General features: G+C 36.8%; 3 protein-coding genes across 3 annotated transcripts in view; 2 read left to right on the forward strand and 1 right to left on the reverse strand.

Annotated features, from left to right (window-relative positions):
* Window positions 1-7,680: 7,680 nt before the first annotated feature.
* On the forward strand, window positions 7,681-25,244 carry LOC137389650 (PC-esterase domain-containing protein 1A-like). Its single transcript, XM_068075712.1, has 11 exons — window positions 7,681-7,761; window positions 7,998-8,129; window positions 9,455-9,534; window positions 9,740-9,803; window positions 13,837-14,005; window positions 14,085-14,159; window positions 18,595-18,801; window positions 19,447-19,626; window positions 20,352-20,500; window positions 24,177-24,247; window positions 25,035-25,244. Exons 2-11 carry the CDS (start codon window positions 8,021-8,023, stop codon window positions 25,224-25,226), a joined length of 1,296 nt encoding a protein of 431 aa, XP_067931813.1. The 5' UTR covers window positions 7,681-7,761; window positions 7,998-8,020; the 3' UTR covers window positions 25,227-25,244.
* A 147-nt stretch (window positions 25,245-25,391) lies between these two features.
* LOC137389649 (dynactin subunit 1-like) lies at window positions 25,392-42,981 on the reverse strand. Its single transcript, XM_068075711.1, has 25 exons — window positions 42,816-42,981; window positions 41,127-41,242; window positions 40,692-40,856; window positions 39,403-39,583; window positions 38,579-38,691; window positions 38,319-38,468; window positions 37,625-37,804; window positions 37,215-37,396; window positions 36,546-36,705; window positions 33,437-33,643; window positions 32,805-33,011; window positions 32,336-32,521; window positions 31,225-31,386; window positions 30,975-31,109; window positions 30,754-30,885; window positions 30,520-30,597; window positions 29,989-30,148; window positions 29,469-29,659; window positions 29,219-29,347; window positions 28,839-28,981; window positions 28,551-28,702; window positions 27,428-27,549; window positions 26,216-26,347; window positions 25,777-25,995; window positions 25,392-25,603 (listed from the first exon to the last, which is right to left on the reverse strand). Exons 1-25 carry the CDS (start codon window positions 42,922-42,924, stop codon window positions 25,490-25,492), a joined length of 3,825 nt encoding a protein of 1,274 aa, XP_067931812.1. The 5' UTR covers window positions 42,925-42,981; the 3' UTR covers window positions 25,392-25,489.
* A 3,660-nt stretch (window positions 42,982-46,641) lies between these two features.
* The window catches only part of LOC137389881 (clathrin heavy chain 1-like), a 25,671-nt gene continuing 223 nt past the window's right edge, over window positions 46,642-72,089 (forward strand). The window contains exons 1-31 of the mRNA XM_068076035.1: window positions 46,642-46,779; window positions 47,341-47,548; window positions 47,644-47,793; window positions 47,944-48,062; window positions 48,191-48,352; window positions 49,552-49,839; window positions 49,951-50,148; window positions 59,204-59,404; window positions 60,236-60,328; window positions 60,441-60,623; window positions 60,730-60,960; window positions 61,069-61,321; window positions 62,512-62,620; window positions 62,730-62,910; window positions 63,148-63,241; window positions 63,346-63,508; window positions 63,600-63,720; window positions 63,840-63,962; window positions 64,056-64,201; window positions 64,301-64,484; window positions 64,597-64,789; window positions 64,894-65,051; window positions 65,165-65,329; window positions 66,407-66,563; window positions 66,688-66,806; window positions 67,241-67,390; window positions 68,384-68,575; window positions 68,679-68,900; window positions 69,930-70,151; window positions 70,270-70,351; window positions 71,671-72,089. The exon at window positions 71,671-72,089 is cut by the window's right edge and continues 223 nt beyond it. Of these exons, the coding sequence (XP_067932136.1) occupies window positions 46,738-46,779; window positions 47,341-47,548; window positions 47,644-47,793; window positions 47,944-48,062; window positions 48,191-48,352; window positions 49,552-49,839; window positions 49,951-50,148; window positions 59,204-59,404; window positions 60,236-60,328; window positions 60,441-60,623; window positions 60,730-60,960; window positions 61,069-61,321; window positions 62,512-62,620; window positions 62,730-62,910; window positions 63,148-63,241; window positions 63,346-63,508; window positions 63,600-63,720; window positions 63,840-63,962; window positions 64,056-64,201; window positions 64,301-64,484; window positions 64,597-64,789; window positions 64,894-65,051; window positions 65,165-65,329; window positions 66,407-66,563; window positions 66,688-66,806; window positions 67,241-67,390; window positions 68,384-68,575; window positions 68,679-68,900; window positions 69,930-70,151; window positions 70,270-70,351; window positions 71,671-71,825 (5,064 nt within the window). The 5' untranslated portion in view covers window positions 46,642-46,737 and the 3' untranslated portion in view covers window positions 71,826-72,089. The remainder of the gene's footprint in view (window positions 46,780-47,340; window positions 47,549-47,643; window positions 47,794-47,943; window positions 48,063-48,190; window positions 48,353-49,551; window positions 49,840-49,950; window positions 50,149-59,203; window positions 59,405-60,235; window positions 60,329-60,440; window positions 60,624-60,729; window positions 60,961-61,068; window positions 61,322-62,511; window positions 62,621-62,729; window positions 62,911-63,147; window positions 63,242-63,345; window positions 63,509-63,599; window positions 63,721-63,839; window positions 63,963-64,055; window positions 64,202-64,300; window positions 64,485-64,596; window positions 64,790-64,893; window positions 65,052-65,164; window positions 65,330-66,406; window positions 66,564-66,687; window positions 66,807-67,240; window positions 67,391-68,383; window positions 68,576-68,678; window positions 68,901-69,929; window positions 70,152-70,269; window positions 70,352-71,670) is intronic.

Below are 72,089 nucleotides of genomic sequence, written 5' to 3' on the forward strand. Positions count from 1 at the left end.
GTAAGTTGAAGTATGACTGTAATGACTTTGGATGAGAAAATAAAGAATCTTACACACGTGGTAATGAATAATACCAATGATTTAGAAGCTTCTATATTATTGATAATACAAAGAGTGACCAAATAGAAATTAAACTAATAACAAACTAATGAATCAAATGAGGTTTAGAAGCAGTTACGCTGGACCACTGTATTAAACACCCATTAGACATGACTGAAAATAACTAGACGAGATAGTTTTTGTCTAAGGTTGGTTGAACTAGATTCCTGCTTTGAAGCGGCATAGTGTTTTCTGATTTTAGTATAGCGATTTACTATAGTTTTGAGTAGGCTGTTGGCATGCACTGTACATGTAAAACCTTGATGGAGGTTATGTAATAAGACATATATGTTACTGTCTGTGATGTTACTTGTTTAAAAGCTCTCTGTGTGATACCACAGCTCTCCATGTGTGAACGTAGGCACTTTTCTGCAGCAATTCATATTCGGCCTATCAATCTGGTCACCAATCCTCCTCTGTTTTTAACTGAGATTAGGGTTATGTCATCACTATTTCTACTTCCCACTACTTCGACATCAGTCAAGAACTTGATACGCTCATCACATTTGAGTTAGAAAAAAATCCTCATCACCGCCAGAGAATGTAGCAGGAGTTGGCCAGTTTTTTCAGCCCTGCTCACATCCAGATCAATACAGTTAACATTGGGACATGGTGTGATATCTGCTTTTATGAACAGTGCTCGAAGTGCAGATCTAAAGCACTGCACATCCGGATTATTGTTATAGCCACCCTTAGATCGTATTGTGGAAAACAGAATCTCAATGTGATCCTGGTTGATCTTAAAGGTTAGGAAGTAGTTGATGTAAGGGTAGTTGCTGAAAAGATATTGAGCAATGTCATGTACAGATTTGCCTGCTGACTCAAAACCAATGACGAAATGATGATGATTTTCCTATTATTTTCCACTAGCAGCTTTCAGCTTGGTGTCTTTAATCGGCATAGATAGCTTATGATATTGCTGAGAACTTCTTGTTTTGAGTTGAAGTTCTGTTTTGTTATGGGCAATTCAGGATATACCTGGGGTGTTGTGGTCTCTTCTGATGACATTTCACTAAGAATTTGGTCTTATTGTTATGTTTATGACTTAAAAACTAGCATGCCAAGCGTGCTTCCGCTACTAAACTTATTGCTCAATTGAAGGCTTTGATGCTGTGATGCACATCACTACGACGTAACGTCGTGAAAACAACAGCCAATTATAGGCCTTACTTTTGCTCCATTGTATTGATAGCTATTCGCCAATCTAGGGTTTACTATATCTATGGGTAATGCCATAGTTGGCTCGTAACTCAAGCTATGTTGACCTCAACTAACCCCAAGGGTAAACTGTTGCACATGCTCCCGCTTTTAAGTTGAAGGTGAGAGCATGTGCGTTTGAACGCGTTTCGTAATTTCTATTCACCAGATGTTAAAGTGGCGTCTTTAGTTGGTTGTAAACGTATCTACAACCACGGTGTAGCATATAAATGGTTGACATATTGCACAAATTCCCTAAGCTCATAGCGTTTTCGAAAACAATAATAATTTTATCATCGCCTTTAATTAGATTGCGTTAATGTGCAATGTTAGCTTCTGAAAATTTAACGTGAGGAGTCAGTAAATCTACTTGCTTTAATTTTTACTAGCTGTATAAACATATTTATTAGTGCAACCATCAAATCGTTCATTTATTAGATGTACCTTACAAACTATTAATAGTTGATATCATCCTGTATAGAAAGTACATTATAATGTAGACATTTAGATATCGTTTAAATATGCATAAACATTAATTAGCTATTTCACCTGCACACCTGGTACAATTTACCATATTTTCAAGCGTTATTAAGCTAGGTATGAACACTGTAGCACCATGCTCCACCTCTCTCTCTCTCTCATCAAATACATACAGACCTGCCAACCCTAGAGTGGGGAAAGGAGTGAGAGTCTATTTTGGGGGCAATGAAAACGCGAGGATTTGATAAATGGGGTAAATTTTCCTAGCGTATATAACACCACAGCGAAAGATAATACCTATAATTCCATATGGAAACCACATGCCGTGGAGGTTATTGATAGATGAGAATGCCACAATTAGGTTTATACATAGTTGTTTATTATTAGTAAGTATATGATTATTACTTGAAGATTGGGGCAAAAAACAAGTTTGCTTGGGTAAAAGGGGCGATTGCGTGACATGGGCGTGAGATGCGTGAGGCATGGGGCAATTGCGTGAGTCTCATGCCCAATGCGTGAGAGTTGGCAGGTATGAATACATATATATTAATCTTCGCATTCATCTTGGATTATTTTCTTTATATGGACTTATGTATACAGCAGCTGCTTGGGAACTGGTTCTTCTTCATTCTTGACACTTTTTTTAATCATCTCATGGTTTTCTCTATTATGGTATCATCTGATATAGAAATGCATATATGTTATAAACTTATTAAATAACCCCGACTTCACTACATTTTGGTCTGTCCAGCTTTTGCTGTTGGCAACCTGGGCTAGCTAAGCATGGCAATTTATTGCAAGCCTGGCAGTTGGTTCTGTACATCTATTCATGTACAGCTGTATGCCTACATATTTTTACTTGAGAATTGTTACTACTCTATAATGATATTTTAGGTACACTTTAAAATGCATGACCTTATCAACATTTATCCATTTATTGTATCAAGTATAACCAAATATTACTCAATTATGGAGCGTGACATTTACTGCTATACACTTTATGTTTCATTGAGGGTGGTCATGAAAAGTAATAGTAATATCTAGAACTTATCTTTGTCTATCTCTCGTATGCTGAGTTGGCCATGCTACCGACCAACAGGGTATGCATTACCATGCTCATTTTTTGAACAAATCTGCAGAGAGTAACTATTTCTGTAGCTGCATCTACTGCGATAGGTAGGCCCATACAGTATCTGTATCATTAGTATTTGGTTTCACATCCTTTTTACAGGTGCCATCCTTTCCATTCAATTCCAATATATTTTGATTGTTGCAACAGCTAAGTTGACATCAGACTGTACCAGCTTGATAACTTTATACAGACCTCATGTATATGTGAACCAGTATTTCTATATACATGTATTTATATATAAACTTTGCTTTCTTGAAACATGGAAACATAATATTGATTGCATATAGCATTGATATTAGTCAAACCATGTCAAAACACATCAGGTGTTTCAAACAACTTGTATATTTGTGCAATATCCTGAAGATCCCAACATGTTGCCTTAGAATAGCAGTACCACCAATAATCATTTATGTGTGGAGGGGCAACCAAATACTAAGTTTGTCTCATGTGGTTTCAAAAAGGTTGACTCATAAAATATCTTCTTGGCCATGCATCAGGGTTGGAAAAAACCACGGTTTTTATGAAAAAACCGGTTTTTATGGTTTAAACCGGTTTTTATGGTTTTTATAATTTTACCAAGGTTTTTGCAATTTTAAGTCTAATTAACATCACTTACTATAGCTGCATGATTGAGTATTGAACATACATATGTGGAATCATCTGTTAAAAATGGTACTGTGGGAGTTGTTATGGGAAAAAAGAGAAAACATGGAAATTTCAGAATGAGTATAAATCAAACGTGATCGATGTAATACAGAGCAGAAATCTTATCACATAAAGTGAATATTTTACATACAGCTCTATGTATAAGTAGGAACTTTAATCCCAGTGATTAGTCGTGTGGTAGTGTAGAGCAGAGCATAATGCAGATGCATTGTGAGTATTTGGAGCAGTGGCAGATGACTCAACTTCTATCACCTGAATATTAGCATCACTGTCTAAATTTGTGTTGTCAGCTTGACATTTTGCTACATGAGCTTTAACCCTATCTGCGTGACCTCGTGTTACGACAGCACACCTATTACATTTTGCCTTAAAACCTTTGCCTTTCAAAACACAACAAACTTGATAAACTGAATTCTAACAATCCAACTACTTTGGCTTGTGCCCAATAAATGAAATGTTAGTTTGCAAACTTGAAGCTTTTGCCCAAAAGGATTTTATTGTTTTAATTTCTAATTATAAGTAATCCTTTCTCACTGGCCAGACTTGAGAAAGTATTCATTCATTATTAGAGACGATGATTGGATTAGTATATTTCACATGGTTTTTATATTTCATCAGTAAAGAGATCATCATATCACTTGATAAAACTAATTGAAAATTACATTCACTAATTCATTGTTGTGCTAGGATTTCATGTAGGTTCAACTTGAGCTCTGCCATCAATTTACTACTGTCTCCTAAATAAACTTCCACAGCTGATAATTACATATAATTGCATTTCTACCGCACATGAACCACTAGGAGCTTAAAATATTATGTTTTTCACAAAAGAATAATGAAAAAACCATAAAAACCGTTTTTTTTTGGGCTGGTTTAAACCACTCGGTTTAAACCGTTGGTTTAAACCGAGCCAACCCTGCTATGCATAATAATTTTATTTATCACTGATTGGCACTGAAAATCCAATGATTTAAATTGTTGATTTAATTTTTTTTCAAAAAAGAAATTGATAATCAATAAGCAAACAATCTTGTTTAGGTGTGTGGATTACAAATCAATAAACACCTCTGTCATAAATTAGCATGAATTAGCAAATCTGATGGAGATAATTGACTTTATGTAGTAGAACGCTATGGAAGGACCTTTGAAGTTAGGACCTTTGAGTATATTTAGTTTACCTCAAAGCAGGATTTATTGTGAGGTAGCAACTGTAACTGGTACAGTTTTGTCTCACTACTCTGTTTAATATATTAAATTACCACATCGAACTCTTAACTGCAATCAGTTCGAGGGCAAGAATTACAGAGCATTCTCCACCTTTAGTTTTGTTCCTTCAAAAATAAGAATGTAGCTAGATACTAAAAACTGACAAACTGGTATTTATATTTTGCATGGTCAGCAGCATTGATCACACCAAGGACAAATGTGCTCAAACTGCTAGTAGCTCTACTCCACTAACTTACAGGTAGTTTGTAAGTTATGTTTATATGGCTATTGTATGCAAGAATTCTAAGAATTTGTCAAACTGAAGCCTGTAAGTCACGAATACTGAAAAGTATCATTTTCAAGATGGTGGATCATTTTACCTTTTTTCTGTTTTTCTATGGAACTAAGACTAATAGGCTTAAAATAATTCCTTTACTTAAAGTTATCATAATAATCATAATAATACGTTGTAGGCTCACTAACACTCTTAACTTTTATGCACTAAGTTGAGCTTTGATAAATTGTTACAAATTTAAGGTAAAAGGCTGAATACAACATCAAATCAACGAGCAGATTTAGGGTTTCCTAGATGTGTTAGTTACATAAAGTGACTACTGATGAAATATTGTTTTATTCGGATTTGTCTTGCTGATGGCAAGATGACTCCACAACAAGGCTAATATGCAGTACCCATTGCAACAATAACCAAAGTAAGTAAAGCAATGATTATTTTGCAAAGTAGTCAATCATACAATGAGCGATTGAGACAGAACATAAAATATTTTTAGCCATGTTTTGATGCTGTGATCTCACCAGAGTTTGTAATGTAATAAAAATACCAAGAGACTAAACAGAACGTGTTATCTCCCATCATCACGAAATTTACATATACAGTGAAACATGGATAACTCCAGCTTCACGGGACCGAGCGAAAGTGTTTGAGTTATTAGAGCGTTCAAGTTATCAGAGCACAGTCACAAGTAAATGTATTTATCAGTAGATACATATACAAACTACATGTATATATAAAACTAAAGTGTAGGTTGTTTGTTGTAAGTTAAAGGGCATCTGATGTAGATTTTTAAAGTATTTATCAGAAAGTATAGATATTTTTATACACTTGAGATTTGTGTGTTGTTTTAGGTGATGTGACTGCCAGAACTTTTTCAGATTAAAATTGGCAAAACCTAATCGCGGTTAAAACGCTCAAAAGACATTTTTTCTTCTGAGTGTTTTACTCGAGATCAATTTTGCCAATTTTAATCTTAAAACGTCTTGTCAGTCACATCACCTAAAACTGCAAACAAATCTCAGCCCAATAGAAAAATATTTATTCTTTCTGATAATTTTTAAAACTGGACATAAGTAAACATTTATGACCAATGCAAAAAAGCATGCTTTACATCTGATCAGTCGTTTCATTTAAAAAACTTATCGAGTGTAGTCTGTGACAAGGTATTTTTTTGACAAAGATCAACAGTGTGACTTATTGTAGAAATAGATTTTAAACAGTTATTATAGTCCTTAAAAACTTGTTAGCCTTTTCTAACAAAATTGGCCCATCGATAGGTACGCCTTCACTACGCACTTGTCTAAACCAAGTCAATAATACACCATCCAAATCATCGTGCGACGTGTAACGATCTCTTAGCCTTGATGAATTTTGGTCACATAATGATCTTATTCTTTCTTTTTGTTTAATCCATGTTGACACTGTACTTTTTGGAAGATTTTCTCTTTTTGATAATGCTGATAGCTTTTGTCCTGCTTCGATTTCTTCGAGTACTTTAAGTTTTTCAGAAGGTTTCCATGCTTTTCTTTGCTTGCGTGATGCCATCGTAAAGCGGATGTCTGTTGTAGCGGACGCCAAGCCACGAGCCTATTTGTGACATTTTATCTTTATGTAACCGCATATAATCACTGTTACAATATGTATTTTGCATGCTGTGTCTATCTTTATTAAATTTTTATCGCTAATACCTTCTAAAGTTTATAGCTTGGCCGTAACTAAGTGAACGTCTTAGCGACCCTATTAATCATTTTTATATGATTTCTTTTTCGGTTCCATTACATGGTACGGGGGAAATTATATGTACACTATACCCGTATAAAAAGCGCTTTCATTAAGAAAGCAGAGTGGTCTCAGCTCCGCGACTAGTGGAAACTCTTTCGAAATAAATTGAACGGAAACCATGTTTGTGAATTAGGCAAAAAACTGTTCGAGTTAACGGTGCCGAGGTCGAGTTATATAAAGCCATTTATCATTGCGTGGGAATGGACCAAGCAAATCCATTCGAGTTAACCATGTGTTCGATATATCCGAGGGCGAGTTATCCATATTTCACTGTATATCATATGCTGTATCAATTTGGAGCTAGCAGCTTTGACAAATTGATGATAAGATTTATCATTAAGCTAACAAAGGCAGTTACCGCAATGAAAGCTGCCTTGACAATGAATTTTGACACAGCTCTTGTTATCCTCCTCACTATAGCTAAGTTCTTTATTTATAAATGTAGGGCCTTGCTATTTGACTTGGTTGAATTCTTTATTTTAGTTCTGTGTAAACCATCTAGAATTGCTGGTAAAAAGCTCCTATTAAAATTATTTTCAAATATAAAGTTCTATTAAGTGTTATACTGGTTTAATACTGGTTTTTTCAGTATCAAAAAATAGAAATCATGCCTGTCACCTAATGCAGATGATTGGGTAAAATAATCATAAAATATCTACGAGACCATTATCGTCATCAGACTTTGTAAACCTTAGCTAATAGGTAGTTGGTTGCACACTAGTAATTGACAAGATGTTCCTTTTGCAGAAGTACACCGAATTACCACATTAATTTTGTACCTGCTAGTACCCTCAGCCAATATTGTTTTTAGTGTTTTCAGCCAAGTGTTGAAAGAGCTCTCATATAGATCTCTGCTCAGCAAACCCTACATTATATAAACCAATGTCCAGTGAATCACACTAGTTCAGTAAGTATGACATGTTGGAGATTTTGAAAGGTCGCCTTGAATAGCTACATCTGTGCTAGCTAAGGAACTCTGAGATAGTTAGTCAGACTCCTCACACATGTTTATGTACGTATTTTTTGGTTAGTGCATTTTGGTGATTGAAATTTAACGTGTCGATCATATGTATTATCGCATTGTTGGAAGTAAAATCTGGCGTTCCTCAGCTGTCACCGAGTGTTCATTATTTTTGTCACCAGCGTCTCACTTCTCAGCTCCAAGCATGAGTCTCATCAGCAATGGCACCTGGAAGCTACAGACTGCAGGTTACAGCAAAGAAGATGCTCGCACAGTCTGTAGAAACAAACTGATAGTGTTCATAGGTGACAGTGGTGAGTCAGTATTCAGACATTTTTAAACATTTTTTGCATGACCTTGGACATGCCTCTCTTTTTTGGTACGACACGATAGTACGCATGGATAAGTTTTTGTTAGAAGTAATAAAGACAAGCAGACTAAGAGAAGGACAATCGTATGCTCATTTGGACATTCATCCAAAGACCCGGGTCAGTCAACAGTTTTTATTGGAAACATGGTAATGTACACGTATGATAATTTGTCACACAAAGCAGGTGCTTTTAAAAATTACAAGATCTCTTTACCCTCGAGCGGTTGATAAGTAAAAAGTAACCCAGAAGGTAGCGAGGTTTGAATAACACAGTTAGACCTGATTGCGAACAGTTATAGAAGGAACACTTGTAATTTATGAGCAAGTGGCAGGTTTCAGGTTGCGCAGTATAACAGACAGTCTGCTAGATCCTTTAGAAAACTGGTATTAGCCTTCAATATATATCAGCATGGCTTATATATGGTGTCTATATAACTTTTATATGGTGCCTATATAACTTATATATGGTGCCTATATAACTTATATATGGTGCCTGTATAACTTATATATGGTGCCTATACAACTTATATATGGTGCCTATACTTACTATATAACACCACGGACTAATGAAATATATATTTTTAAGATATCCTGATTCTACATAGAATCTGGTAGTATAAATTTAACTCTTGTTTGTAACAGTCAGATGAGTAGGCTGTTGATAAGATAATGTAAGCAGTCATTTTAATATACCGGTAAGTATATTGTACAGACTAGCATTTATTGGTTGTATTAAAAGCTGACATGATACTCTCTGTAGTGTCGCTAGTTGAAAGAAGTCTGTCTATGGAAGTCTGTCTAGTAACTCTAATTTATGGAATACACTCAGAGGTAATTCGCTTAGATTACATGATTCTTTTTTAGTTCAGTTCCTGCATTTTCATTGTTTCAAAAAAAAAATCTGCACCATAGCTTTAAGGACTAAAAAGGTTTAATCAAACCATTGCGTAGTAAATTCACAATTCATCTCAATATCCTTCCTTCTTCACTACTTTAACTCTATAGCAGATAGCAGCCGAATAATAGTACTCTTTGCTCTTTAGGACATATTAGCTCAATGCCCGGTGTAGCCCGGGTGTTATAAATCAACTGTAAAGGGTGTTATAAAACAACTGTGAAGGGTGTTATAAAACAACTGTAAAGGTTTTCAAACTTCTTTATGACATATTAGCCCTGCCAGAAAGTTGTAACTTAAATTGTACATAATGAGATGGCTTGTAGGATAGATCGTACAAGATTTTATGCATGTTTTCCTGTCTGGTTTTGTAGTGACACGCGGCATGTACAAAGATTTGGTAAAAATGCTTCGTACTGGAGATACTCTCGAGGAATGGCAGTTAAAAAAGAAGGTAATACCTACACTCTTTCTTACACCTTTCGTACTCCTCATCTAGTGTGATCTGGTGTAGATATTAGCACCTATGTCCTGTGCTTATTATGATTTGTCTTGGGTTATGCTGCGCGACAGATAACTGTCTTTTGTTTATCACTTGTCTTATGATATGCTGATAACAGTGTATGTTCTTTGCTTGTCACTTGTCCTATATGGTGTAGGGAGAGAAGTGCTTTGAAGAGGACACACTAATAGAAGGCGGTGTTCTTGCGGGACTTTTTAATGGTGAGCCTATTATACTACTGCAATCATACGGGTAAGATGTTATATTATGAGAATCGCCAGATTTTGGAAACTCCTATTAAAATTTGACTGAAAATATACTTTAACATGTAATTTTATAAAAAAAGCTCTTCATTTCCATAATCTTTACATTTTATTCTATCCTAAGTTGGGCAATATATTATCTGTGCATTAAACTATGCATTTATCTAAATAATACTTATTTAATTGTTTATAAACATGATATAATAATATTAGTAATAGTTATATTATTATTAATTAATTTCAACAGCACAAGACTACATTAAAATATCATCTTTTAGACTCAGATTACTACATCTGCTTTTAGTAGATATTTATCATTTATATTCTATAACATATTTATTATTAGTGTTTCAAATGATCTCAACAATTTTACAAGTCACAAGAAGAGTTACTAATTTTTAGTTAGTGGAGTTGGTAAGAAAGTAAATATTAAATATCATCCAATAAATATAGATAAGTTTATTGCCTGCACCATCTGTTTTTTATCCAATTTTGAATTAAATCTCATTTAACTTTATTAGAGACATGTTGTTAATTTATATACATCAACAAAACAATAATTTTTTTCACCTAGATGTGGGCAAAGTTTTTCTCAAAGAGCCAAATTTCAAAGTTGCAAGATTTTTGGTAGCCGAATAACATGGGTATTACAGTATAACATTTCATACTGATAATACAAGCTTGGTAGTTGTATTGTAATTAAATTTATTTATTAGAATACTTTTACAATAGCATTGAATAATGTTGAAGTGAGCCTAAAGAGCTTTGTATAACTTAAAGTTTAGTGAGATTTATAGAATTGTTTATGGCTGCTCATTATCTCTTGGTAATCTGGCTCTCTACTGCAGCATGCTATTCTTAGGATGCTATTCATGTAGGAAAATGCTGATTCACATATATATGTAGCAGCAAACGCGGTGTACCACTATCTTTCTAGTTGAGCAAGCTGTGGATATTCAGCCTTTGTTGAAGCTTTCAAGTAGAAGCACTCCTCAATTTCATTTATATCTGTACCTTTGAGGTTACACAACTCCAGTTGCAGAGATGAGGCATTAACACTCTTCAATGGCAACTGAGTAACCCACTCTTCATTAGGCTTTGCCTTCTGAGGTGCTTATGAGTTGTATGATGTTTCAAAGATTGAAACTGACTAAATCGATTGTTAAACTTTTGTTGAAGCTTTTCTATAAAGTGAGTGTAATCAGCTGTACAAGAGGCCATTTGTTCATCCTCATCTAAAAATGGTTTTGGAGTAGGAAAGTGAAGCATATCACCTTACACATCCACTAGAAACAATTCCAACTTATGGGAGAAGGCTTAAACAGCTGGTAGTGTATCAATGATAGTCTTGTTCTTCCCTTGAAGCTTGAGGCTCAGATCATTCAAATGGCCACAGATGTCAACAAGGAAGGCAAGGTCACTCATATCTTTAGAAGAGCTCATCATCTCTTGAAACTCTTGCAATCAGGCTTGTGCATGTATCTAAAAATAAGGTTAGCTCCTGACGAATACTCCACAACCTTGACAGAACATTTCCCTTACTTAGCCATCTAATGTTAATTTATGTTAGCAAATCTTCACTCGTGGCATCGCTTTTTTTGAGAAACTTTCTTAAGTTTCTCAAAGATCTAATTTGCAAACAACAGTCAGTGGTGAAACTGACTTGAGAAACTTTCTTAAGTTTCTGTGTCTGAGAGCGGATTGACTTCTGAGGAAATTGATAATCTTCATAGCCTTACACATTAATTGTTGAAAGTGATCATTTAGTTTTCCGCATAAAACAGTTTGGTGGATGATGCATTGGAATGCTAGCATTGATGGCATATCCTTCTTCAATATAGCTATGACACCTTGCTCTCTTCCAACCATGGTTGGAGCGCCATCTGTTGTTACAGATATGGATTTGTGGAAAGTTATCTTCATATTATCAAGTCCTTTAACGAGGGCATCATAGATAGCCTGGCCATTGGTTTCTCCTTCTAATTCAACCAAATTAAGAAGCCCCTCCTTCCTTTCTTTACCATCAAAGAATATGTAACACAGGGTATAGGACTAAAGAATTATACTATGCTTTATCAAGAAACATGCTGAGGCTTTATAAAGAAGCATGTAGTATAAATGTGTGGGTTAGTATTTTGGAAACAAATATCACAAAATAGGTGCATCTTTTTCTACATTGAAGTTATGTTCTCTCTTTACTGTTTTTTAAAATGCACTTGTATGATTTCAGCTTGCAACTGCATGGTAAAATGACATTACCAGTTGTTAGTGTACACAGTAACCTACATACCTTACAGAAACTGCTAATTGAACTAAACCCATTATATCAGTATATTCATCAATAGCGATTGGAAAGTAATCTGCCTGGTCTATATGGTTTAGCAAAGTCATACTGAGATAATCATAAATGCTTTTAATTCTACCAGTAGCAGTTTTCTTAGAAAGTGGTATTGCCTTGACTTTACCAATCACATCATGTTTATCTGGAAAAAGTAGTTCCATGGCCTCTACCATGCATTATTTACAATCTCAGCATGAGAATAGGGAAGCATTGCTTTTGCTGGAATCTTTGACACTCGTAGAGGAGCTTCTGTAGCGCGTTTATCAGCAGCTATGAAAGAAGCTAGCATATTTTCTAAAAAATTTAGTGATTTCTGAAGTTTATCTAACTTTTGATGTCTAGCTACAGATCCCAGTAGAAATGTAGTAGTAAACTCTCTGTGTTTCGTCTCATGATGTCATTTGATGTTTGTCTTCTTGTTAGCGGAGACCATTTCCTGGCACAATAGACATTGCGGTTTGCTATGCCTAAAGATGAACGCATATTCCAGGGTCCACTCATCGTGGAATTATCTTGTAGATTCGTTTCTATTTCGTTTACTTTGTGAAGCTCCCATTGTAACTCTGAAAATGGTTCGTTTTGTTAAAGATGTCATCGCTACTCTTACTGCACTAATTGGCTTAATTGCGGATGACACGTTCAACTAAGAGACAACATCTTATATAAGCCAGCATTATGAAATCATGATGAAATGACTTCCTGATGAACATTTCTAGAGCATTCTAATTTTGTCCTCATTAGGTCAGCAACAGACGCTATTACATCGGAAAAGCTACACGTGCATGATGCCATGAGCTATGACTCATGATGCATGTGTAGGCTATATATAATGCAGTAATAGTGCACATTTAAACAAGCCTAATATGTCACAATGCATGTAGCTTTGTACAATGTATTATAAGGATATTTTTATATACGTCAAAAAAATTTGAATTTTCACAGAGTTGAAAGAGCTGCAACAAAATTTGCAAAAAGCCGCATGCGGCTCTAGAGCCGCACTTTGCCCAGCCCTGACCTAGATTGATTTAGGAATAAAGTACTATAATAGCTGCGTTAACTACATGGGATAATAGACTACTGGTGCTTCTAACATGTCATTTCTAATAGGCCTTCAAGAAAAATGCCACCTAAATTGAAAGAAGGTAAAAGTTACCAAAAGCTACACAAAGAACAGGAGGAATAATTTGAAAACAACAGTCAGTGGTGTCGTAATTATTACGGTATTACAATATGACTGAGGAGAAGAGACAAGCTATAAGAGATGAAGTATACAAAACACCAAAACAGTGTACTATATTCCTTCAAGTCAGTAAATGTAGGGTATCACATGCTGTGCTACCGAGTTTATTAGTGCCTTATGACTATCATGTCTTTTTTTCATAAGCATTTGGCATCTTCACATGACGTCACAAATCGTTATATCTTGGACCAATAGGCCAATTTGAGAAATTTTTAAAGTTTTGGATAGATAAGATGTTATATTATGACATACTAAAGTTTGAGATAGTTTTCAAAACTTTGAAGAATTCACTAAATTTTACGTAAGATTTTCATAATAAAAAATCTTAGCCATATGTTGGCTGTGTAAGCTTGGAAAAATGCATTGCTGTAGGTGGGATTCAAATGTTTTACTAAGGTAATTGTCTGTAGGTAAAAGTTACATTGAAGTCAGAGAGTATCGCACTTCCTTCTTCTGCATTCGATTCTACTTTGTAACAAGATGTTACTATGACTACACGGAGAGCATTTTGGAGGATTTGATGAATGAGCCTTTGCCTGATGTCGTATTTGTCTCCTCTTGCTTGTGGGATGTAACGAGGTAAGACTGTAGGTGTGGGTTAATCGATGAGCCCTTCAGTTTCGCTTTCTGATTTATAAGTTGGCCTTGAACTATGCAGGTGGAAAGACGAAACCAAGTCCGGCGAGAATGCTTTTTGCAAATACAAGGCTAACCTGGAGACACTTTTCAGCAGGTATTCCTAGCAGTCTGTTCTCTGTATGTCAAAATAATGCGTTTGCATTCCGCAATATTGATAACCGTTAACTATTTAGAAAGTCTAAGTGGAGAGATGCGAGCAGTTTCAACTAGCATTTTACATTTGAAATTCATAATAGACTCATATTAGACAGCGTGATATTTCATGCCAAGTTCTAAAGCTTCATTACAAAAGAATATTAAACAAACAAGCTTAATAAACTTCACATTTTAAAACCCTTCGTTATTACTTACACTGTCAGTACTTTTTACCTTATTCTCATGCACAGACTAATGAATGCTAAGTAGTACACAACACTTGTACTAGTAGTTTAGTAAACAACACTTGTACTAGTAGTTTAGTACACAACACTTGTACTAGTAGTTTAGTACACAACACTTGTACTAGTAGTTTAGTAAACAACACTTGTACTAGTAGTTTAGTAAACAACACTTGTACTAGTAGTTTAGTACACAACACTTGTACTAGTAGTTTAGTACACAACACTTGTACTAGTAGTTTAGTACACAACACTTGTACTAGTAGTTTAGTAAACAACAGTTGTACTAGTAGTTTAGTAAACAACACTTGTACTAGTAGTTTAGTACACAACACTTGTACTAGTAGTTTAGTAAACAACACTTGTACTAGTAGTTTAGTAAACAACACTTGTACTAGTAGTTTAGTACACAACACTTGTACTAGTAGTTTAGTACACAACACTTGTACTAGTAGTTTAGTACACAACACTTGTACTAGTAGTTTAGTAAACAACAGTTGTACTAGTAGTTTAGTAAACAACAGTTGTACTAGTAGTTTAGTAAACAACACTTGTACTAGTAGTTTAGTACACAACACTTGTACTAGTAGTTTAGTAAACAACACTTGTACTAGTAGTTTAGTACACAACACTTGTACTAGTAGTTTAGTAAACAACACTTGTACTAGTAGTTTAGTACACAACACTTGTACTAGTAGTTTAGTAAACAACACTTGTACTAGTAGTTTAGTAAACAACACTTGTACTAGTAGTTTAGTACACAACACTTGTACTAGTAGTTTAGTAAACAACACTTGTACTAGTAGTTTAGTACACAACACTTGTACTAGTAGTTTAGTAAACAACACTTGTACTAGTAGTTTAGTACACAACACTTGTACTAGTAGTTTAGTAAACAACACTTGTACTAGTAGTTTAGTACACAACACTTGTACTAGTAGTTTAGTAAACAACACTTGTACTAGTAGTTTAGTACACAACACTTGTACTAGTAGTTTAGTACACAACACTTGTACTAGTAGTTTAGTAAACAACACTTGTACTAGTAGTTTAGTACACAACACTTGTACTAGTAGTTTAGTACACAACACTTGTACTAGTAGTTTAGTAAACAACACTTGTACTAGTAGTTTAGTACACAACACTTGTACTAGTAGTTTAGTACACAACACTTGTACTAGTAGTTTAGTACACAACACTTGTACTAGTAGTTTAGTACACAACACTTGTACTAGTAGTTTAGTAAACAACACTTGTACTAGTAGTTTAGTACACAACACTTGTACTAGTAGTTTAGTACACAACACTTGTACTAGTAGTTTAGTAAACAACACTTGTACTAGTAGTTTAGTAAACAACACTTGTACTAGTAGTTTAGTACACAACACTTGTACTAGTAGTTTAGTAAACAACACTTGTACTAGTAGTTTAGTAAACAACACTTGTACTAGTAGTTTAGTACACAACACTTGTACTAGTAGTTTAGTAAACAACACTTGTACTAGTAGTTTAGTACACAACACTTGTACTAGTAGTTTAGTACACAACACTTGTACTAGTAGTTTAGTACACAACACTTGTACTAGTAGTTTAGTAAACAACACTTGTACTAGTAGTTTAGTACACAACACTTGTACTAGTAGTTTAGTACACAACACTTGTACTAGTAGTTTAGTAAACAACACTTGTACTAGTAGTTTAGTACACAACACTTGTACTAGTAGTTTAGTACACAACACTTGTACTAGTAGTTTAGTAAACAACACTTGTACTAGTAGTTTAGTACACAACACTTGTACTAGTAGTTTAGTACACAACACTTGTACTAGTAGTTTAGTACACAACACTTGTACTAGTAGTTTAGTACACAACACTTGTACTAGTAGTTTAGTAAACAACACTTGTACTAGTAGTTTAGTAAACAACACTTGTACTAGTAGTTTAGTAAACAACACTTGTACTAGTAGTTTAGTAAACAACACTTGTACTAGTAGTTTAGTAAACAACACTTGTACTAGTAGTTTAGTAAATCAACACTTGTACTAGTAGTTTAGTACACAACACTTGTACTAGTAGTTTAGTAAACAACACTTGTACTAGTAGTTTAGTACACAACACTTGTACTAGTAGTTTAGTACACAACACTTGTACTAGTAGTTTAGTAAACAACACTTGTACTAGTAGTTTAGTACACAACACTTGTACTAGTAGTTTAGTACACAACACTTGTACTAGTAGTTTAGTACACAACACTTGTACTAGTAGTTTAGTACACAACACTTGTACTAGTAGTTTAGTAAACAACACTTGTACTAGTAGTTTAGTACACAACACTTGTACTAGTAGTTTAGTAAACAACACTTGTACTAGTAGTTTAGTAAACAACACTTGTACTAGTAGTTTAGTAAACAACACTTGTACTAGTAGTTTAGTAAACAACACTTGTACTAGTAGTTTAGTAAACAACACTTGTACTAGTAGTTTAGTAAACAACACTTGTACTAGTAGTTTAGTACACAACACTTGTACTAGTAGTTTAGTAAACAACACTTGTACTAGTAGTTTAGTAAACAACACTTGTACTAGTAGTTTAGTACACAACACTTGTACTAGTAGTTTAGTACACAACACTTGTACTAGTAGTTTAGTACACAACACTTGTACTAGTAGTTTAGTACACAACACTTGTACTAGTAGTTTAGTAAACAACACTTGTACTAGTAGTTTAGTACACAACACTTGTACTAGTAGTTTAGTACACAACACTTGTACTAGTAGTTTAGTACACAACACTTGTACTAGTAGTTTAGTACACAACACTTGTACTAGTAGTTTAGTAAACAACACTTGTACTAGTAGTTTAGTACACAACACTTGTACTAGTAGTTTAGTAAACAACACTTGTACTAGTAGTTTAGTAAACAACACTTGTACTAGTAGTTTAGTAAACAACACTTGTACTAGTAGTTTAGTAAACAACACTTGTACTAGTAGTTTAGTAAACAACACTTGTACTAGTAGTTTAGTAAACAACACTTGTACTAGTAGTTTAGTACACAACACTTGTACTAGTAGTTTAGTAAACAACACTTGTACTAGTAGTTTAGTACACAACACTTGTACTAGTAGTTTAGTAAACAACACTTGTACTAGTAGTTTAGTAAACAACACTTGTACTAGTAGTTTAGTACACAACACTTGTACTAGTAGTTTAGTACACAACACTTGTACTAGTAGTTTAGTACACAACACTTGTACTAGTAGTTTAGTACACAACACTTGTACTAGTAGTTTAGTAAACAACACTTGTACTAGTAGTTTAGTACACAACACTTGTACTAGTAGTTTAGTACACAACACTTGTACTAGTAGTTTAGTACACAACACTTGTACTAGTAGTTTAGTACACAACACTTGTACTAGTAGTTTAGTACACAACACTTGTACTAGTAGTTTAGTAAACAACACTTGTACTAGTAGTTTAGTAAACAACACTTGTACTAGTAGTTTAGTAAATCAACACTTGTACTAGTAGTTTAGTAAACAACACTTGTACTAGTAGTTTAGTAAACAACACTTGTACTAGTAGTTTAGTACACAACACTTGTACTAGTAGTTTAGTACACAACACTTGTACTAGTAGTTTAGTAAACAACACTTGTACTAGTAGTTTAGTAAACAACACTTGTACTAGTAGTTTAGTAAACAACACTTGTACTAGTAGTTTAGTACACAACACTTGTACTAGTAGTTTAGTAAACAACACTTGTACTAGTAGTTTAGTAAACAACACTTGTACTAGTAGTTTAGTAAACAACACTTGTACTAGTAGTTTAGTAAACAACACTTGTACTAGTAGTTTAGTACACAACACTTGTACTAGTAGTTTAGTACACAACACTTGTACTAGTATAGTAAATCAACACTTGTAAAAATAATTGTAAGAAAATTTTATTTTATTGCTGCATTTTATTTCAATTATATCAACTGGTATGTAAATGTTTTATCCCAATTTTTTATTTTGTGCATCAGTATAATTCATGGTAGCCTAAAAATTAAAAAGGCACTTTTTGCTTGTCAAAAGTAGGACAGGTAGAAACAGTAGCATGTATTGCATGGCATCCTTACACTCCAGTGTTACCATGGATGCAGGTTCGAGGAGGTGCTTCCAGACTACTGTGTAGTTATATGGGGTTGCGCTATGCCACTGGGAGAGCACATAACGGGTGGCTTTATGGATCCTTGTATGCAGTACAAGGAGGCTACCCTGAGACTTGATGTGCTTGAAGCCAACTACTTTGCCTCTTCAATAGCCTCTAATCACGATTTGGATGTCATTGACTTCCACTACTTTTTCAGGTCAGCACTACTTAAGTACATTACCTGTGCTATTAGAGATACCCAAGTCCTGACATGGATATTAGTATCAGCACCCTTCAGTATCTGGAGGATTATCTGGATACTTATCTAGATACTTAACCAGATACTTATCTAGATAAGTATCTGGTTAAGTATCTAGATACTTATTTAGATAAGTATCTGGAAAAGTATCCAGATTCTTATCTACATAAGTATCTGGTTACGAGTCTGGATAAATATTAGTTTATTTTTTCTTAAATAGATCTAGAAATTGGGTTGTTCTCCACAAAACTTCAATTGGACATGTTAACTGGTCATACGAACAATACTCATTGCCTAACAAAGCTGTAGTGGCTGCCTAGCTCTTATTAAGTGTTTAATCAGTTCAAGTGAAACTGAAAAACTCAGAACTCGCAATTAAACTTTCTCATGCTAATTTCTTTCTGTTTGACTGTTTTGTGTGACTGTGTGAATAACCTAGAAATAATCAATTGATTGAAATATTAATTCACTCCAAATTCACAAACAAATTGAACAAAGTTGAATTCAAATTGAAGAAATTGTATTTCATGCTATTCTGGTACAATCTGAGCTCTATGACATTTTCACCCATGCAACTCTTTTGTTACTCATTTTGTTCCCCAGGCACTACCAGGAGTGTCGGGTCGCTGATGGTATCCACTGGAACTCATCCGCCCACCGTAACATGACTTATTTGCTCTTGCATCAGTTAAGTCATGCTTGGGGACTGTCAGATGTTCAACCTAAAGAAAAGCTTGCTGTCAAACTTAAAACAGAGAGCAATGGAGGCAGCTATTTCAACTGGTACTGCTTCCTAGACTAGCTGATCTCCACCGTATTCTGTTTTGTACCGCTTGTCAAGTGCTGCAGTTTTGTGTGGCTCCTCTGTATTCTCTTACGGTATAGAAGAGAGGACATGACTAATGATTAGGGCAGAGTCATTGGGTGCTAAGTATTCTGTAATAAGATAGTCACATGGTATATGTGTGTATGATCATAGTGTGCAGTGCTGCTTCCATCCTCACACTGATGGTTGTGAACCATTAGCTGTTAATGTCTATGGATATGAGTGTGTAATGCTGCCATGAGTGTGTACTGCTGCTATGAGTGTGTAATGCTGCCATGAGTGTGCAATGCTGCCGTGAGTGTATAGTGCTGCCGTGAGTGTGCAGTGCTGCCGTGAGTGTGCAGTGCTGCCGTGAGTGTGTAATGATGCCGTGAGTGTGTAATGCTATAGTGAGTGTGCTGTGCTGCCGTGAGTGTGCAGTGCTGCCGTGAGTCTGTAATGCTGCTGTGAGTGTTTAATGCTGCTGTGAGTGTGTAATGCTGCCATGTTTTTAGTCTAGTCCTGTCAGTGAACCAAAGCAAATCTAGTTGGTCATGTTTCAAGCTGATAAGGAGACAGGTGGATATTCTATGAACTCATGTGATTCATGCAGCGTTACTTCAGCCTAAGTTCTGTTATCTGGTATCATGAATTTATCCTCCAGCGACTTTATTAGACGTTATCGGAGTAATTCATGTTGCAGGCCCAACTATCACAACAGTCGACCGAATGTAGCCCCGACCACTAGAATGCACTCATCTCACTACAATGAGCAAAGAATGAGACACAGTTACAAATGGGACCAGAGAGAGAGGAGTAGGGAGGAAAGGCGGCCCGTCCCATACAGCAGGGGTCAGCACCTTACCCTTACCTTTTTTGCTTTCCACATTTATTTTTGATTTCCAGCTTTAGTCCTTGTCTTTGTTCATGGAAGTGAACAACAGGCATTATCCATGAGAGTAATTCTCCATTCAGGGACCAGCCTTGTGAGCCCACAAAATTGACACAAATAATATAAGTTCCTAAAGCTGTTTATAAGGAATAACACTGTGCTGATGGTAAGACTAGCTCTTATCCAATCAGTGTGGCCTGTAGTTAGTGACAGGCAGCACCATGTATATTTAAAGGTTGTTTGCCATTTATCTTGAAAAGGCGAGTTTTACATAATGAAAGCCTGAAACAAGTAACGGTGCAAAGACTCGCCATGATAAAAATGAAATTTTAAAAACTTCAAATATTAAAACAAAAAAAGATTTAAATAAGTAATGTTAATCAAAAGTTCACCTAGTATAACTTATATTACCTCCGTATCTCTATTAGCGACCCTATTAACACACAGCTCATCTCCTGCATCGCTAAGGCTGCACCTACCTTGGCCTGGCTTTCATGTAAAGACTATAATAATAAGGGTGATAATAACCGCATCCCTTCATTAGTTATCAGTTTATTTATATGGTTTTTCACAATTTATTTTTCGCGTTTAGTTTTTGTTTTAGTTTATACATAGCATTTGTTTTACTGCTATTTGTAATGAATACATGTATATGCGTAAACCTACAAGATGTATCAGTAAGTTTTTGAGCTATGGAGTGAATTACCGAAAGCACTTTGTATTCTTATAAGAGTATTTGCTTCAACGTGTGACAGTTTTGGAACGCGCCGCAGGTATCAGAGTTGATTACAGCACTGAAGAATACAGTCAATCCTTGACAAGTGATCATCTCCGCATACCGATTTTAAAAATTTATTCAAATTTTGCCTTCATATTTGCTTCGACATACAAAATTGTTTCCAACATATGAGACCAAAATTTATTTTGCAAACTTAAAATCTGGTACAAATTAAACTATTAGTAATAAAAATGCATGGGTTATATTAAACTGTCTCTAGGGTGTGTTTGAGTAATTAATCTGAATATTTTTCTCACTTCTCTACAACTGAACTAATGAATTGCTTAGCTTAGGCTTTGACTCGCGTGTTTCCACTCATGTGTTTCCACTCATGTGTTTTCACTCGCGTGTTTCTGCTCGCGTGTTTCCACTCATGTGTTTCCACTCATGTGTTTCCACTCGTGTGTTTCCAAGCTAAAGTAACAGTAAAAACCTTGTTTACTGGTTCTCTTATTAATTTAGCTGTGGCATAGACTTCAAGAGTTTAGATTTAGTTTTTTACGGAGTTTGAGTTAATGCATTTGTTTCAAAATGTTATATTTAATTACTTATTATTATTATTAATTAAAGTATTTACGGTTATTTTTGATCTTTTGAATATATCAAACAAAATATATTGTATTAATATAGAGTATATAGTATAGATATAATATATGTATATATAGTATAGTATATGTTTGCTGATCATGCGACAATTTAGAATGGTCTTTCATATGATGCTTAACTGTAAAATACTGGCATTAAGTTTAGGAACGAATGAATGCCTCTGCGTAACTTCTAAAATGTATTTTTGAGTTTTTGTCACAATATTATTTTGTTAACGTGTGAAAAAATAAAACAAATTCTTTGGGTAAATAAAATTTTGTAACAAAAACAATGCATTTTATCAAGTTTTGCATTCATTTGAAGTCGCCGACTGAAGCTATGTATATGGTTTTGCGTTTCCACTGCTCATTATAATTCTTGCAGAATAACCATGTTAACAAGCATCTTGCGTTACTAGGTTGCACTAGTGCTTTCATTGTAAATGCTTCAAATACGTAAGACAATATACATGTATGTAAATATGTATACTTTCTATAATGAAGTGCAAGCCTTTGTCACTAATGGTCATACACCATGCCACACCCATAGCTTCTTACTGATCTTTATGATAACGCTGTCCATTCTCCTTTTAGTTCAGCTTTCTATTCTTATTATAATTGTCACAAAGAGGCTTCTGCCCTGATAAAGCTAACACATATGAATGCCAATAGGGCTCAGAGGCCAATACATACAGTTGTAGTGAGGAGTCACACCTAGGTCATAGTCAATTCGCTTCCTTGGCAAGTTTTAGTCTATACAACCTTCAGGAGGCGGGCAGCAGGTAATAGATTGTGAAGGGCTAAACATTGTGAAATGATCTAACTCAAATGGAAGCAAGTCTATAGTTTTGTTCCATATTAGGTTGTCGTTGTTATCCCCTTAAGAGTCCTTCATGCGCAACTTTCTATGTCTTTGAATATGCGTAGATCTTTTTTTTGTTAATCAATCCAAAAATATCTGTAGGCCTAGATGAAATATTTCTCAGCAGAGGAGCTTTTTAATAAAGATTGACTTGCATTAAAATTCGCATTACAGTTGTTTGGTATCAAAAGACTCACTATGTTCTACTCTGTTGTGTTGTAGGTGCAAAATATGTGGAAATGTGATTACAAGCTCTTAAAAGCTCAAAAATGAACAGTTAATGGCAGCTATCATGAAACTGCCGTAGATTAGAATCTCTTTCCAAACCATTTCAAATGGGGCGTAGTTGAACGAGTTGGCTTCTGTTTACACTTTCATGCAACCTCATTCGTCGAAATATTTTCACAAATATACTTCATGCATTCAATAAAACCATGTCTATTGTCTTTATGCGTCTATTTCATCATCATTGTAACGGTGTCACTTTGAGCACTGATATCTCAAAACCTACCGGAAAAATTCGTTTAATTTTTTACCTTTAGCTCGAAGGAGTACATATCATTGTCTGATAAACCTGACAAGACTGTAGGTCGGTCATCTGCGATAGTCAAAAAATGATGCAGAAGTTATTCGCGCTGCTTGGCAGGAAGTATGGGTCACATGACCAGATTACGACTAGACGATTAGACCAAGCCGAAACAAAACTGTAAAGTAGCGAGCATCTATATTTGAAACGGGCTTTCCGGTAAAACCAGAAGTGTTTGTCATAAACTAGTGCTACGAGAAGTTTTATATTGAGCCTTTTATTGGCCTTTCAATTCATGTGAGAACATCATGTGTCAAAACAATAACGAACTGGATTTAGTATGTCAGAGAAATTAACAAATTCCAATCTACGGCGGTTTCGTGATGGCCGCGATTAACTGTTCATTTTTGATCTTTTAAGAGCTTGTAATCGCAGTTCCACAAATTTTGCACCTACAGCAAAATTGTAGGTGCAAAATTTTGTTGAGTAAGACAACAAGTAAGACATGGTAAGACATGGTGAACCTTTTGATACCAAATAACTGTAATGTGAATTTTGTTGCGAGTCAACCTTTAACGAACGATATACAATACAGTATTAGCAAATTTAGTTATTTTATAGAAAACCTTGAGGATTTTATTGTATCATTGCTAACATGTGCTAGCACATACTCAAACCTTTAAGAGTAAAACTCACTTTCCATGTCACAGTAGCAGAATTGGCTACTGTTGAAACTGACTCATCTATCATCAGACAATGAGTTGATTATCATCAGGCAGACAACTCTACCTTGTTTTGGATTGTGGTACAAATCTGAGCACTCGAAGTTGATTCTCGATGGTCTTCAAGTGTTATATTATGTTATGTCTATTTCCTATGTTGCCAGGCGGACCCTCATCCACTGCGCAGGACCACTACTGGGACAGAGGGCATCAGGAGAGGTTACAGGAGTGTCAGGTATTGCAGGATTACTAGTATTCACTGTTATAACTATTTTATGTCTAGTCAAATTAAGAAGCGACTCTCCTTTAGGTGGTGCTATGGAACGTTCTCAAAGCTTCAGGCTAGTAGAACCAGGCCAAGAATACTTCTGTTGAATCAAGCCTACTTTTTACTAATATGGTCTACTTGACCTTCAACTCAATCTTTCTTGTTTAATGCGCTTCAAAATTTTTTTGAATGTTTGTTGAAGCATGGATATAAAGTATCTATAGCTGGTAACAGGCCAGAACTGTATACCTGTAGTTTGCTTCTTCCTAGCAATACCAGATCTTACCTAAGATTCTAACATTTGATGCCTTTAACTAGCGGTGCTTTTGTATGTCATGTTGTTCTATAATTACTGAAATTCGTTAAAGGATCGTTTTGTCCATATTATTAGCTCTAGCTATCTGGTAAGGGCCTACGGATGCTCGCAGAGATGCTGTGGCATGAATTCAGTAATGTTGGCAGAGGAAATTGCGATCATGTTATGTATCAATCACATATGTAAGAACAGATTAGTTAGAATAATTTTAGTCTGTGTGCAAGGCTTCAGCTTTTGAATAGTTATCCAACAAATTCAAATTGAATTCTAATTTGTTCACTAGTCTAAATGAATTTTAACTGAGGTAACTCCAAATGTGAATCATCCTTTTTACGAGCTGCTATCAGCGTATATTAGGTACCTTCATGAATGGTTCATCTATGTGTATGACTCTAATATTGTCTACAGTCTTATTGTCTTGACATCATTACATTGCAGGCATTTGATTGGATGCTGAGCACCTTCGGTGCGGGGCAATCTGGTAATCTATATCCTGCCTACGGACCACAAACGTTCTACAACCAACAAATGTTCTACAACCAACAAATGTTCTACAACCAACAAATGTTCCACAACCAACAAATTTCGCCCATGCAGAGATTATATACTCAATATCAACAGTTTATGTAAGGCGTGCAAGCCCAGATACCAGGCAATCACAGCACTCATTTTTGAATATATCGTAGCAGTTGACTTTGCCGTCCTCACCTGACTCCAGTCCGTGATACATTTTCTAGTCATTGTTCAAGTCCTTTCATAATACTTTCATAACACAACAGAATCTCATTGCTCAAATCATTCATTGTATCATATATTTTGTATTTTCTGTTTACGACGAATTCTCTTAAATATAAAGCTTATATAAATCCTTTCAAGCTGCTGACAGTCAGATCTCATGCCACCTGCTCGAGGAGGCTTTTCAGTTGTGGGTGATCAATTTTTAGTTTTACCAACTCAGATCTTCCAGGGGTCGGTAGCTTAACCAGACCAACAAACTCATCTCCAACCTACAAGGCAACATAGATGAGACACTCAACCGTGTAGGCAGTTGAGGAATGGGTCATGCAGTGCCTGACTGGCCAGCATGAATGATGAGAGGCAGGTACTCTATCAGCTTCTTAAATACAACCATTGCTAAGAACAAAAACATGAAACAGACTTAGAAATGAATGCTGCTCACTGTTTGAGATTTGGGCCTAGGAAAGGTGTAAAGTGCAGTTTCAACACCAGTCAATGGTGTAGAGGAAAGGAAGGCCAATGTCCGCTGCTTCAGGTGATCCAACTGTTTGCTGAGGGACTGCATTTCATCGCGCGATTTAAATTGTTCAGATCCAATTAAACTGCTGGATGACACCTTCACATTGCTGACTAGCCTGTCTGACACTGCCTTGCAGGTACTCTGTAGCAAAAATCATTGCGTTCTGCTGTTTCAGCTGCCACAATTCACCCAATTAATACGGTGGAATAATAGATCAGTAGTCAGCATATGCTGTTTTAACTGAAGCACTAGCTATATTCTAAGATGTCTGCTGTAGCAAACTAAACTGACAGGAGAATATGGAAGTATTGGCATGACAGTGCTTCAAGATGTTTTTTGTACATCGTTGGTAGTTTGGTACCTTGTGAAGCCTTGTTAGATTTTGTCTCAACTCTGCTTCCTCTTGTACAAGTGAGTTTGCTTGCCTTGTTCTTCTCATGGCCAATGGCTTCATGCCACTTGCGGTCAATGGCTTCAGCTTGCTAAGCTTGTCCTTGCAAACGTAGATTACAAATAAAGATGAGTATGACTTGAGGTGAACACAGATCTATCGTTGCGCAGGTATGTAGATCAGTGTGCAAGCCCAGATACCCTAGGACACATATTTCGCTAGTATTTAGTTTCGTGAGTAGCATACAGAGTAAAATTTCGCTGCAACTTAATTTCGCAGCTCTGATGAGTGCGAAAACATAGTGATGTGAAAATAAATGCAGTGGAACAAACATAATTAGATTTCTCAGGTCCAGTTCACTGGTACGAAATGTTTTTCAATTTGGGACTAGTTTGTATTTATAAACCGCAGGTAGAAATGTGTGGGCGAGATCGATAATGCAATTTGATCGCTTGCTGCCATTTGTTTCTTGGACTATCAATGACGTCAAGGTCCCTCCAGCCGTGACTGATGCGGCACCAATATGAGATCTCAAGTATTTATAGCACGCGGTGGCCATGGCTCCGGGGTGTTATTGTTTTTGGTTGGTAATAAAATTCATCACTACAATAATTATTATTCAATTTGATGACTTTCCTTTCCAGATTTTCATCCTCATCAGTTACAAATTCAGTTACTAAACTAATATCATCATCTTCCTCATTTGTCTTGGCTTTTCCAAAAAACCTGTTATCTTAATTTGCTTTGCCATGCTGCTCAGTCGGTGTATTAGCTATAATGAGTTTAGCAGAAATTGCCCAATGAGCCAACCACATACGAAAATTGCCTGCATTTCTAATATGACGATTTTATTGTGAATAGGTATCAATGACCAAAAGCTATTTAATTTCGCATTTTCGCTAGTTCGTTATAATAGTTTAGTTTCGCTCATGAAATTTTCGAGAGTGGATGACTTCGTGAAAACGCGAAAGTTAGATGACGCGAATACATAAGTGTCCTAGGGTAGATAGTCAAACAGCGAGAACAAAAGTGACGCATGTACAAGGTGAGCGATGAATGACGGTTATATAATAGTTTACAAAATATATATAGGCTGCTAAAGGGACATTTAGTACCCCATGCCTTCTGTAACATACAGTCATCCACAATGCTAGTAGGTAGTATCAAACTAGAAACGCTTACCTTCATCTGCTGACTTCTAAATATCGTGTTGTCCTCCTTCAACCAGCGCACAGTTGACTTGAGAGACTGAATATTCTCAAGAAGGTGTGGGGAATCGAGTCCCCTTGCCACCATCCCCTCGGCTGTAACAAGAGTTATTACCTTTACATGACAGTAATACTCTAACAAGGTTAGAAGTCAGCTAGCATGCCCACTATGTTTTCACTTCAATACGCTTGGAATGCGAATAGCTAGTTTTATTTAAAGCTCGAGGCACTAACCATTCGAATCACCTGTAAGTAATAAAAGGGCGATCTGAATTAACAGTGCTTAAATGCCTTCTAAGTTCTTAGGAAAAACGAATGTCTGTAAGAGCAATATCTACCTTCCTATACACATGATTGGAAATGAAGTCATTCTGTTGGAGAGCGATGTAAAAATATTTTGAGCGTCTGTTATGACTGCAAATTTTGTTTTACGTTCTCATCAATTTCTTCTCAGACTTCTATACTATGTTATAAAAATACTGGTAATGTTTGGTCAGAGCACTTTTGCAATGTATGCATCAGAAATACCCGCTAACATTATTAAAGTGCAATGGAGACAGGAAGTGTGCTCCATGTAGGACACCGTAATAATTTTATGCGCTTTAGTGATTCTCCTGTTAGACTTCCTTATTCTGATCAGCATTGGTAACAACAAACTTTTGTGTTAAAAGGAACCTTCGGTTTTGCAAACGACTTGAAGGGCGAATACTTTCACTAAGGCAGTACTCCATAGTTTTTAAGCTATACCAGTACCCCCCTGGCAGTTTAGTATGCCGTTAGAAATTTTTAGGTAGGCTGATAAAGCATAGAGAATAAAGAAGTAGCTGCAGCATTTTTTAGAAACCTCACAAGGCGGTCGATTAGTGCAGGTGTCAGAGTGTTGGTCTACTGAGCTGAAGGTCATGAGTTAGAGTCCTATTAAAAGCAATATTTTATTCAAACCTTTAAGCTGTGGCGACGGACAGACAGACACTGGTGTTATTATAGTAAAGATTTAACTAGAAAAAACCAGGCTGAAGAGAGGTCTGGCTATTTATCAATAAGAATGGCAGAGAGCTGTATGGTAACATACTTGGCTTGTTACAATAGCCACTCACCGACAGCGGAACCGATGCCAGATGTACCCTTCGTTAGACTGTCGTACACCTGCTTCTTGGTTACGCTGTTAAGCTTTGACTGAATGGATGTCTTCTCTGCCTCAAGGCTGTCGATATCACTTTGAAGAGCATCCATTGTCTGCTCAAACTCTCTGAAAATAGACGATGCTGAGATGAGAGAACTGGCATGACTTGGAGAAAAGCTCATTGTTTCCAGTGATGAGAAAATGAGACAACTCCACAAAGAGAAGAAACGCTTTTGGAAACATGGCCATCTTATTCACCCACTTTTCTTTTTTAGTCAACTGAACTTGACTTTCTTCAACCTTCCTTTGGAGTTTGAGAATCTGCTCTTCCTTCTCCCTCGAGGCTGAGGCTATTTTCTTATCCGCCATTCCTGCCCTCACCTTGTGCTCGTCTACTTCCTCTTGCTAGGTGAACGAGAAACAACGAATACATGAGTCATTCTGCTGTAACACAAGAAGCTACATTCACACAGATATAGCTTAAGTATAAACCATGAGCAGGTGGAAAATCTACGAATGCTAAATAATTCAAGTAAAACTTTCTACATAATAGAATTGTTCAATGATATTTTCAACAAATCAATTCTGTATCACTTGCTAGTTCTTATCAAGTAACTCTTGCCAAGTAACTCATAAACCAACCTTCTTTCTCAGTTCAAACTTGAGGTGGTTTATAATTTCTTCTTTAGCAATGAGTTTAGCCTTAGAACTTCCACCATCCGCGCCTTCTTTTCTGAACACCTCAGCTCTTTGCTCAACAATGGGAACTTTCTACAAATCAGTGCTCTAACAAATGAATAGCTGCAACCAACTATTCTATATTCATAAAATGAATGAATGTGAATTATAGGAGTCAGGCTGAGATCAACGACTAATCAAATCAGAATCTCACCTTTTCCTTAGACATAGCGGGAACATCCAAAGAGCCACCCTCAATTTGTGTAACTAAAGCCTTAATTCTCTCATGAGGGTGAGAGACAGAGGAGATGAGGGAGTCATAGAGATCTCCAGATGTGCCATCAAGGAGCTCGCTGGCAGTCACCAGATACTGTTTCACTTGGTGAGACGGGAGAAACTCCGCCTCTACATTGCAATATATACAGTAACAACAGTGTGCTATACACAGTATGACGCTACAATACTGCAGTCCACACACCAAGTCTACATTAAACAGGAGATATCAAAGGTGCAACACACATTGTATGTCACCAGAGCAAAAGTAATCCTGTACGGTATACAAGGTATGCAATATATTCCTAGTATAAAATACAAAATCGTGCGCTTTGATCGCACAATATACACTTAGCGAAAACCTCCAACTTTATATGATACAAGAACACAAGTGGTTATGAATAGTATGCATACTGTATTGGCAACAGATCACTGGTGGAAATATTTAGCTGTAAACCAACCAGGTTGGAGATGAAGAGCACGGTCTGCTTGAGTAGCAGCCTGGTGCACAACTTGCATGGCATCTGAGATAGACTTGAGAGAAGATTTCATTCTGTCAGCCAACTCTCGGCTCACCTGTACCTCTGTGGCCGAGCCAATAGGAGGCAGACAATGTTTAAGCTGCAATGTAGGAATCTCTGCTTCGTTAGACAAGCACATATGTGGTTAGCATGCGTTAAAACTATTTCTAATCCAATTTTTGGAGATTCTTACAACATAAAGTGCAATAGACAGCAGACGAGCTACTAACAGCTTTCTAGTAATGACCAACTTCTGTACACAAACATAAAAACTAGTTATAAGTGGAGCCAGTTTACAGTGGTTCTGCTGTGAAGCTTCTAGGAGCTGTAAATATGAACCATAAAGAGAGGCAGACATCTAACATACCAACAGAGCAGTACATACAGACAAGGAAAGAGGCTATTACACAGAACTGCAGCCGCAATCTATCAGCTATATATTAGGTCACACGAACAAAAAACTTGACAAACCCTTTTTGATGTCTGCAGAAGTTCGGTTACAATTTCCGCCATTTTATTGATGGTTAGGAAATCCTTGTTGTCTCCAGTCTGCAAAATATTAATTTCAAACCTACGCACACATCCTCCATTTGCATGTGAGTAACAGATAGTCACAGTTCCATAGATATTAGCAAATAACATTTAACATACCCCCAACATTCAACTACGCGTCAAAAAATGGCTAAGAGAGATTGATGTAATTACCTCAACAATGAGTCCTAAACGTTTCAGATCCAGTAGTAGAGACTCGGATAACGTAATAAGGACTCTGGCCTCATCTCTCAGTAAGTTGGTTGATGAAAATGGGTATGTCTCCAACTGCTTCTCACAATAGTCCTGCAAAATACAACAAGATAGCGACTAAACAGTTAGTGAGTCTATCGACATACACTGAAAATGGGTTCGTATATTTGAAGGCGACCAACCTGAAAGTAACGTAGAGACTTGGCGAAAGGCTCGACAGAAACAGATTCATAGAGCTGATCATTCCGCAACAACTCTAGGTATTGGGCTACTGGCTTAGAATAGGCCTTGAACTCAGTGACAAGCCCTGCGAATACCTGAATGGCACATGAACAGACATCAACCCATGTTACTTGCATAAACAGAAAAGAGTCAGTTTGATGACTAACATACTGGACCATCTACCTGGTAAGTATAAAAGACTGAACATACCTTGTATGTATCTGTATCACCATCAGAAAACACCTCAATCAACTTGTTGAATTGCATGACTAGTTGAGATATGTAGCACTGTATGAAGGCTCCGTAGCTGGCTTGCTCTGACTTCTGAGACTTGACTACGTCCTCTTTACTCAGACTAGGTATCCATGGAAACTAAGTAACACAACCATTACAGGTCGACAGTTTGGACACACAGAATATCTCGTAACCATCAGAATTACACATCTGCAGAATTTGCTCACTATGTTGGTTCATCTGCAAAGGTTTGAAGAATTTAACCCATCAAATTGCTGCTTCCTAAAGCGATTGCATTTCCAATATTAAACGCGTTGAATGACCTCAAGACCGAAACCTGCTCCATTATGGAGTGATTATATTACACAATCATCAGGTCTTCATGTCATCTTATCTTACAAATGTTAATAAGAACCCTATGTGCAAACCTAAAAGAGCAGTGAGGCAGAAACTTTGGAAACTCTACTCCGTAAAAATTTGGTTGCATGTTGATTTATGTCATAACCAAATGTAGAAATGTCTTCTATGCGATGGAGCCGTCAAATGCTGTGTAATACGCATTTCACTAGCGCCTATGTGCTACTTATTAGAGGTACATATCATGAACAAATGCCAACAATGGTCTGCTTTTATAATTTTGGTACAAGCCAAAATAGGAAAATCCGTGTGTGCTATTTTCGTATTATTTAAACAAGTTTGACGAAAGAAAATGTATAATTGAGTAGTAGTGAATTTTGCCAACTTTTACCGTAGCAATATAGTATATATAATATTGGGGTGATATATGCAAATTTGTTGTTTGTACCTCTTTTATTCAATGATCTGCAACCTGCTGAAGTTTATGGTTCAACAAATGTTGCTTTAGGTCTAAAATAGATGCGCTGCACATGCATAACGCGCCCAGCCATTGAATAGTTGACCATTGATGTTTACTGTCGGTAGGTTATTAGTGTGAAAACATTGTTTTCTGTTCACCTTGCTTCTAAGGCTAGTCATCTGTTTAAACACTATCTTTGACATGGATAGAAGCCATGTTTTAAAGCCGCTGATACTTAATGATAACCATTGGTTAAAAGAGTTACTGAACCTTGCTTTGAATCTGACTGCCGAGTAGATTCAATTTCTGTATAAGGTTGGGAAATATAAGGGCTGCCTGCAGACCATCTCCATCTCCGGCGTGCTGAAAGAATGATTCAGGCAAAAATCTGCCAGTAAGCTCCAATTGAGCTTTCACATGAGCAATGTCGAGTTGCAGCAGCTCCATCTCAATCACCTGTAAGGAGCAATCATAGACAGCTTTGTATTCACGACCAATAACGATAGCTGCCAAAAAACAGAACCTCACACACAATTCAAGTTGAACTATATTCAGAGATTGACTGGTACTGTTAGCAGCTGGGTTGTGTATACAGGGTAACAATAGTAACAGCACCAAAAATAAACAAACAATACAAATAGTACAAAACAAAATGACAAAAACCACATCGTGAGGCAGAATAGGATATGAATGACTCTGTACCAGTTCTGCCAGCGATGCGTTCAAACAGAGCACAAACCTTAGACTGTATTTTGGATTCTGAGAGCTTGGTCTTCATCTCAATGTTGTCAACAGATGTAACAGCGACTGACTGGCCAGTGCCAGACACCTGCTGGCTAAGGGATGCATTCTCATACTGCAGTGTCTGCACGAGCTCTCTGTACTTTCCTATTGTTGACTGCAGATCTGCCATCTGCAGCTGGGAAGCTTGCACACTTTTCTCCAGCTGAAACGTGTGAGAAAGTAAACAAATACGCGGTACCAATGGGCTACACAAGACAATAACCTAGGTTCTACACTTCTAAATACGCAATTCAACTGTGAAAAAAATGCAGCCAAAATACAGGGCTCGATGCTGGAAAGGGACAATTGAGCTCGGAGAGAATTGGAATAAAATGGAATAAAAAAAAGTAGAGGTGAAGAGAAGAAGTGTTTGTGGAGAAAGCTGAAAAGGAAATTGGCTGAATAATAGGTGATACAAATAGAGAGTGATATGAATAGTGGGTGATACAAATAGTGGGTGATACAAATAGTGGGTGATACAAATAGTGGGTGATACAAATAGTGGGTGATGCAAATAGTGGGTGATACAAATGAGAAAAGGCCAGAAATGGGAATGGTGCCGCAGTAGAGTTAAGAAAGGGGCAATACCTGATTTGCGCGAGACTTGGACATGTCAAGCTGTTCTCTCATCTCAAGCTCCTCTTCCCTCGCATTTTCCTGCAGTTCTTCATTCATTTCATTGATAGCCTCGAGATCAGCCTTTTCTTCCTCTAGAGTTGCAACACGCTCTTCAAGCTCCAAATTTTTGTCAGTCAACTTTTCCACCATATCCTCGGCTCCCAGAGAAGCATCAACCTAACCATATATTTATCAGTCAACTTTTCCACCATATCCTCGGCTCCCAGAGAAGCATCAACCTAACCATATATTTATCAGTCAACTTTTCCACCATATCCTCGGCTCCCAGAGAAGCATCAACCTAACCATATATTTATCAGTCAACTTTTCCACCATATCCTCGGCTCCCAGAGAAGCATCAACCTAACCATATATTTATCAGTCAACTTTTCCACCATATCCTCGGCTCCCAGAGAAGCATCAACCTAGCCATATATTTATCAGTCAACTTTTCCACCATATCCTCAGCTCACAGAGAAGCATCAACCTAACCATATACAGTGAAACATGGATAACTCGCCCTCGGATATAGCGAACACATGGTTAACTCGACTGGATTTGCTTGGTCCGTTCCCACGCAATGATAAATGGCTCTATATAACTCGAACTCAGCACTGTTAATTTGAACTGTTTTTTGCCCAACGGCTACCGAAAATCGCTTTAGAAAATCACTTTATTTCAAGCCATAGAGGTAAACTTCAACTTTTCGTAATTCATAAGCGTCGTTACTACCTCCATCGGCAAAATATTTTTGTCAACGACTGTTCTAAAGGTTTGGTGAAATTTGATTTATACGTACTACTATACGATGAATAGCACGGGCTAGCCGGGTCACGGGCGCTAGGATTTTCGCCACGCACATACAAAACAAAAACAGCATGTTGTTTTTGTTTTGTATTTGCGTGGCGAAAATCCTTGAGTGCGTGACCCGACGTGGATTCCGAGTTGAATCAACATCGGAATGTTGAATGTTTAAAACGTCTTAAAAATTGTAATTAAACGTATACGTTGTCTTAGCTAAAAAAACTACTCATCGTTTGACCTAAACACAGAATACGTGTGTACATTCAATAAGTATCCATTCAAAAAACGTTAGTGATATACAATGTACTGTTAAACCTCGTAAAACCTTTAATTGAACTGCCTCGGAGTGTTGCTCTTAACGAATCCCAGGTAAAGTAAGGTAATCTTTGCATAAACTTCAAGAAAAATCGGCAAAATTGATCGTGGGTAAAACGCTCAAAAGAAAAAAATGTCTTTTCTTTTGAGCATTTCAGCAACGATCAAGTTTTGCCAATGTCAATCTAAAAACGTCCTGGCAATAACATCACCTCAAACAACAAACCAATCTCAAGTGATAGAAAAATCTCTATACTTTTGGATAAAAAACGTTTTAAACTTTACATTAGAAGCATTTAATTTGAAACAAGCCATTTGTGCTTTTGATTTATATTATAGTTTGTATATGTTCATGTATCTACTAATAAATAAGTAAATACATGGACTTGTGACAGTGCTCTGATAACTTGAACACTCTGATAATTCGAACACTTTTGCTCGGTCCCTTGAAGTTTGAGTTATCCGAGTTTCACTGTATTTGCATTTATTTCAAGTATAAACAAGTACATTTTGTGAATAACACAGACCTATAAGAAATTCCACTTTTAATGCTTAGAACAGTACCAAGCAAGATCATTTAAGTTACATGGTTATGATTGCTGGTAGCGCAACGTCTCAACAAGGCGACAACAGAAGATAACTATGCAGCGAGTCCAAATTGATCTATAAATTAACCAATCAAATGTCTTCATACACATATTAAAAATTACACACTTAGAAGGATTTACAGAATATTTTGCACTCCTGTACCGCATGAAGTCCTCAGGAAGATTCTGTTTTGACAGCCTAGAGTCCTACTACTAGGAACTTGTCTCCCAGCATTACCATCAAATGGTGGTTAGCAAACACTTACAGTCTCCTGGTTGGTGAGTAAAATTGTTTTATATGCAAACCTACAGACGGCTGAGCATAAGAGATCCTGAAGAGCGAGGAGACGTAGAAGAGAAGTGAAACAAACATATTTAAAGCAAAAAGCTTGTTAATAGTGTCATACAGAAGTTTGGTTGTCACAAGATACTCCTTAGGACTGCTGCTACATAACGAAGAGCTGTGTAAATATGAACAAGACTTCCATCAAAGACACAAACAGGGTGTTTAGTAAAAATATCTTTATAGTGACAATCTGCAACGGAATTTTGCTCATAGACAGACTTCTCATTCTCTAGCTTCCCATAAGTGCTCCAGTATCAGTCAGCATTAATTGATCATTGACATTCTCTAGATGAGAAAAAAATCAGCGGGTAAATTAAAAAGGCAGGAGACTGGCATTAATGAGCTAAGGCACTAACAAAGTAAGGCACTAACAAACTAAGGCAATAATGAGCTAAGGCACTAACAAACTAAGGCACTAATGAGCTAAGGCACTAACAAACTAAGGCACTAACAAACTAAGGCACTAACAGACTAAATGACTAACAAACTAAGGCACTAACGAACTAAGGCACTAATGAACTAAGGCACTAACAGACTAAGGCACTAATGAACTAAGGCACTAACGAACTAAGGCACTAAGGAAGACACTATGGAAACGGGAATGTGAAAACAGGAACTTTTGATTAACATGTAGAGCTAGATAAAAGTAGTCAGCCATTTTTATGCATTTTGTACGCGATCTTACACTTGAACTAATGAGAGATTCTGTACTACTGAAACTTATTGTAACAACTTAAATTGTATAAGAAAGTCTTACTAATCTTATACATGTTTTGAACCTGAACTTTGTGAAAAGAAAGGGTTTGTACAATAGTTACAACTTTTACTGAGACACTGCTTTCTATCACTATTTTAAATTCCGTATAAGATTGTGTCTCCTTACAGTAAACATATTGAGAGGATGCTGGGCCTTAATGGTTTAGCAAAGACTACTTGGTGTGGATCGTGTACATATTATTTGGCGATGCAAACCCACCCCTGCTAAAACCCAAACCTTTACATGATATGTGTTTGTTGTCCATCTAACCTGGTCTTTGAGGTCCAATATCTCAGCATTGAGTATTTCAATTTCCTCTGCATGTGTCTCTTTATCCTTCTTCAGGTGTGACAGCTCATGGGCAACCCTGTCATTCTGCTTCCTCAAGTTAGCATTCTCTGCCTTGTCATTGTTTGACATGTCTCGCATCCTGAGAGAATATAGCTAGTCATCAGTTCAACTAGCAACCATGCAATAAAGGAAACTGGAAACCGTGCAATGGAGGAAACTCAAGTCAACTTTTCATTACGCGTAGAATGATTATAAGTTATCATCTGTAAGCATGCATACAAAGAACAGATAATGTTCTACGGATGAGTGTCAAATCAGTATGTGAGCACCTGAAATAAAAACGATGTGAGCACATGACATAGGTATATGCGGGCATGAAATAGGTATGTGAACTCTTGGAATAGTTATGTAAGCATATAACATAGGTATGTGAACATATGAAATAGGTATGTGAGCACAAATCATAAGTATATGAACACAGAAAATAGGTATGTGAGCACAGAAAATAGGTCTGTGAGCACATGGCATAGGTGTGTGAGTACATGGCATAGGTGTGTGAGCGAATGGCGTAGGTGAGTGAGTATGTGGCATAGGTGTGTGAGCACAAGGAATAGCTATATGAGGATGTAGTAAGGAAAAAAGACTTACTTGACAAGGGCCTCCTTTAGCTTTTCATTCTGCTGCTCGAGTTGTTTCACCTGGTAACTGGAAACACCATCAGCGCTGACGCCAGATCCTGACTCTAGCTCAGCTTTCATCAATTCCATGGAAACCACAAGCTCTTCATGTGCCTCTTTAAGACTGGTCAACTCTTCCTCGAGACCCTCAGCCTGCACATAAGAGCTAAAGCATGATCAAAACTAAAGCAAAAAGATGCGCTGTGAGATGGTAAATACTTTCTGCTGCAACTGTAATACGTATAACATCAGTAATGTTTGGAGGTAATAAAATAGACATCTACATGCACACACAATGACTACAAATAACTCATCCAATTCTTTCACATTCAGTTTACTCCTGGAAGTTTGACTAATGTAATAAAGGAGAAACCACCAGACCTTCTCCTCTGCCATCTCCTTGTCGAGCGCTGCCAGCTCCATCGTTTCCTGTAGGTCGCTCATTTCTTCGCGGTACTCATCGTACTGCGTCTGTATATCCTTAGCATCTTTTTTTGCTGCCAGTAACTGCTGCTGCAATTCCTTGTGCATTTCTTGTGACTTTACCTTGTATTCCTTCAGCTGTAACACAACACATGTTTAAAAAAACATCTGCTGTGAGAGTCAAACCTGAGTTCTATAAGACCAGTCAACTTAAACCAATGCATTACAAACCTATAGAGATTAGGGCGGAGAAATTAAAAAATGTTACATATAAAATATACTATGAAATATTCAAAAGAGAACGTAAGACTTGCATTAGTACAGAAATGTTTATTGTTACGGTGGCCAAAGTACATGTTTTATGGCACAGCATGTGACTATCAAACAAGATGCTTGTTCCACAACATATGAACTTGTGCACATGAAATGTAAAAACTCACCATTAAGCCAGCAGCACAGAAAAGATGATATTATCACGGAGGGAACTACTGTGGGTACTACTGAAGATATGTAATGTTCGCTAGAACAGCGAGTAGTTGTAGCAAAAGTTGTTATCACTTGGCACATAAACTACGTGTAACAGTAGAAAATGTCTCATACTTGTCGACTCAATTAAAATCATAAACTCAAAATGCTCCGTGTGATATCTCACCTGTTCGCACAAAATTTTTTGCTTCTCGGCCTCTTTGAGTTTATTTCGATCCTCCAAACGCTTAGCTTTGATAGTTTCTAATTTCTCCATCAAATCGGTAACTTGAGATTCCAAGTTCTTGATCTTCTGTAAATCTTCGGCGCTGCTGCCCTGTAATCAGACAATCGAACAACTTCTGCACAGCAAATAGTAACGATGACAGCGAGTGTTCCTAGACACCCATAGCTAACTAGTGTCGTAGTAACCTCGAGTAAACTTACGGAATCAGGAACCACTGGAGGAGGCAGAGAGGGAGATGAATCAGGGAAATCAAGATGAGCTGGAGGTAAAACTGGACTCTCACTGAGTTTCTCATTAGACTTTACGGAGGCAGCTAAAAGTATGCGATAGAACAAATAGAAATATTAGTGATGATAAGAAGCAAAAATGGAAGACAGTAATACCTAAACTTGTAAGTACTGCCAATCACTGCCAGTCAGTGCTAAATACTGCCAGTCACTGCCATTCAGTGCTAAATACTGCCAGTCACTGCCATTTAGTGCTAAGTACTGCCAGTCACTGCCAGTCAGTGCTAAGTACTGCCAGTCACTGCCATTCAGTGCTAAATACTACCAATCACTGCCAGTCAGTGCTAAATACTGCCAGTCACTGCCATTCAGTGCTAAGTACTGCCAGTCACTGCCATTCAGTGCTAAGTACTGCCAGTCAGTGCTAAGTACTGCCAGTCACTGCCATTCAGTGCTAAGTACTGCCAATCACTGCCATTCAGTGCTAAATACTGCCAGTCACTGCCTTTCAGTGCTAAATACTGCCAGTCACTGCCATTCAGTGCTAAATACTGCCAGTCACTGCCTTTCAGTGCTAAGTACTGCCAGTCACTGCCATTCAGTGCTAAGTACTGCCAGTCAGTGGTAAGCTGTTTCCTTAAGATGTTTCCTTAACAAACTCCTGTTACATAGAAAATGTTTGCAAAGCCATTAATTTTTGTTACGCAGTTTGTGAAATCAAGCCTTACAAATGTGCACCAGACAACCCACTCTATTAATCTGCAAGGCACTGTTAATTAGTAAATATGCTCACGCACGTTTTAACTTAGTTGAACCTGGCAAGCTTTGCCGGGTTTTGGATTTACTTTCAACGCTGCCTGAAAGGCTGCTGCTGCTGCCATGCTTGCTTCCAGTCGAAGTAAGACTCGAGGTGCTGCCTCGACTTCCTGTTGCTGCCGCTAGGTTTGTTGAGCTTCCAGATAAGCTGCTTCCACCTACCTGCAAGAAATTAAAAAAAACAGTGGAACAGAAGGAACTTTTATCTGAACCCTGTATGCATCTAGTATGACCTCTGAAAAACTAGCTGAGATAAAAAGATTATAACAGGCCATATCAATTAACCTCTAGCATTTTCTGTCTCTATCATATCCAGTTACGTATAGTCATCGACTTATGACTGCGTTTGGTTGCGGCCGGTGGTAAGTCGATTCTGTATATTCTGTCGATTCTGACGTAACTTTAATTAATTTAGCTTACTAAACACATACTTAAAGGAAGTTTTAGTATGTATTTTAGTGAACTTCAAATTTTTAACTAAGATTTTATCATTTATCTGTTTGCAAATCGGTTTTTACCATAACTGATAATGCTGAACTTGTCATGGCGAGCAATGTATGTCTCTTAATAATGTATATAATCAGTACACAAATCGCTAAATTTTAATTTCGATGGAAATTATTGTTGATATCGTGTGGCATAAAAAATTCGCCCTAACAAAAAAATAAAAAAAGGCTTAACGAAAACAACGAAGAACAGTTTACAGCCTCGCACTGAACTGCCTGACCTTCCCACGGACATGGTCATAAAGTCAGGTGGGCGTATGTCGCTTAGGTCATAAGTCGACGACTACCTGTATTACCGTCTGTCCGTAAATATAAATTTCAGTCCAGTTATAGCAATAAAGTTTTAGGAATGAAAAACACACTACCAACTGGATTTGAACTCAGCACCTCCAGTTCTGAAGGTGCTGAGTTCTGGAGCTTACCCATCAAGCTACGCAAGCTACTCGCTATATAATGGATAAATCGTGGTCATATTCATTACATCGGTTAAAATACTCGAGCTTAAAGCACTTGGGGTTATTAACTGGCATGCTTGATCATTATGCTTATTATAGTAAAGATTTCACCAGCTTATGAGGTAAATTACTCAAATTCATTAAACAATCAGTTTATCACCCATGCAACGCCGGGTATTCATCTAGTGGGCTGTAAATAGCAGTGCGGATGATTGTTAGTCCCCTATTATTTACAGACAACTGTGAGAATCCTATAGGGTTCAGAGAATGAACATGAAGGAGATATAATACCCTTCATCATTACCTTACCTTGACACCACCTGCAGTTGGCATACGCAGACCAGAGCCAGGAGGTCTCAGGGCAGAACCAGGGGTGGCCAGACCAGATGGCTTTTTTAGACCACTTGGCCTTGGCTTGGGGGTGACTGGCTCTAGGACTTCTGAACTTTCACTCACTTCCTCCAGCACAACAACCTACAATATGTTAGGAATCAGAAGTGAAGGGCACCACTAGTTGTTAACAGATACGTTTAACTTTTACAGTAGACACTCCTACAACGTAAATAATCCACTCCAAAAACATTTACGTAATAGGAATTTCACATAATATTAAGCATAAAATACACGGGAAGCTAGCCTTCCTCCAATTTGTCATAACTGCAGTAATTATAGTAACATTGAACAACAAAAATTTATCATTTAAAAATAACAAACTTAAACTGAGTCCCACCAAATTCAAGTTACCTGGTTGGGCCTAACAAATATTCCATGGTTATCGGGACATGAGAAGTATTTCTTTCCTTGAACCTCTCCACTGTTTTTGCCACTGTCATCATCAAGCACCACCCCAATCCACTTTCCTGCAAAAAAGTACAACTCACAACTCTATCACTGATTAGGTCTGTGAACTCTGTCTGACCTTTCGTATGACATTGCATACCATACACATTATTGGCTAGTTAGGACACATTATTGGCAAGTTGCTCATGCTAACCAAATAGTTTGAGGATGTTCTACTGTTACATGGTACCTGGTAGATGAATAAGTGTTCAACAAAAGTTTAACCATGCAAAATGCAATTTAAAACAAAATCTTTGAAGTGCAGTAGCTCATCATCTGTGATGGAGAGGGAATATTATAACTGTGTCACCTTTCTTAAAACCTGGTATAAACCCTATTACTGTATAACAAGTGTACATACTTTGAATGTCATTAAGTGTACACTCTAGCACTGTGTATAAATATACATACTATCACGATTGATTTGATATGTCACAAGTCGTATGTCCTGTTAACATTCATGAACTGGCTTTCTCCATGCTTGATAAGGTTTATTATGCTGCATCTTTACTAGCATATGATTCACTCACTATATATAATATCAGTTCATTAGAAATATTAGCTACTGCTCAAACCAGATGCCATAGTTCAACTTAAATCACACAATGAGGGTGCTTGCAATGCTGAAAGGACCAGACAATGGCTGAGAACTTGTCAGAACATGGAACAGTTCTTAAACTGCTTTTAGGTTGCAGGGTTCGTGTCCAGCTGAACTGCTTTTATTATATCAATTCTAGTGGTTTAAAAGCTCTGGCCTGGAATTCCATCATCGAGCTCTGTTTCACTGTTTCACTACTGTAAATGCTTTTCTCTTTTTAATATTTAAACTATTCATAAAGTATGGAAGAACCTCAAAGCGCTACTGTACGCGTATATAGTATATATACATACTATATAGGCGCTACTGTATATATATATATATATATATATATATATATATATATATATATATATATATATATATATATATATATATATACAGTAGCGCTTATATAGTATAAATATATATATATATATATATATATATATATATATATATACAGTAGCACCTATATAGTATATATATATACTATATAGGCGCTACTGTATATATATATATATATATATATATATACAGTAGCGCCTATATAGTATATATATATATATATACATGTATATACTATATAGGCGCTACTGTATATATATATATACAGTAGCGCCTATATAGTATATATATATACTATATAGGCGCTACTGTATATTTATACCGTAGTGCCTATACAATATACATATATATATAGTACAATATATATAGCTCTTATGAAGTCAAAAACAGCTTATCCAAGCAACTAAATATGCAAAATCAGTGTGAAACTAATAGATTTTCATCATGATCAGTTGAAGTTTGGCCTAGTTCACACTCCAAAGATATATAGTTGGAACTGCACCTGTATGCGGGCTCATGTTCCCAGGCTCCTGAACTGTAAAGGTTGTTATGAAAAGCTAAGAACTTCTCTCTTTCCTGAACTCATTTAACAAGGAATAGTAAAAAGTTACATCAGGTCATCATGCTACAGACATAACTAGAGGAGCACTTGTAAGAAAGTGACATACCTGGAGCAAAACTTGTAAGCCCAACAAAAGCAACTGTCCCAATCTTTACATCCTCCTTTGTAGTAGCTTGAACTCTGCAGCCAATGTGTATACTAGAGGAGACTTCCATGGCAGCAAAAGCCTCTGGCGGTACTGACTGCTCTATCTCACGGAACCTGACACCAACAAAACCTGGAATAATGGCATACATTATATACATAAAAAAGTTGCTAATACCATCTTGGGAAAACCCAAATATATTGAAAGATGGTGACATTTTAATACCAACAACAGAGAGTAATATTTGAATGCGAGCTAGAGTGTGCAGAGAATATTACAGATTTTGATTCAGTTCTTGAATAGCAGTAGCTGTCAGCATATATTTTCTATGAATAATACAAGACAAGTGGTTGTTAGTGCTAGCATTCAGTTTGTACAAACAGTGAAATGAATGAAAAAATTTTTGATAACAAAATCATTTAAATAACACTGACAAATAAGCCAACCAAAAAGCATCCGTAGGTATTTGTGTAGTCTATTTATCTATTTATTATTATCCGCTTATCTATTTCTAATCACTTCTGATTAACTTGCTATCTATTAATTAAAATTAAATCTAATAAATTAAAATTTGCGGTAAAGATAAATGGAAGACATGCCACACGAAATCAAGTTTATTGTTAATGTTCAGGTTAATATCACAAGGAACAGTTAAATATAAATGACTACTGAGAAGTGACCACAGTATGATTCACATTGCAACACTTGTGTTTACAACATCATATGAATCCTTTGAATAATTTGTGCCAACAAGTAGAGCATAGCAGGACTAAAGGCTAGTTTGTGACACAAAAAAATAATTGTACAGCCAAAATTGGACTCTGCTCATTGATACTGAACCACCTACAATATAGTAAGTGTTTTAGGGAAAACACAGAGTTGGAATAAATGCTTAGGCCTATAAGGTATCAGCAACAGACCTTTACAGGCAAGAACAGGGGCGTTGATATCAGAAAACTGTGCTGATGGGACCATGATAATACAGCGAGATCTTAGCCTGGTTACAATAGCAATCAAAAATTGCTGAAGTGATATAAACATATTGAGAAAGAATGCGAAGTATGTACTTTGTAATAGGATTTTGAACAACAAATCACCTCAAACAACAACAAAAGGGATTATTCTCCTATGGATTTAATGAAGAATTTTATTAAGTAGTAGCTGCCGAGAATACATGACTATTTATGGTGGTGACCATAACAAATAAATGTGGAACGAATGATTGAAAATGAACTCTTAGAAAATTGCAACTAGAAATAATAAAACCCTTTTATCAAAGATTGGGCATAGATGATGAGCAACCAAGATGGAGACAGGCTGCGGGTTACAGCCAAAATACATTGCAATACTTGCAAGAATCCACAGAGCAAATGTAACTTGATTTTTAAAGAGAACTGCAGCAGAAAATAATTGAGACAAAGTCGATACAAAACATCAAGCTGATTACAGGGTTAAAAAAAAACAAAACGCCGACCACTACTGAAAAGACAAACAACTCTGAAATATATTAAATGTATAAAGCATAAGACCATCCGGTATAACAAAAGTTTTGCTAGTACATTTAGATTCCCTAGCAATGAAATACAGCAAAAATTAATAGGACATCAACCGATCGCACAAATTGAAATTTAAGGGCAGTGGGTACTAAGAGACCATCAGCAAGTGAAATGACCTGCGCAAGATTGAGGATCACTTAAAGGATATGTTGAGCTATTGGATAAACCAAGGTAGATTCTACAGCCTACTACCTTTGTTCTGCAACTACTGTCATAATTACATTACAATTTTGTTGAGCGTATCTTACCATACGTCATTGGGCGCCTATAGCTACGCATTTATTTAGATTTTTGAGCTGCGAGGAAGGGAGAGCATGGCGAATAATATATTTTAGGGATTTGCTGATGGCTCCAGATTATAATGATTTTCACTTTAATTGTAACAAAGGCATGTCAAACAACTGTTCAATTAGTTGCATGTATAGTTTTAATTTCAAATCAAATGATAAATAATGGGTCATGATTTTAAAGTACCTTTTTTGTGCCAAACTGCAACATTTCTAGCCCTTGAGGAATATAAAAAGAAAACTTTTACAACTGTATGATTTTACTAGTAATATTACCATTTTATTAATCATAAGTACTACTACTAATAAATACATGTATACATGCCTGAACACTATATGTTTATTTAGAATCATCACAGAATTTTACTGGTGTATTTTTATGCAGGCTTTCAAACAAATTCAGAAGTTAGCTGCGCGACGAAAAAAACTTAGTCTGCCCGAAAAATATCTTTGCACACTAAGTAACAACCTTGTAAGATCACAGTCATTCGAAAGCAGGCTTTGAAAAAACTGCAAAAGAAGAAAGTTATACTCAATGTAGGTACAAGTAAGTAAAGTTCAACCTGACTCCCATGACCATTAACTTTGCTTGCAATGACAACTTGTATAGAATTCTGTCATTGCAACCAATGGGATTTTTATACTTTAGCATTAAATTGAGCTATTCAGTGTTATACAATGACTTTACTTAGAAGTTGAAGTGTGCTAGTTATTAGTGTACACTATGTTATAATTAAAATGTAGAAGATGAATGCTTTATACACTAAAACAAACCCAAAATAATGCATACTACTTGCTAAATGAATTTGATTTAAAAACGTTTGTTTGTCCGTATTCAAATAAGCTTCAGAGACCTGATATCTAGTGAAGACAAAGTATAATCAATTTTAGAAGTGCATGGATTTAAAACTTTAGAGAATACAATGACATGTCATTGAAAATGCAGACAAGATACTGATCAGCGCTGAATGTTATATGAATCAATCAAGACAGCTGCTACCATAAACCAAATCTTATCCAGCCTCTTTAAGTAGATGTTTATAAGTTTCTTATTGTTAATATCTAATAATAGTCATACCACCATTACAGAGAAAACATTTTCTAATCGCACCATAAATCTTCAACCATGCATGGTATTTTCCTTTACGAGGAGTTATCCTAGTACGTACCTATTTGGTATCAGATTTTTGCGTGCCCAAACGGTGAACTATTGTTTCTACACCTAATATTCTTGTGAGCACCCTGTTAGTTGAGGTTTTTCAGTTTATTGCAGCAAACCAGAACTCTCAAAAAAACTTAGTTCAAATTGAGATAATCAGCCTAATCATTTAGTGGCTGATTAGCTGATTCATCTGGGCCGATTGAACTAGAATCTATTGAAAAAAACTCTAAAATCTTAGGCTCATTTTATTACTTCATTCTAGTTGCTGATGAATAAAAGCGCTTAATATATCACGTATTTTATTCTAAGAAATTAAACTACAAAGTTAAATCTTATCTTCAATTTTATTTGCCAGTAAGTTTACGAAAGAAAGCAAAAAGTAGTAGAGGCCCTTTTTTAGGATACTCCATATCGATGCTCTATAATGCAGCCCAAATTCCCTAAAATTGCCTTAAATTATATGCTCAAGGTCTTTCAATAATATTCTATATAGATCGGTTTTTATGCTTAGGAGATCAAAGCAATTTACGCCCCTTTATTCCGCCTTGACCGTTAAAAAAACAGTATATTCATGCGCATCTCGTTGGCACAAAAATTAGGGAAATTATGATAGTTTTGGTGAACTTAACCTGTATAAGTTATTAAAAAAGCATTTGATTATAAAAACAAACATTTTTAATAATATAAAAATTGAACCATTATTCTTAAACGCAGATTGCAAGTTTTATCAAAATACCACTCGTTCGTTTCGCGCATCATATCCGGAAAACGCCATTTTACGAGGAAAAGAAGTGTCCAAGTTTTCTCGTACCGGTTACGTAAAATTGGAGACAACGAAGAGAGTTTTTACTTAGATTGTTAGCATTTTAGCTGCAGCCATGAGTCAAATGCTGCCAATTCGTTTTCAAGAGCATTTGCAGGTTTGTGTGTGCAAAGTATATGTAATAATAAATGCTACTTGCATGTATGTTATTATTCCTAATTTATGGCTATTTTAGTTTTCAATGGTCGTTACAAATGAAAAAAGTTCATGTTTTGCCATCGAAATCGCTGCAGTTATGTAAAAGTTTGTTCATCATTTCTTAAGAATACAAAAGACGTTCGTGAACGCAACATTAATATGTTTTTTCTGCGAGTCAGTTCGAATGCTGACGATGGCTAGTGGAAGTTATATTGTCGACGTGATTACTAAGATGCATTTTAGTAACAGCGGAGATAATCAACCTTTCAGTTTGTTAGGTTTTGATGTATCGCTATACAGTAGCTATTTATTTGTTTCGTTGATAGTGCGTTCCTTTGGATACATCCGCATATTGTGGTTTAAATTGTTTAAACTTCCTGGCGTAAAAGTAGCCTTATAGCTTCATGAGCTTCGAGCTTGTAGCAACTATGGCATTATTTACTTTCAACGATAAATTGTAAGGTATATCATATATGCTAAACCTTATGATGTATTATATTATGTATAATTGTTTTTTTAGCTCACTGCTGTTGGCATTAATGCTGCCAACATTGGGTTCAGCTCTCTCACAATGGAATCTGACAAATTCATCTGTGTTCGAGAGAAAGTCGGTGATACATCCCAAGTTGTAATAATAGATATGAGTGATTCCTCAAACCCCATTCGGCGACCCATTACTGCAGATTCAGCCATAATGAATCCAGCTAGTAAGGTTATTGCATTGAAAGGTATGTTTAGACAATTTTGTGGCGTTTTTTAACTGCTGTAGCTGTCTCTCCACAGTTCTTTCGCTTGCATGTATGAAGTTAACATATTTTTGCAGCGGGTAGAACTCTCCAGATATTTAATATCGAAATGAAGAGTAAAGTGAAGGCTACAACAATGAATGAGGATGTTGTGTTCTGGAAGTGGATCACTGTTAATACCCTCGGCTTAGTCACCGAGTCTTGCATCTACCATTGGAGCATGGAAGGTAAGTTTGCTCAACTATTTTCAATTGGAGCATTATAGGCTGACTGCATGTTTGGTTGTTTTAATGAATTCATCATTGTATGGTAACACAAATGCGACTGTAATTGTTCAGGGTTGCTTTGCCCATAGCTAGTTCTTTTTGGTGTTGCAGGTGACTCTCAGCCCACCAAAATGTTTGACAGACATTCTAGCCTCGCCTCCTGTCAGATAATTAACTACAGAGTATCACATGACATGCAATGGTTGTTAGTTGTGGGCATCTCTGCACAAGTATGTATTTGTTTATTGTAGAATATTTGGTATAGTTGCTGTCCACCTTTGTTAGTTTTTTCTTGTGGTCTAAAATTAGGTTGTTGGCGCGTTGGTTTTGAATAGTTCAGCAATTAATTATATTTCAGCAAAACCGAGTTGTTGGAGCCATGCAGCTATACTCAGTTGAGAGGAAAGTGAGTCAACCTATCGAAGGTCATGCAGCAGCATTTGCTCAGTTCAAGTTGACAGGAAACCCTGAACCTTCAAATTTGTTCACTTTTGCTGTGAGAGGGACAGCTGGTGGCAAGGTTAGTATCGGTGATAAAGTGGATATGGGTAGTAAGGTGGGTCTGGGTGATAATGTCGGTCTGGCCGATATGGTGGGTCAGGATTGTAAGATAGGTCTTGCTGGTCAAGCGGGACTGGGCAATACAGTGAATGCAAGGAGTGCATGTATGTATCTCATGGGAGTTATTGATGACTTTGGCTATCCCTATAATAGCTTTCAGTGAAGACTGCACCAAGTCTTGATGAATACAGGCTCTAAATCTATCGTCAATCGATAGGACAAAGTGACACAAGTGCCGATGTTATCTCCTGATAGGCTAGATACCAGTCGTGGTGGTAGGTGTGTCATCAGCTGAGAGAGGGAGGCGTGTATCTAATGATTAGATTAACTCGATCAATACTGCAAATGTCTTGTCATCTCAGTAATTCTCTCATGTAAAAGCTAGTCAATTGATACCGCTGTTAGTCAGCTTGCTTTTCCAATCAATACCGGTCTTTTGGAAAGCTTCTATAACAGGATCTCTAGCTATTGTACAGAAAGCTTTTATAACAGGATCTCTAGCTATTCTATAGTAAGCTAAAGGTTAGAATGCGGCTTCCTCTTTCCATCACCTCTGACTTTTGGCCTGTTGCTATTGTAGTCGGCTCGCTGTACTGGAGTCATTTTATTAGTGTTTTGCTCTCATTGTTAGATTTAAAGAAAATAAAGATTTAGAGAAAAAGTATATTATTCAAGCAAATGTTCGAGTTGTTGTTGATTATACAGCAATCTGTCAATGAATAACTTGAATAAGTCAATGCATGATATTACATGTGAGCATTTATTCAGATAGCAATGCAAAATTACTCACTACATCCCGTTATACCTGTTATGCCTCTCATAGCTCTCGTCTCTGACACAGCTATGAGATGCATAACAGCATAAGCTATGATACAGATATGCATTCTGTGTGACCTGTATGATACTGATTGCTCTACCAGCTGCCATACACTGCTCTGTTTCACTTGTTATCATGACCTCCATAAGAATGCTCTAGTTCATTGCTTTTTCAACTTGTCAATTGTATTTCTATTCGTGACCAAAACCATTTTTCAGATCCCATCAGTTGTTTGTACTGGCTGTTAAACCATTTCTGAAATCCCCTCTACCTCATTTGTACTAGTGGTCGTACTATTTCTACATTTTCTCAAGTTCACTGGTCCCATTTTCCTTTTGCAGCTGCACATAATTGAGGTGGGCAGTCCTGTAGCGGGTAACCAACCATTTACGAAGAGAGCCGTCGATGTCTTCTTTCCTCCAGAAGCCCAAAATGACTTCCCAGTTGCCATGCAGATCAGCACCAAGTACGACATCATCTATCTTATCACCAAGTACGGCTATATTCACCTCTACGACCTTGACACAGGCACTTGTATATACATGAACAGGATCAGTGGTGATACCATATTTGTTACGGCTCCGTATGAGCCAACATCTGGCATCATTGGTGTCAACCGCAAGGGACAGGTAAACGCATGCGTTTATTCACTACTTTGCCTCTCTTTTGTATTTATCAGCCTTAGCAAGTCTTCCTAAAATTAATCTCAAATACATGACCTTGACCTGTGCTCGTTGCAGGTCTTGTCAGTTACTGTGGAAGAAGATAATATCATCCCATACATAACAAACTCTCTCAACAACCCTGACCTTGCTTTGCGCATTGCCTCCCGCAACAACTTGCCGGGAGCAGAAGACCTATTTGTCAGAAAGTTCAACAACCTCTTCCAGAGTGCCAATTATTCAGAGGCTGCCAAAGCAGCAGCACAAGCACCAAAGGTAAGTGTTTGGCTTTTAAGCGTATTACAGCATATGATGTTATTGAAGTAGTATATATCACAGCATGTGATTGTAGTAGTAATATATCACAGCATGTGATTGTAGTAGTAATATATCACAGCTTGTGATTGTAGTAGTAATATATCACAGCATGTGATTGTAATAGTAATATATCACGGCATGATGTTATTGTAGTAGTAATATATCACAGCATGTGATTGTAGTAGTATATATCACAGCATGTGATTGTAGTAGTATATATCACAGCATGTGATTGTAGTAGTAATATATCACAGCATGTGATTGTAGTAGTAATATATCACAGCATGATGTGATTGTAGTAGTAATATATCACAGCATGATGTTATTGTAGTAGTAATATATCACAGCATGATGTTATTGTAGTAGTAATATATCACAGCATGATGTTATTGTAGTAGTATATATCACAGCATGTGATTGTAGTAGTATATATCACAGCATGTGATTGTAGTAGTAATATATCACAGCATGTGATTGTAGTAGTAATATATCACAGCATGATGTGATTGTAGTAGTAATATATCACAGCATGTGATTGTAGTAGTATATATCACAGCATGTGATTGTAGTAGTATATATCACAGCATGTGATTGTAGTAGTATATATCACAGCATGTGATTGTAGTAGTAATATATCACAGCATGTGATTGTAGTAGTAATATATCACAGCATGTGATTGTAGTAGTAATATATCACAGCATGTGATTGTAGTAGTACTATATCACAACATGTGATTGTAGTAGTAATATATCACAGCGTATGATGTGATTGTAGTAGTAATATATCACAGCGTATGATGTGATTGTAGTAGTAATATATCATAGCGTATGATGTGATTGTAGTAGTAATATATCATAGCGTATGATGTGATTGTAGTAGTAATATATCACAGCGTATGATGTGATTGTAGTAGTATATATCACAGCATATCGTGGGATTGTGATTCAAAGTAACATAATCAAAATACTGTAAAACTCTATTTGACCGCTCTGACGCTTTTTTCAACCCTATAGTGATGTTTTATTAGAGGTGACTTTCAAATAGCTCGTCAGGATTTTGGGAAAACAAATTCCGAATGAAAAATGGGCGAAGCTAATGTCGCCTATATTTTGTACTCTTAAGCAACGTTAATGTCATCGGCCTCGGCATCTTTGCCGAACCATTTTTTATATACAGTGGAACTTCGGTTCTCGACCAATTCGGTTTTCGACCAAAAAAATTGAGATTTGTTCCTCTCGGATCTCGAACATAATTTCGGTTCTCGTCCAAACTGGAGCATGCGCATTGGAATTAAACGTTCGAACAGCTCCAGAAACAGCATGGAAACATTCGTTAACAAAGGGAGAAACGAGTTACGCTTCATAAATTCTTTACAAAAAAAGGGAACCATCTGAGGCGACGTCCCTCTATCGAAGAGATTTGCTAGATAGACAACTCCTCAAAACGAGTTACCCTAAATTGTTTTGGAGGATTCTCCTTCAAAGTTGTGAAGTAAGCGCGCCATTGCTGTTTATATTTTCTTTTTCACACGATTTTTGATGTAATTGATCTATTGTACTTTCCGCTGTTTCATTATCTATTTCTGCAATTTTTGGTGTTGCATCTTAACGTAGAATGTTTTCGATGTTTTAAGAGCAAAAAATACGAAATGTTTACATTTTGTTTTCTGTTTTCATCATCATAGATAAGAAAATATTTTATTAAAAATAAACGCGATCTATCTATCTATATCTTTTTATTTATAGTATGTAGGATAAAGTACAGTTTATGGTGTAAAATGTTAAAAACTTGCTTTTCTGAAGTTATCTTGGCTCGGAACAAATTAAAATTTACATACATTAATTCTAATGGGAATAATTGTTTCGTATGTGGAACAACTCGGTTTTCGAATAATCTTCTGGAACGGATTATGTTCGAGAATCGAGGTTCCACTGTACGTTAAACCATAACTCACGTACAACTTTTATCGTATGTGCTAGGTAAATCAGACACGCTGATTCCGATTTTGTACGCAAAATAAAGATTGGTCCATTAACCTTCAAAGTCATTAAGGCTTATTTAAAGCGTTTCATTATCCGTCACGAAAACAACACAATCGGCATTACAAGCTCCGCCCATAAATATGTGACGAAACCTAGCTTTTTCAGGTACGTAAGTTAGGGATGTTTAGTCCGATTTAGAATAATGGAGATGGGTGTCTTGAAACCCATTATTATCTAAATCCAGCCTGTAAAATAATCCGTCTTTTTTGAAATGTATATAAACTATTGAAAATTGCTAGTAGCTTGTTACATGTTTAAATAGGCTGAACGCCGAGAAAAATGAGCTCAAAAGGCGCGGTTTTATCACAAGCTGGCGTTGTTATCGCGCTTTTTTGAGCGTTTTTAAATATGCAATGTTAAATAGCTTATCTACCTTTCAAAAAATACTGAGATTATTTTCAAGGCTGAATTTAGATATTAATGGATTTTAAAACACCCATCTCTATTATTCTAAATCGGTCTAAACATCCCTACTTAACTTCCGTTCCTAAAAAGCTAGGTTGCGTCACGTATTTATGGGCAGAGCTTGTTATGCCGATCGTGTTGTTTTCGAGACCGGTATTAAAACGCTGTAAAAAGCCTTCATTACTCTTGAAAGTTAGTGGACCAATCTTTATTTTGAGTACAAAATCGGAATCAGCGTGTCTGATTTACCTAGTAAATACAATAACGGTTGTACGTAACAGTTATGGTTTAAAGTATCTAACCGAATTGAACAAGGAACTACTATGACTAAAAATATTAGCTGGGTCCAGTTATTAATTATTTCAATAGGGTCACTTTGCAAGTTTACAAGAAAAAACTGTAAAGCTTTGGGGTTGAAAAACTGACTTAGGTATGTCATATTATTGAATGCTATTACGTTGTATGGTGTTCCTCAAGAGTATTCTCATCGTTCATCAAAATGACTTTGATTGTAAACATGTCAGATTGTAAACCATATTATGAACGATTCTGAAGACAATGAATATGATTTAGACATAAGTGATTTTGAATTGGATTGTAGTTCTGATGGTTGTAACCATTGAACTTAAAACCCCTGGAATGGCAATCATGTGACTTTTACGTTGATAATAATACGTAAACGTATGCGCCATATTGGAGAGCTAATCGAATGCTAGTTCCGTTTGTAAACAAACTGAAAAATGACAGAAATGTACATGTTGAATAGTTATTTTCCAGCTGGGTGTTAATGAAAGCTACTCCTACACAACGTTTGGAGTGCCCTGATAGAAGAAAACCTATTTATAACATATGGAGTAGGATATATCAAATGATAAGTAGATGTATAACAGATTTTCGTGGACCACATATGTTACTCATACAAACTGTTGTATTACAAATGCATAAACCCAGCAAATGATATATTCAGGCAGATGACAACTGTTCCATTATATTAAAATTTATATTACATATGCATAAATGCATATGGAAAAACTTAGCACATGAAGTATTTCGATAAAAACAACACATAGGTATGCTGCCAAAACAGAAACTGTTTTCAAGATTTAAGTGATAATAGCTTATGAATGTATGATATGTATAATACAGTATCTGTAAAAGATGGAATGAACTACTGCAACAACTGAACGGAAATTAAAAACCGTTGTAATAGAGAATAATCAAAATAATGCAAACAAGGAAATGCAGGAATTAGTGTAATCAGATGATTAAACTTATACATACACGTTACAGAGACTGTGTAAAAGGAGATTTGTATAGAAGTGGATATTGAGCCAAGGTGCATCAGTTTCTTAGAACTAAATTAGATTAGGAATAACAGCACAACAACAGCTGCAGATGAATATTACAGTGATTATATTGTTACTGGCCTTTAAAAAGTACTACTTTAGTATTGTATGCCACAAAGATGCACCTTGCAGTTTGAGTGCAGGATTTTAGCATAATGATGCTGTCGGAGATCATAAAACGACTAAGGTTTTTCATCAATTATGCAGTGGTTGGATATGCCATCTGCCGTATCCGTAAGGTGTTTCCCAAAGCATAACACATCACTAGATCTTACACTACTGATAAAATACCACACAATGGAGTGGATCTGGCTTTGTATTAATACGAAAGTATTGATCTGCAACTAGCAGGATCCTGATGACATCGTCTGATGGACGCACCAATCCTCCATTGTTTTGTAGCTTGAGTAGAGTATAGAGATGTCGGTGCTGGATATTTGACTTAGTGGTAACCAGCAACTGACGGCTAATGTCACGACAGCACTTTAGTTAGCTTTTGCACAATGTAGCCAGCTATATAGACTATATTGTTACCCATAACAGAAATTTGACATCTGAAATCATTGAGTTCCACAAACTGATCAACTTCTGGAGTAGCCTGTATGATGAGAATCTCGTTTTGAGCAGTAACATTACCTGTCTTACTAGCATCTGATTCTGCACCACATTTGATGATAAGTCTGCGAAGGTAGCCTTAAACTGAGTAACAGTAGGATTATTATTCCAACCCCCTAAACAGAAGCATCAATTATAACAATTACATAAAATCAACAAAAATTAATGTCTTAGTCACATAAACATAGTACCCTTAATAAACAACCATACAAGTAATAAAATAAATGAAAATAAAACAGCTCAAAATGCTACCATATCGCTATGTAAAATGAAAATGTAGCAATTTTCACATTACATTACATTAACATTTGATAAAAAGGACAGCATAATTTATGCGTTGGACATTAAATCCCAGAGACGAAAATGAAGAATCACAGAGAACAGATCACACAACTGCTAAGCTGCAGACATATTCATAGGCACTTGCTGTGGCAGCTGTCACTGTTTTGCGTGCTGTTTGAGGTTTCTAAATTTTTTTTAGATAACAGCTACTTTAAGTTGAGCAACCTTGCAGCACTGTGCTTAACAATATGGTTTTAAATTTAATCATTGAAAAGTATCATTCAACATTGAAAAATATTACCTTTAAATGGCTTCAGTCGAACGTTTTAACCTGCTGTTAGAACATAGATCATTGAAATGTTCGTTGCAGATAAGTGCTCAAGGATCAGGCTTATTCACCCTTCTGCGGTTGCGATACCATTGTAAATAACGGGAGTTCTCAGTTGCTTTGTTTGGAAATCTAAAAATTAAAATGAAACTGTAGTAGTTAGTTAGCAACAGTAGTAATAACAATAGTATTATTACTCTCTATCTCCTTACTGCTAGCTAGATCCAGGTACAACAATAAATAATATTATAAGCACGACAAACACTTCCTTCAAGTATAAATATTTAGAAATAACCTAATGGTTTGTAGTTCCAAAATATTAATATAAAAAAAATTCAAAATTTAAATAATAAAAAACCTTCGTTCTGAAGGAAGAACATTTCACTCACTAGCTTATAAATTTATCTAATCACCGACAAAATACAGTCAAACTCATACACTCAGTAGTGACACTGATCGACTCTCACTCACCCAGTGACTAGTGTAGTAGAACTAACTAGTGGCAGTACTAACTAGTAGTAGCACAACTATTAGTAGTCGTAGACTTGAGCAATAGTAACAGAACTAGTAGTAGCAGTGACTCACTTGTGAAATGTCATGCCTTTTCCTTTAAAAGTCCATTCTTGCGGTTTTTGCAGTTCGTGGAATAGCAATAGCACTGTGCACCTACACCCTTATCTCTCGTACATAAATTATTAGTAGCAATCTCAGTAGTCTGTTCCTTTGATTGAGCGGTGTATTCGTGACCTTCCATAGCTGTTAAATCTGAAATTAGATTTCTTTCTCACATTGAACACAATGAAATTAACTTGAACATTAACTGATAATGGCGTCGACCGGATTTCCGTACTCGCGAATGACCTCTTGCCATTCCAGGGGTTTTAAGTTCAATGGTTGTAACAATCGATCTTCTCAGGTAGATCGTCACTAAAGCTATGGCAACCACTACTGTAAAAACAAAATAATTGTTAATGATGTAACTGATTCATGATTAATTTATTAGTACCATTTTATGGACACTTTTTTATCGATCACTTTCTATTATGTGTTCAATAAAGAACAAAGAATGTCAGGAAGGCGATCAAACAGAGGTGGCATTTAATTAAAGGGTGGTGCTGTATTTTTCAACTCTTCTGCTGTAGTGGCGTTCTATTAGAGGTGGCATTTAAAGAATGTGGCATTCAAATTGAGGTTTTACGGTATATTGCAATTTTACAAAATACAATTTAGTCTCGTCCCTTGGTAAAGTTAACACTCAGATTCTGATAGTTGTTTTCTTTTCAGACATATCTCAATGACCTTGGATTGTATTTTTGATTCTATCCTATTACTAGGGCGCGGCAAGTCTTAAGTATATTGCTGAATTATGGTAATGTGAAATATATTGTAATACCGTTTTATGCAGCAGTCCTTTTTATATTTCGGGCCAAATAGTCTTATTTTAAATTGTTGAGTGTACATGTTTTGCTGCCAGTTCGAAATCATCTACAATCTCATATCTACGATCTCAATCTCACAAGCCAGTTTTAATTATCAAGAGTTGGTCAATGAATTTACATCTAAAATATTATTTTAGCAGCATCTTGAATGTGGGTAAATTTGTTCATAAAAACGCAATATGATCAGTCACTTTCTTTTTAGGAGGGTGGCACAAGAATTCAAACAAATCATAGCCCATAATCCCTGTTTACAGTTTGCATGTTTTGCTTTTAAAAATTGTAAGTGCTGTATGTTGTATAAAAGCAAGATATAACATGGAGTAGTAATAACTTAACCCGACATACTAAATATTGCAATAACAGTCTACTATAGTTCGCATATAAAGTTGGTGATACGCAACTGGCTAAAGGTTTTCTTTATTGTAAATTACTTGAGGACATTAAGTTTGGTAATAATGCGAATGGATGTATGTAGGTATTAGGGTTTGTTTTCCCATCTGTGAAACTGTTGATCATTAATACATTGTTCTACAAAAATTGATTGTAAATATGACGTAGTAATACTGCTCTACCAATCGCCATGAAGTTTTCATTCAGTCTAGCTAAAAATGAGCCTCCATTGCTATAATGATAATAATAAGTCATATACCCTACAGGATGAATTTATTCGCGTGTGAACGCTGTCACTCTCTATTAAGAGTTAACCCTATTGCGGCTGGCGATACAGTTAACCCTACGCATGCGCACACCACGTGTTTCGGTTTCTATTACAACCATGAGTCGATCATGCTAAGCTATAAATTTCTTGCTGTGTTCAGAGGTTTTCACGAATATTCATCGATTTGGAGGCTTTTGATGAACCAACAACTTGTGGTAAGTAATGAGTTTTTTTTTCAAAACCATATACTAAATTAATAATTGAATTTTACTTTGGTTCTTCGGTAAAACACTATATTTATTTTTCCATCCCTACCGCTTCGTTATTTGTTTTAGTGTGAGAGATTTTTCATCATACACGGAGGTACAATGACTGCAATGGTGGTAGATGTCATTCCTAGAGAATCACCAATCATTCAGAGAGGTCTTGAAATTGAGTTAGAAGTGACCGCAGCTGCTAACGAGGAGAATATATCTGTTTTAAAAAGGAACAAAAACGCCTTTACGGGCACAAATTTTTTGCCAACTGGCAGAACTTTCCAAATAGCAAGCCACGAGGAGAGTGCTGATGATAGCTCCCTTACCAGCCATGTAGTAGCGAGAGAATCGCCTTGAACATCTACCAAAGACAGTGACAGCGACATAGAGCTGCTATTACCAAAATAACTAGTCAGAGCACTATTACACGCTAGTATTTACTTATCAAGAGTATCAGTGTAATTTAATTGCCAGAGAACCGCCATATGGGCAAATGTTTTTTATTTACGCTATTCATCATTTGTAAAATTTTATTTGTATTTGAAATATTTTATTTGTACACTCAAGTTTGTAATAAGTTATAATATATCTATACATGAAATAGAATATATAATATAATCATGTTTGCTGCAGCGATATCAAGAAGTTGTTGTTGATGAAGGGGTCTAGGTTGACTAGTTGCTTCTCTGCCAATATTCCTGCCTCGGTGAATATTACTACTTGTCTTTAGTTTTCATAATCAGAATACCGGTAGGTGCTGTTTCATTCTCAATCTGCAGTGAACACAAAAGAAAAATATTAACATGTATAAAGGAAGTACAAAAACAATAGCTGAAGTATTTAATGAACGCGATCAGTTCTTAAACAAAAGAATCAACTAACACAGTTAATTATGGAAAAACATATCTGCACTGCAAATCAAATACATACCATAATGTCCAGATCAGAATCATTATCGTCCTCAACTTCAGTATTAGAAGCTGATGGAGTTGATTTCAATGTAAAAAGACTAAGGGAGATTTTTGCGATTAACGATGCCAATGCTAATAGCTTGTGAAAACCTGAATAATTTTGTAAAGAAATGTGATGCATTAGCAATGGGGTTAACTCGAAGCCCCGGCGACTATTTTAATAGGGTTTTGGAACTCAGCTATGTTTAGCATTTATGTCTAGCGACTAGTATTTAAATTTGAGGCAGTAGTTATTCTCCCTTGTAATTAAAAATAGAACTGGATTTAATAATTCGCGGAATTGACTGTTCGCAAAATCGGGAATTTTTATATCCATCGAATATTTTCATCCTGTAGGGTATGAGTAGCAGCTATCAAATATTTTTGGCATTATTTATAATGGAGATCACTTTATAATACCTGTATAGCTATAGCATCAGTTTATAATACCTGTATAGCTATAGCATCAGTTTATAATATCTGTATAGCAATAGCATCAGTTTATAATACCTATATAGCAGTGGCATCAGTTTATAATACCTGTATAGCAGTGGCATCAGTTTATAATACCTGTATAGCAATGGCACATTCTCTCACAGCACTTAGTCACTGTGTGTCAAGATGTTCAGTTTCCTTTGTTGTATCTGTCAGTTCTTGAAGGAGTTGTCAAGCGGTGCTATAAATTTCCAGGGCATTCTAAGGACTCCTCAGACTATTCAAAGGTTCCAACAAGTTGCAACCCAGCCTGGCCAGACCTCACCTTTGCTTCAGTATTTCGGCATCCTGCTTGACCAGGGCAAACTCAACAAGTATGAATCACTAGAACTTTGTCGGCCTGTGCTCCAGCAGGGCCGTAAGCAGCTCATAGAGAAGTGGCTCAAGGAAGAAAAGGTATGCGTCTACTGTCTTTAACAATAAGTTTCATAGTCTGAAGTAGGTTATTTGGTAATATAAAATTGAGTGAAATAAAATGACGTTTCAGCTGGAATGTATGCATCTACATATGAAGTTGATACATTTCAGTTTGCTTTGTATATCAAAACCTTTCTGTTAAAACAAATATTTTTATAAGAACAACATTGTATTTTGTTTAACAACGGTAAAAAACAACAAATATTTGAAGCATAAAACAAATTTGCATTATATAAAATTGTCAAAAGCTAAATGCACAGATTATAATCATGTGTGAAAAATAAATTGGTAAAATCATTATTGTTACATTGAGGTTTCATGACTACCTTACAGACCTGTGAATTGAAGTATAGACCGCGTGCAATATCAGTATTAGAATGTCAGAAGGAAATATGTGATATAACTTACTCCATTTTACACGTGATATAGTTTATATTAATTTGATTTATAAAGTTTTATGCTTTATTTTAATTGCTACTAGCTTTTCTGCTTTTAGTTTTAATGCTTCAAGAAATTTTGGACGTCATATGTTGAAAATTATGTTATATGTTGAAACAAATATTTGTTCAAATTCTGTCGTTTATCGAAAGGTTTACACATCAAGGTTGAACCTTATGAGATATTTGAGAGATGCAGTATGCCAGCAAGGTAGATAAGAACGCGAGCGTATATTGTGTGAGTCGATACACTTTCCAATGTATTATACTCAGCGTGGTACTAGGCAAGATTGGTATCACGTAGCTAGCCATAGTGGCTGGATGCAATGCCTTAACAAGGCGTTTACAATATATGTACTTGTATTTCTTGCAGTTGGAGTGTTCAGAGGAGTTGGGAGATTTGGTAAAGACAACTGATCCAACATTGGCTTTGAGTGTCTACCTTAGAGCCAATGTGCCCAATAAGGTATTGTTCACCGCATCTTGGCACTCTCTTCTGCTCTTCATTCTGTTTGAGAACAATCTTACTGATTAAGGTATACATATACATATGATGTGAACATTGAACTATTGTGCAGGTCATCCAATGCTTTGCTGAGACTGGTCAGTTCCAAAAAATCATACTTTATGCCAAGAAAGTGAACTTTACGCCTGACTATGTATTTCTCTTGAGAAACATCATGAGAATCAACCCTGAGCAGGGGACACAGTTTGCGCAGATGCTTGTTGCTGATGATGAGCCAATGGCAGACATCAACCAGGTAACGTCTATCGATTCTTATCCCGACACCAGCCTTAGCTATGAGGAAGCCTTTCTAATCGTATACAAGTACATGTATATCCAAATTACACTTGTTCCTTTTACAGGTCGTAGATGTGTTCATGGAGGCCAACATGGTGCAGCAATGTACTGCTTTCCTCCTCGATGCACTCAAGAATAATCGACCTTCGGAGGGCCCCCTGCAGACGAGACTGCTCGAGATGAACCTGATGCATGCACCCCAGGTGGCTGATGCTATTATGGGCAACCAAATGTTCACGCACTATGATCGACCACACGTGGCACAGCTCTGTGAGAAGGCTGGACTACTGCAAAGGGTGTGTAATTTATAATTTTCTTAGCATCCCATTCATTGCTGGATTCATGGAATTTATATCTCCAACCTAGGCGAGTTTATTACTCCTGCTGCTGTGTCGTGTTTACAGGCATTAGAACACTACACCGACTTGTACGACATAAAGAGAGCAGTTGTGCACACTCACATGCTCAACACTGATTGGCTCGTCAACTACTTTGGCTCTTTGTCCGTTGATGACTCCCTCGAGTGCATCAAGGCCATGTTGCAGGCTAATCTCAGACAGAATCTTCAGGTCTGCGTACAAATTGCCACCAAGTATCACGAACAGCTCGGCACAAATGCCGTGATTGAGCTCTTTGAGACGTTTAAAAGCTTTGAAGGTTGGTATCCACTAAATTTGTAAATAATAGCCGATGTCTGGTGAACAGCTCATTTTGAAATATTTTAAAAGACTGTTGGAAATTAATTTTAGTAGTCATGAAAACTTCAAATGAAGTATGACACTTTTAGAACTCGTCACCGTAGTCTGTTTGGAAACCAGCACTGAGTAATTGAAGTTTTTTGGCGCATCAAAGTTGTTCTAGGAAAAATGCAGTTTTTTTCCCACATGGCGAGATTATAGGCCATTGTTTATGATTACAGGCTAGTGTTTATGATTACAGGCTAGTGTTTATGATTACAGGCTAGTGTTTATGATTACAGGCTAGTGTTTATGATTACAGGCTAGTGTTTATGATTACAGGCTAGTGTTTATGATTACAGGCTAGTGTTTATGATTACAGGCTAGTGTTTATGATTACAGGCTAGTGTTTATGATTACAGGCTAGTGTTTATGATTACAGGCTAGTGTTTATGATTACAGGCTAGTGTTTATGATTACAGGCTAGTGTTTATGATTACAGGCTAGTGTTTATGATTACAGGCTAGTGTTTTAAACCTTACATGTTCAAATCTTGAAATTAAATTAATGATGTAAAAATGGTGCATTAATTGGTATGATTTTTGACGCATTTTAGAATTTGGTTAACTTAGTGTGGTGAAACAAGATGCCACGGATTTTGTCACACACCATGAAGGTGATACAGCATGTCTATGCGGGCATCTGTTGTGAATTCAGCATAGTCTAAATGTCAACATAGCGACATTTAGCAAGATGTTAATTTCCAATACATCCAAGGCACTATAAGATTTCTCAATACATTGAACCAATGTTGTTAAATTTTTCTGGTAGGGAAGACCAGCGACTTGTATTGTCATAACATAATGGGACTGCATAACTAGGCCTGCTTAGAACGTTAGTGCAACAACTGCATGCCTTTCAGTTTCTTCTAACTTTAATTTTTACATGCAAATAAACAGTGTATTTTCTGAACTTGTGATGCTGTGATGTCTGTGATGCTTTGGGCAATTTAAGAAACTGCTGTTAGAAGTGTGTTTCTCTCTCAGTTTACAAAATTAAAAAGGCATACCTAACCCTGGTTACCCACCATTGAGTAAAGGCAGTTTTCAATTCAAGCTGTGTCCTGTTTTAATTGATGCTGTTCAAGTCATCTCCTCGTTTATTGTGCAGGTCTATTCTATTTCCTCGGGTCTATTGTCAACTTCTCTCAAGAAGCAGATGTACATTTCAAGTACATCCAGGCTGCTTGCAAAACTGGACAGATCAAGGAAGTTGAAAGGTATGTCCCTCTCTCAACTTACATCTTGTTTTCAATGATATAAATGAGTTTGAATATAATATACTCGAATGGTATTTTAGTTAGTCTAGGACTTGCATTTTCCATTTAGAATATGCCGTGAGAGTAACTGCTATGACGCCGAGAGGGTGAAGAACTTTTTGAAGGAAGCAAAGTTGACAGATCAGCTGCCTCTCATTATCGTCTGTGATAGGTTTGACTTTGTGCACGATCTCGTTCTTTACCTCTACAGAAATAACCTCCAAAAATACATAGAGATTTATGTGCAGAAGGTATGTTGTGCTGTTCTAGTTCGCTATGCCGGCTCATAGTGTGTTTTGTTCAATTTGTCTGCGTTTAGGTAACTTCCTGTATGCCTTTTACATTAAAATTTATATTATACTCACACGTGTTGCAAATTCTACTGTTGTCTTTTGAGGACAAGTCATGAGTGCAAGTTTTAGCTTCAAAATACGATTGGAATATTAGTAAATGCCTTTTACACCCATTCTACAATTTACAACATTCAGGTGAACCCTTCACGGCTGCCTGTGGTTATTGGTGGACTGCTTGATGTTGACTGTAGTGAGGATATCATCAAACAGCTAATCCTAGTTGTCAAAGGTAACACCGATTATTTCCTAATTCAACCTTCTCCGACAGCTCACCACTACTTTGTGTTTCTCATATATTCGCAATATCTGACCGAGCGAGCCATTTCTTTGTAGGTCAATTCTCTACAGATGAGCTCGTAGAGCAAGTAGAGAAACGCAACAGATTGAAGCTCCTCCTGCCCTGGCTAGAGACTAGAATACATGATGGAAGCACAGAGCCAGCCACTCATAATGCTCTTGCTAAAATATACATTGACAGCAATAATAACCCTGAAAGGTACTTGTTGGTCTCTGTTGGTCTGGCTTCTCGCTCTCCCAATACTCATCTTACCTTGTCTATTCTTTATATGTTTCGCTGTTATTTACAGGTTTCTAAAGGAAAATCAGTACTACGACAGCCGCGTGGTTGGCAAGTATTGTGAAAAGAGAGACCCTCATTTGGCATTCGTCTCATATGAAAGAGGGCAGTGTGACATGGAGCTTATCAAGGTGCGCGTTTTCCCTTTGTTGTGCTTTGCCTGCAGCATAATCCTACCAGATTATTTATATTACCGTGGAGAGAAATAGCTGTCGAATCCTATGCAGTTATGATACTTATTTTTCCATAGGTGTGCAATGACAACTCTCTATTCAAATCTGAGTCGAGATACCTTGTGGCAAGGAGAGATCCGGAGCTGTGGGTTGAAGTACTCAATCCAGCTAATGAGTATAGGCGCCAACTCATTGACCAGGTTTGTGCTTCTTCCGTCTCCATATTCTTCAGTTCTGTTTCTGCTCTATTCTTTTCCTGACGAAGTGATCATAAATACTATACCAACTTGCAGGTTGTGCAAACAGCCCTGAGTGAAACTCAAGACCCAGAAGACATCAGTGTGACGGTAAAGGCCTTTATGACTGCTGACCTGCCAAATGAGCTGATTGAGCTTCTGGAGAAGATAGTGTTGGACGGCACTGCTTTCAGTGAACATAGGTAACTATTAAACACCTAGATAGATACCTGGCCTCTTCCTCCTTCACTAGTCCATTGTTGTCTACTCTCGTAACTATTGACTTCCTCCCTGCTTCTCAGAAACCTGCAGAACCTGCTGATACTGACGGCTATAAAGGCAGATAGGAGTCGGGTTATGGAATACATCAACAGACTGGACAACTACGATGCTCCTGACATCGCCAACATCGCTATCACGAGTGAGCTTTATGAGGAGGCCTTCGCTATTTTCAAAAAGTTTGAAGTGAACACTTCGGCCATACAGGTTGGTTTTGTCTGTTGTTCCTTGACAGATCCTCTTTTACACGCAGTAAATGCTTCTTATTTTCTAACAGCTATTTATCAATCAGCTGACAGATTATATATTCTTGTTTTAGGTTCTCATTGAGCATGTAGCCAACCTAGACAGAGCCTATGAGTTTGCAGAACGGTGCAACGATCCTGCAGTCTGGAGTCAGCTTGCTCGAGCACAGCTAAAGGATGGTCTTGTCAAGGAGGCCATTGACTCCTTCATCAAAGCCGCTGACCCAACTCAGTACATGGAAGTGGTACAGATCGCTCAAGGCAGCGGTAAGTTCACTTAATGATTATCAGCCTTCTGTTTGTCTCTGAGCCTCAACACGTTGGCAACTCACTTGACACATTCTTTAGTGTCTTCCTTCTCTGTTCATTAGAAAACTGGGAGGATTTGGTGAAATATTTGCAAATGGCAAGATCAAAGGCTAGAGAAGCTTATGTAGAAACGGAGCTGATCTTTGCTTATGCTAAGACCAACAGATTGGCGGACTTAGAAGAATACATATCCGGGCCGAACCACGCCAACATCACTTCAGTATGTTACTCTTTGTTTTCTACACTCGGACCTACGTGTATACTTGTTGGTAACTCTGTTCTCTTGCCTCTATCTTTACACTCAGTCATGCGTGTATGCTTTATGTTGGTTAGGTGGCCGATCGATGCTTTGACCAACAGATGTATGAGGCGGCTAAACTTCTCTATAACAATGTATCCAACTTTGCAAGACTAGCTATAACCTTAGTGCATCTTGGAGAGTATCAGGGGGCTGTCGACAGCGCTCGCAAAGCCAACAGCACCAGAACTTGGAAAGAGGTGCGTTTATGTTTGTCACATGAATGTAGTCATAATAAATCTATTGCGGATAGCTTTAATGCCGGTATCCTTCTGTGAAATTGAAGTATGGTTCGTACCAGTTTAATGGGACCTAAAGGCTGGCTCACACTTTACCATTCTTGTTTCGACATTCATCATCAACGATGTGTACTGTTAACAGCTGACATCGACGAAGGAACACGAATACATTGGGAAAGTTTGCAGCTGACAAACTTTCCCTATAGTTCGCCGAGCATCAACGTCAGCCTGTACAATGTGTACCTTTTCGATGATGACGATTTGCTATCGCGGATAGCATTATCTGTATTTCCGTTTGTGATAACCGCTGCAGCACTAGTGTTTGATTTGAACACCCGGCAAGAACAAGGTTTCTTCGGAAATCTTTGAAAAGAAAAGTAAAAGCAAACAGCATGTGTTTATGATAGTGTGAACCAGACATTATTGGCATTATTTTAACTGCTGTTGTTTAAAACCATATTCAACAAGATATAGGAGTGCTCAGTTTGAGCCATTCCAATGAGCACAATTACAGTTAGAGCTTAGGTTGTCTGTTATAAAATTAAAATCTAAAAAATAGTGCAAATCAGAAATAGATTGTTTTTCTTTCGTAATGAGTAACAAAGAAATGAAGGGTGCTCTTGAATACCTTGAGGGTGCCCCTCGCAATATGAGAATTCTTGTAGCGTTTCCTTGATTGAAGTTGACGAAGGTACGTGTTAGGTAGAATCTGTTGGGTGTAGATAAGTTATTAAGTACACAGTACAATCAAGTCTTGATCAGGGGTTGAAATGCCAACACGCTTGGGCAAGTTACATAAGCTGTAATCGAGCACTTAACTCGGAGGGTTAATACTTTTAAATGGTCTAAAACCTTCAACATTATGTTACTATCTGGTGAGATTTCATGGTAGCTATTAACATTAAGAACCAGCCAATGGTGTTGTGTTGGCAATTGCATTGTATCAATACATCAGCAATACCTTCAGATGATACAGAGTTTCTGTTTTGCTATGGGACCATTTTTACTGGCAATAATGCATCTGAACGCTGTATGTAGGTGTGCTTTGCCTGTGTTGACCATGAGGAGTTCCGACTCGCCCAGATGTGTGGCCTGCATATAGTAGTACACGCGGATGAGCTGGAAGAGCTCATCAACTACTATCAGGATAGAGGTCACTTTGAGGAGCTGATCACAATGTTGGAGGCAGCTCTAGGTATGTGCAATTCTTGTCTCCCACTATTCTTGCTGACCTTTTTGACATGGGCTCAATGACTGTACCTCTAATAACTGTGTGACGTGTACCTTGTAGGTCTCTCTAATAACTTTGTACCTTGTAGGTCTCGAGAGGGCGCACATGGGAATGTTCACAGAACTTGCAATTCTATATTCAAAATATAAACCACAGAAGATGAGAGAACATTTAGAGTTATTCTGGTCTAGAGTAAACATTCCAAAGGTATGTTTATTCTGTTCTCGTTGTTTTATGATGAAAATTAAAAAGGTAAATTTCCTACTTCATGACAACTAGGCCAGCTTAGCAAATTATAGTATGCGTATTATAATAGCATATTATAGTATGCTTGAGGTGTGCGTACATAGCATATTATAGTATGCTTGATGAGGTGTGAGTACATAGCATATTATAGTGTGCTTGATGAGGTGTGAGTACGCCAAATACAAGTCTATCATTTCTCTCTAATCTAAGGTAAACACTCGATTCCCTTTTGTCTGGCTTTTGCTATGCAAGCAATCAAACATTGCTGATATTAACTCGCAGCGTTTACCTTTACCTACATGTGTGTATTTGGAACAATAATGCATGAAAGTTTGCTATCTAAACTCAGTTGAGTGCTAGCCTACTTATTATCAACGACTGGTTACTACTCACAGGTGCTGAGAGCCGCTGAACAGGCACATCTCTGGTCGGAGCTCGTCTTTCTCTATGATAAATATGAGGAGTATGACAACGCTGTACTCACAATGATGAAGCACCCTTCAGTAGCATGGAGAGAAAATCATTTCAAAGATATAATCACTAAGGTAGTAGAGTGTCAGTTAGTAGAGTATCAGTTAGTAGCGTCAGTTATCAGTTAGTAGCGTCAGTTATCAGTTAGTAGCGTCAGTTATCAGTTAGTAGCGTCAGTTATCAGTTAGTAGCGTCAGTTATCAGTTAGTAGCGTCAGTTATCAGTTAGTAGCGACAGTTATCAGTTAGTAGCGACAGTTATCAGTTAGTAGCGACAGTTAGTAGCGACAGTTATCAGTTAGTAGCGACAGTTATCAGTTAGTAGTGACAGTTATCAGTTAGTAATGTCAGTTACCATTTAGTACTGTCAGTTACCAGTTAGTAGTGTCAGTTAGTAGTGTCAGTTAGTAGTGTCAGTTAGTAGTGTCAGTTAGTAGTGTCAGTTAGTAGTGTCAGTTAGTAGTGTCAGTTAGTAGTGTCAGTTAGTAGTGTCAGTTAGAAGTGTCAGTTATCAGTTAGTAGAGTGGTAGGTATTGATGGCTGATAGATAATCCTGAGGCGTTTCTTAAATTCTTGTCACTGACCATAATCATAAACCATTTCATCATAATTTTCCTTCATTCATCAGGCTCCAACTGCCCCGGAGCCGCCCCATTTACTTGTTTCCAAAGACGTAGCTTCCTGAATCTTGTGATGCCAGTGTTAGATGTTGGCAGTAGATACTCTTCACTTCCATTTATTTCATTTGCATAGAGGCTGGCATATACTCTGCTGGAGTGTTCTATTTCATGTTTTATAGACATTAAAATCTGGGGTTTGTAGTCAATATCGCTGAATAGCTCATGGTTCATTCTCACTTCCATCTCTACCTTTTTTGCACCAGCGTTCAATATGTTGTTAACCGTGCATGGTCATATGGAGTGGTGTTGTTGTGGCTTAGCTGTGCTATACATTCATCTCAAATATGAACCAAGAGTTTCTTTTGGCTTTGCACTGCAACTGATAAAGTGTAATTTTGTCTGATGCCAACATACAACACTTGTATTTGTTTAAAATTGTGCATTGTAGGTGGCCAACATTGAGATATACTACAAAGGGCTTCAATTCTACGTCGACTTCAAACCTCTCCTTCTCAATGACCTGCTATTAGTTCTCTCCCCAAGGTTGGATCATACCAGAGCTGTCAATATGTTCCTCAAGAATGGATATATCGATCTAATTAAACCCTACATGAGATCGGTCCAGAATAATAACAACAAGGTAAGACGACTTCATATATAATCGCTGCTGCTTGGTCAAGCCTATGCTAATGTTAATATTTTTGTATTCATACTAAAATTAAAGTGCCTTTGTTACATGTAAGACTGTGAATGAGGCATTGAACAACTTACTGATCGGCGAGGAAGACTATCAAGGCTTGAGGGCCTCCATAGAAGCTTATGATAACTTTGACAACATCGGACTTGCGCAGAAGTTAGAAAAACATGAGCTACTAGAGTTCAGACGAATAGCCGCTTTCCTTTACAAGGGTAACAACAGGTGGAAGCAGTCTGTCGAGCTCTGTAAGAAGGACAAGCTATACAAGGTACTTAACCTTGCTAGTTTCACTCTATGTCTACTTGTTACCTATTGTATAACCATTTTTATAAGGCATGCTCAACTGCTCAACTCATAAATAGAAACATCTTACATGGCATAAGGCACTGTTAATGGCACAGCTTTCTTTTGGAAGTTCAGGAGTGGCGAGTCGATGTCCTTAAAGAGTAAAACTATATGGCAAGAAAACCAAAGCTTTCGACATGGGAGGCTTTGGTCGGGGAATCTGTCAAAAAAACTCATATGCCTAAATTTACAACTAAATGGCTTTATACACGGTCAATTTGGTTTGGATTAGATCAACCAAAGTTTATGATCAATTGGTAAAGCTATTATTTGTTAATGTGGTATTCATTCTACTTTCCTTCACTCACAGTTGATTGAGTTGTGAATGAAACCACTTAAAATGGAGTTGTGTCACCATGACAAATAGCTGTAATGATCTTCATTGATTTCAGTTCTGACCTGTATGGTCCCTCTGCACATTTTACTCATTTCGGAGATCACTACTTCAGAAGCTTCAATTTGATTGTTGGTTGGCTTATCCTTAATCTCATGCCCTGTGCAATGGAGCCACATCATCGGGTTCAGCCTACACTCAAGAACCTGATACCTTCAGCATTTTAACTTCTATGCACTTGTTTAGTATGAGGAAAGAATTTCACTCAATTTACAATGAAGAGCAATTTTTCGTATCCCACTTTAAAATTTATTTAAAACAAGTATACAGGTTTTGTCTAATTTCTACTTCTAAAATAGTTTCAAAGCAATTGTTTGTTATATTCTCATTTTCTTCCTTCAGAGAGAGGGTATGATTCTATGAAGGCATCAGAAAGTATAGAGGTCGTCACTGCATTTACTGTGCACATAGTCGACTGTTTGGCTCATTTGATATCAAACTAAGCCAGTTGTCGACTGACAAATGCTTTTTCAAATGATGCCAGCACTCACGTTCCACAATTTCTTTTATGATTTACTTCAACATATGATAATATGAGCTCTCATTGTTCTTTTATAGGACTGTATGACATACGCTGCTGAGAGTCAAGCGGAGGAGATTGCTGAGGAGCTAATAGATTGGTTCCTAGCGGAAAAGAATTATGAATGCTTTGCAGCATGTCTTTACACCTGTTATGACTTGCTGAGGCCAGACGTTGTTATGGAGCTCGCCTGGAGAAATAACATCATGGACTTTGCTATGCCCTACATGATCAACACCATGAGAGAGTTCAGCACTAGGGTGAGTTGTTGATTCTTTCCAAGTCTTTTCTAACTGACACACTTGTCTTAGTTCTAGTAATCAACCAAGTTCATCAAAATTATTTTATGTCAAGGTCACATAGCGTTATATCTTATAGTTATCTAAGTTGGAGACGGCTGAGACTGTGAGAACAGAGACTGAAGAAGAAAACCAAAGTCAAGGACAGGGCATGTTGATGCGTAAGTTATATTTATCCCACGAGAGTTTTTATGATAAATGCATGTGCACACAACTTATGAAAATTTTTCATCAACGTCGCAAACCCTTGTTTCCAAATCTCATCAACAAATTTAACCATCGTTTTGTAGAGTCATTAAAGTATAATAACGATACAAAACACCTAAGCCTGTTTAAATATGTTACCAAGTCTTTGTAAATTGTCGACAGTATCTTAAAACTTACCGATCTGATCGGATTATACACAAATAGACAGATTAATTTGGCCGAAAATCGCCACAAAACGTTTGAAAAGCTTGGTTTAATAAAAGTTAAAACCGGCCTACGATACGCCAATAAAGCTATGCGACAGATAGTAGAACTATTTAGCAGTGCGCATTTCACGAGAAAACCGTGCTCATTTCACCAGTCTATGGCATTGTTTACTTGTAATCGAATTTATCCGAAGGTTTCTGTAATAAACGTAGACCGTTTGAGGCGTAGACCGATTTACAGGTACGAAATTGTGGTACACAGTTTATCAGCCTGTTTTTTTGTCCAATTACCGAAGGTTTCAGTAAATTATTTAAAACGTTAGCCGAAATTCTTTACAACTTACGTACAAGCTAGGGCTGACCTACAATGCCCCCTTTATGACGAGAACATTTTTTTATTTTGCTGCAGTTTGCAGAAAACTTCCGGACGCGTGAACGCTCATACTTGCTTTCTGTTAAAGATCGCTATCAAAACCATTCTACATTCAACACAACCAACTTTCAAACTGTGTATAGGACACAGCAGCTTGCCATTTTACTTCTAATTTTGCATTTCAGAGTTATAATAAACATATTTCCTTATTGTTGTTGTTAAATTACATACATTACAGTAGGTTAGGCCTACAGATTTAATTAATTAATGACATGTTAGCAGCTTCCCCTAGCGCATCACTCGATTAGCTATCAATGACCAAATCCTACAACGTAAAAGAGAGGAGACTAGATTGCGTGACCTTTAACAGAACGCTGAACTTATCTAACATTTCTATATTTGTTGAAATTGTTATTTGCACCTGAAGTCGTGCTCCCTCAAATTTATTTTATGTCATCTCGAACAACTTTCATTTACACTATACTCTGCCAATTCCTGCTGGCAACAACTTTTTCAACAACCAGCACTGCCATTTCTTTTTTCATTATTATTATCATTATTTCACTTATTCCATTATCAGGTCGTGGGCTGTATGACGGGGGAATTTCTAGTATATTTATGTTTGTTTAAAAATAGTTCCTAAAATTTTTTTCTACATTTATTGCCTACCATTTTATTCAAAACCTTGTTGTAGAACCTCAACTAATGCTCACAGCTGGACCAGCAATGGCAACAGGCATGCCACCAGTCGGTATGCCCGCAGGTGCCTACGCGACTGCACCGCCCGGTGCTGGTTTTGTCGGTCAACCTCCCGCTGGCTATCCTGGTGCTGGTGGGTTTGGTATGTGAACACCATGATTCTTACAGAGAACATTCCTATAAGGAGCTAACCGTTTGATCATTCAGAAGCGGTGCAATGACTGAGGTCCCCTTAATAAAACACCTCATGGCATGGTCTGCCTATAATGATGACACCTATTCTTATTCTTATTATTATTATATTTGTATTGTTATTGGTATGTTTATCTAATCTAGCAAGGACAGTGCATAGGAGAGTGATCCAGCGGTGTAGTTAACTTATGGCCAGGCTGGCTGGTATACGATTGGTTTCCT

This window comes from Watersipora subatra, chromosome 3 (genome assembly GCF_963576615.1).
Source record: "Watersipora subatra chromosome 3, tzWatSuba1.1, whole genome shotgun sequence".
Lineage (NCBI taxonomy): Eukaryota > Metazoa > Bryozoa > Gymnolaemata > Cheilostomatida > Watersiporidae > Watersipora > Watersipora subatra.

What these genes read in the sequence shown, in the direction of transcription:
- LOC137389650 (XM_068075712.1), top strand. Translation starts at nt 8,021, where the DNA reads ATGAGTCTCATCAGCAATGGCACCTGGAAGCTACAGACTGCAGGTTAC. An exon ending in TCTTGCGGGACTTTTTAATG is followed by an intron (nt 9,804 to 13,836) that starts GTGAGCCTATTA and finishes AATTGTCTGTAG; the next exon opens with GTAAAAGTTACATTGAAGTC. An exon ending in TGCTTGTGGGATGTAACGAG is followed by an intron (nt 14,006 to 14,084) that starts GTAAGACTGTAG and finishes TGAACTATGCAG; the next exon opens with GTGGAAAGACGAAACCAAGT.
- LOC137389649 (XM_068075711.1), bottom strand. Translation starts at nt 42,924, where the DNA reads ATGGAAGTCTCCTCTAGTATACACATTGGCTGCAGAGTTCAAGCTACT. An exon ending in AGTTTGAACTGAGAAAGAAG is followed by an intron (nt 28,982 to 29,218) that starts GTTGGTTTATGA and finishes TCGTTCACCTAG; the next exon opens with CAAGAGGAAGTAGACGAGCA. An exon ending in CAGTTGACTAAAAAAGAAAA is followed by an intron (nt 28,703 to 28,838) that starts GTGGGTGAATAA and finishes GTCTATTTTCAG; the next exon opens with AGAGTTTGAGCAGACAATGG.